Source organism: Populus trichocarpa, chromosome 19 (assembly GCF_000002775.5).
Source record: "Populus trichocarpa isolate Nisqually-1 chromosome 19, P.trichocarpa_v4.1, whole genome shotgun sequence".
In the NCBI taxonomy this organism is placed as follows: domain Eukaryota; kingdom Viridiplantae; phylum Streptophyta; class Magnoliopsida; order Malpighiales; family Salicaceae; genus Populus; species Populus trichocarpa.
The window spans coordinates 9662509-9734597 of NC_037303.2; the positions used below are offsets into that span (position 1 = coordinate 9662509).

At 33.4% G+C, this 72089-nt stretch overlaps 3 protein-coding genes and 1 long non-coding RNA gene across 8 annotated transcripts; 2 read left to right on the top strand and 2 right to left on the bottom strand.

The window, feature by feature from the left end:
- Window positions 1-4792: 4792 nt before the first annotated feature.
- LOC112325269 (uncharacterized) lies at window positions 4793-7846 on the bottom strand. 5 transcript variants are annotated; one of them, XR_008058148.1, is made up of 6 exons: window positions 7644-7846; window positions 6984-7131; window positions 6431-6580; window positions 6244-6328; window positions 5592-5764; window positions 4793-5373 (listed from the first exon to the last, which is right to left on the bottom strand). It is a non-coding gene; the product is annotated as an uncharacterized LOC112325269 (long non-coding RNA). The 5 variants fall into 5 exon arrangements; XR_002979323.2 differs by having other exon boundaries at window positions 6431-7131; XR_002979324.2 differs by having other exon boundaries at window positions 6431-7131; window positions 7325-7846.
- A 2007-nt stretch (window positions 7847-9853) lies between these two features.
- Window positions 9854-11747, top strand: LOC7455234 (RING-H2 finger protein ATL74). Its single transcript, XM_024590982.2, has 2 exons — window positions 9854-10018; window positions 10169-11747. Exon 2 carries the CDS (start codon window positions 10997-10999, stop codon window positions 11573-11575), a length of 579 nt encoding a protein of 192 aa, XP_024446750.1. The 5' UTR covers window positions 9854-10018; window positions 10169-10996; the 3' UTR covers window positions 11576-11747.
- A 5734-nt stretch (window positions 11748-17481) lies between these two features.
- LOC7459237 (chalcone isomerase-like protein 2) lies at window positions 17482-19313 on the bottom strand. The gene is made up of 5 exons (XM_002325890.3): window positions 19147-19313; window positions 18842-18928; window positions 18290-18445; window positions 17897-18123; window positions 17482-17795 (listed from the first exon to the last, which is right to left on the bottom strand). Coding segments are annotated over exons 1-5 (633 nt in total). The 5' UTR covers window positions 19148-19313; the 3' UTR covers window positions 17482-17633.
- Window positions 19314-30339: 11026 nt separating this feature from the next.
- LOC112325235 (uncharacterized) lies at window positions 30340-31515 on the top strand. The gene is made up of 4 exons (XM_024591187.2): window positions 30340-30405; window positions 30450-30548; window positions 30659-30696; window positions 30796-31515. Exons 1-4 carry the CDS (start codon window positions 30340-30342, stop codon window positions 30917-30919), a joined length of 327 nt encoding a protein of 108 aa, XP_024446955.1. The 3' UTR covers window positions 30920-31515.
- The last annotated feature ends 40574 nt before the right edge of the window (window positions 31516-72089 follow it).

The window sequence follows — 72089 nt, forward strand, 5'->3', positions numbered from 1 at the left end:
TTACTATAAAAAAAAACATTTACCCATGAAAACTAATAAGCATGAAATATATCCAATGAGCATAAAAAATATTAAACCTACAGTAACAAAAATTGGCATGAAAGCTAATCGAAATGAGAGATTATAAAGGACAAACCTTGTCAAAGGACATCATTCAGCAAGCCCAACAAACTTGAGCCCCCAATAGAGAGCTGGGATTGTTGTCGATGTTGTGACTAGATGAATTACTAAAAATATTCAAGTAAAATATTTAAAAAATAATAAGAGAAAAAAAAATCAAATTAGAGCTTGCATGATCTTGATCTAGAAACTTGAGCGCAGCATGCACAGGACGACAAGAATAGATAAGTAGGAGGACAACAAAATCTGCAAGAAAAAAAGCAATTTGAGCACCAAACCAACAGTAGACATCCATAAAGTGGCTCGAATAAAGATTCTAGTCAACAATTATAGAAAAATGTTATATACCAACTCATATCGTGTCTATTCCAAGACTCAGTTTCACCAATTCCATATTGTGTCTATCCCAAGACTTAGTTTTTTTTTAACAAAAAAAATAGCCTTCCTGCTCATATTTTTTTATCGTGAGGTTAAATTATTTTTTAAACAAAAAAATAATGTTTAAATACTGAAAATAAATAAAAAAATATAAAAACTTATTTATGATAAATATGTAAAAACACTAATTAAGGCTAAGACAATATGAGACATTCCAGCCAACTTGCAGTTTAGATTATGTGATCGGAATAACGTGATTAAAAATAAAAATAAATATAAAGCTTTTTAAAAAAATATATTAACTTTTTTAAATTTGTGACCAGAGTCACTAAACTTGAAGCATCTAATTTAGAAAAATCATGAAATTCAATTTTTTTTTTAAATTAAATATTAAAGGATAAAATTAAAAAAAAATCTAATCATACAAAAGGATTTATAAAAAATAGCAATTCAAAAAATAAGAATTAAAATCACTATCACTGCTATTATTAATAAGTAATATCATCACTATTACTATTATCATTATGACCACTATTGTTGTTGCTGTTGTTACTATTGTTATTATCACTATCATCACAACAACTATTATTATTATCACTATTCTTCTTCTTCTTCTTCTTCTTCTTCTTCTTCTCTCTCATATTATTATTATTATTAATATTATCACAAAAACTATTACTAACATTATCATTATTAGGAATAATAGTAGCATTACTATTAATATTATTATTATTATCTTAACAACCATTACCACAATCATCATCACTATTATTATTGTTATTGTTGTTATTGTTGTTGCTGCTGCAGCTACTGTTATTATTGTCATTATCATTACAATAACTATTATTAGTATTTTTATTATCATCATTACTATTTTTCTTCTTCTTCTTCTTCTTCTTCTTCTTCTTCTTCTTCTCTCATATCACCATTATTATTATTATTATTATTATTTTTGTAGCAGCAGCAATATTGTCACTACCGCCACCGCCATTATTATTATTATTATTATTATTATTATTATTCAATGGTTAAATTGAAAACAAACAAAACTTCAACAAAAGAGAAAATGACTAAAACACAGTAATCAAAACTAAAAGGTTTAAATTTGAAATAATAATAACAATAAGGGTCATAATGAATTTAGTAGGGTAGGAGAGAAAAATGAAGGAAGAAAAAAAAAGGGTCACCGATGATACACTGGTGAAGAATAAACTAGGACGTTGGAAGCTAATTTTTTATTGTCAAAAACCGCCATACACGCCACCCAAAGTGTGCGAAGGCTCCAACACGCTGGCGCGTGATTTGCAAGAGCTAGTAATATTTTAAATAAAAATTATTATTTTAATGGTAAATTATGTCACTCCCCTTAACCAAACTTATAATTAACAAAAAAAAAAATCAAGGCTAAAAGACCCAAATACCTCTAACTACAATGAATTCAATGTCTTGTATCCAAGTTCTAATGTGTATAAAAAACAAAAATATTTAATATCCCTACCCGAGAGAACTTATTTTTTTATTCATGAGGGTATTTTGATTATTTTACTACTTATTAAAATATTAAATAGATAAAAATATTTCTAAATAAATCAATAATGACTAATTTACATTATAAAAATACTAAAATAATCAAAATTTAAAGATATGCATATTTTTTTATATGAATGACAAAATAATCATTACACATAGTAAATAGAAAAATATAAAATGATCTATTTTAGTTGGTTTTTAATATCTCTCTTTTTTTTTCCTCTTTTTACTCTTTCCCTGCTAATTGATTGTGGACATACATGTTAAATTACGGGATTTTCTAGCTTCGACTAGAACTCCTAAAATTACAGGAAAAATTATCATTTTGTGAAACTGTTTGTTTTATATTTGATTTGATATGGTTGTATGACATTGGTGTTTTTGTAGTCCAAATAGTTGGAATTCTTTTGCTAATTCTAAATCAGAAAAGAAAAAGAACTTCTTCTCTTATCCCATATTACTCCATATTTTTAATTTATTTACACTTTTTTTTTCTCATATAATGCTTGAATCCTAATATTTCAAAGAATAGGATGAATTAATGTGTATTTACACTCCGAATAAAACATTCTTCAATTAATAAGGATGAGTTCTAAGATTTCATTTTCCATGTACCAAATTCAAACATTTGAGGAACATGATGGACCAAATTAAAGAGAAAAGCCAAATTGGAAAAAGGTTACCATGGATTTTATGGATGTAGATTGAAGAAGCAACAGGATAAAAAAAAATATTTTCAATTATCTTTTATTGTTTACAAAAGAAAAATATTTTTCCAGCAAATTTCTTATTCATATTTAGTGCTTTCGAACATGTTTGGGATTGAGGTAGCAATGACGATTTAAAGTGCTTTTCGCTTAGAAATACATTAAAAAAAAATTTTATTTATTAAAAATTATTTTTGATATTAGCACATCAAAATAATTTGAAAATATAAAAAAAACATTTAATATAAAATAAAATTTAAAATTTTTAAAAACACGTGCTCCTAAACATTCCCTAATCTAGTTTTTTCAAGTTTACGCTACCATAATTGTTTTTCTTTCTTTCTTTCTTTATGCATTTGGTGGTACTACCACAAATGTTCTTTCACAAGCTGTTTTAATATTTATCTTTATGATTTTTATCATTTCTATGTATCCATGAGTTTTATTGCTCTTTTTTATTTTACCACTTTTCTTATATTTTTTCTATAAAAAAAACTCTTTGTAGTTTATTATGTTTTATAATCTAAAACCTTAATTAATTTTTTAATGATCTATTTTGATCCATTAGTTTTTTTAAAACCTTTAGTTTTTTAGTGATCAATTTTTGGTTTCTTAGAGCCTTGATGTTTTAGTGATATCTTTTTATTTATTTGAACATTAATATCTTAGTATATTTATTTATTTATTTGAACCTTACTTTTACTATATGTCTATACATGTATCTAGTTTCATACGAGGCACTTATAATCTCCATCCAACATAATTATTAAACCTAATCTAGTTTGGCAGGTCAACAGAAAGCCTAACCTAATTCAAGTTAAGTTTTCTTACAAATTATTTTGAAAGTTAACCAAGTTAATTTTAGGTGGCCTAAGAGGTCAACTTATATCTCAAAAAAACTAGGTGAAACACAATATGCCAACTTGAAGGAATATTTTAGTTTCTTCAAAATGATATAATTTTTTTTTGTATTATTTTTCTAAAATGAAGTAATTTTTTATTAGATCAGGGTTGATTTTTGGATTCATGAATTGACCTAACAAACTCATGATTAAGACTATGGACCGGATCAACTCTAAAATAGATTTGATAACTATTATGAGCAATAAGATCATTATTTTGTACTAAAAAAAAGCCTCAAACTTTAGTATCATTTTTTATATATAAAAAATGTTCATTCTTAAATTTAGAATGTAGATATAGCAAATTCTTTTGTATTAAAAATTCATTTTTTTCAAACTGTTATTTGAGATGCAAACTTTCATTAACAATAAAAACTAACAATTTAAATTTGATTTCTTATAGTTATTGAGGTAATAATTCATTTTCTGTTCTAAGAGCATTTTACTTCCTATGAAAAAATGAAAAGGAAAAGGCTTTAAAGCTTTTAATCGATAATTCATGTTTTAAGGGATTTTTTTGAAAATGTACAAGGAATTTAATTTTTTTGGGATTAAAAGTAAATAAAAACAAATATAATAGTCAAAGAAAATAATTTTATAGAACTTATCGTTCTTTTAGTTGAGAAAAGTGAATTTAATGGTAACTTCCTCTTCTTCTTCTTTTTTGTACTAATGCAGTTTAATTAGATTTTCAAATTAATATTTTTAAGTGTTTTTAATAATTTTAATAATATGATAATATTAGAAATTAAAAAATATTTTTTTTCAATTAAAAAATATTTTTACAAAAATAACATGCACAGCGTTACAAATTAATATAACTTCACTCGTCCCTTAGGGTTGCTTGGAAACCTGATAATGGGATGGATTGCTCAACAGACTTCCGAGAGAGCTATAGGTCGAGCCTGAGGAGAGGATTTTTCACATCAGGCTCATCATTTTCTCACCCAACCCACCCAAGAGAACCCAAAACGAAAGGTCTAAACAAAACCTAACCTTAAGGCCTGTGATTACAACTCATACAGCTTAGGCATACCCTCCGCCATTTATTTCTTCTTCTTCTTCTTCTTTTCGGGTCAGAAGGAGGGCAATGCGTTATTACAATGGAACCATCGTGGGGGTAGTAACCCCACAAATATCATTCAAAAATCAAACTAAGATAAACCATAGGAGCTTCCATAAAATACATATATAAGGAATGAGCATGGGTGGCCAACCAATCAACACAACCCAATTCTTGTCTGTGTTTTCTTTTCCCAAATCACAGCTCTCTCCCCTCCCTCTTCTACTAGTAAGTCTGCCAAATATACAAGCTGCAAGCAAATGGAACGAGGAGGACACCTATAATGGAGAAACCAAGGATATTGACTTGAGGTGGGGTAGAACAGATAATTTGGAAACTGGGGTTTGGCATCATCCAAAACAACAAATGCTATGGAAGCATGAAAGCCTGAAGTGTGTTTAGGAGTATGGATATGAATTGAATATTAAAGTACGAAGGTTTAGAAACAGTATTTGGATTTGAATTGAGCGCGAATCGCGATGACCAGTAGTGTATATATGAAATTGAACATAGATAAATCCTCAAGAGATTCTGTAATGAAGTTCTTCACTGGCGGAAATTGGGGGGCATTCAGATCTAGCTCTGCTGCTGATATCAAGCCCCTGCAACTATGTGAGAGGATCCTGTAGCAACATCTCTGGCAGGCATGAGAAGGGGAAGCAGCAATCTCTGGCTGATGAGGTGACAAGTTAGACCGGAGATGATGAAACTGTGGGGTTTGAATGTTTAATGGTGAAATAACGTTTCATAAAACTTGAATTTTTTTTTTAAATTAATATTTTATATTTTTTTATCATTTTAATATGATAATATAAAAAATAATTTATTTTTTAAAAAAATTCTGATAACTTTACAAATAAAAAACAAATTAAAAAATAACTGTTAGCATACTCTCAAACATCTTCTAAACGATGAACTGGCCTTCGATATGCTTAGGTGAAAGCATGTGAGAATGGTTATATGGAATATGATGCATCCCCAAATTATAGCTACTGTTGGTGCCATAATTTCTCCAGTAGCAAACTTGAGTCTCTCTATTTCCTTCTTCAATGCTTCATTCAGAGCTATATATCAGAATCATACAACCAAAAACACAGTCAAGAAACTTCCTGTTCTATATCTCAAATGAAAGAAAATAACCAGAGAACAATGATACCCGACAAAAACAAAAGTGCAAGTGGGTTGACTTTACATCTCATTGCATATTGGTGGATATAGACCATAAAATCTAAGCTAGAAAGCACATCTAGTATGTTAGTGATATCTAAAGAGAAAACATTACAGATAGTGAATCAAGTTGATGTGCCTGCTAGAAACACCATCATAATTGGTAATGACAAGTTGAATGACATTCATTATTTGGGAAACATATGCTTTGGAGTTACAAGTAGCACCATGTTTTGGAGGCATGTGTCACACCAGAACAGCATAACAGCCTCCACTGCATAAAATGCTAAATTGTCTGCTAAGAACTTTCCAAGAAAGATGCATCCAACAATAGAGAAGCGATTAGCAATTCAAGCAGAGCAAAGTAAAAGCATACCGTCATGTAATTCAGCCTGTTGTTCCATAGCTTGTAATCGAAGCTTAAGCTCTGAGTTCTCAGTAGTCAGACTTGATGTATCCCTCTGAAATGAGAACACAAGACCAAAATTAATGGCAGTTTAGAGACTTAGAAACTCTTATTCATAGCCTTCAAAGCATACAAGATTTGTGCATCATTGCCAAACCTGGAAAAGTGTAAGTTGGTATGCACTTTTCTTTCAAGTTCGGATACATACGATATCGGGCTCTCTTTCAAGCGAGCAGCAGACTGCCTATTGGCCATAATCCTAGATAGTTTCAGAGGAAATTTATAGAATTTATACTTTTTTATTCATCTGCATGTAAATCAGATTAATCAAAAGCAATTCCATGATTAATAAAGAATCACTCTTTAGAGTATCATGGACAGGCTACATAATATACTTCAAAAAATAGATAATTTGAGATAAATTAATAAAAATAAAATACCATGAAAAGCTTTCGATAGTTTCCTAGCTCATTGTTGTAAAGTCAAAGGGTTCATATTCAGAAAAAGAAGTAACCTAAGAAATGTTAAAAAAAAAAAAAAAAAAACCTGAGATATTAAGGTAGTAAAGCATTAAAAGCCAATTCATCCCTGGAGTTCTTATTCAAACTTTTGGAAGAGATGTATTTGGTCTTCATTTAAATGTATGGCATTGATTTTTCATCGCATAGCATTGATGCAACAGAAACAAATAACTTAAAAACATGCTTAACCATAGAGACGCCAGCTGAAAAATGACAGAACAAATCTGGCAAGCTTCATTGGCTAAGTAGAAAGATGGGATTATGCGAGAGGAAAGGACAGAACTGGACATTAAGATATCAATCAGAAAAACTCATCCACTGTAGGCTTCCCGAGGACCTGATAATGTCAAAACCAACATCCCCATCAGTAATAAGTTTCAGAATCCATTGACGAAATACGTCTAGCAATCACAGTACCTAAATGCATAGAGCGGCCCATGCATGCACTGAATTCTCATATACTTCCAAAACTACATAATCCATCAATTAGTAAGTTACATCAACTAAACCTCAATCCCAACCAAACCCACCTTGATATCAAGAGATTTGAGCTCCTTCCATACTGCTTCCCTTTATGTTAGCGATTTGGAAGTTTTTTATAAAAAAAAAAAACAAGAAAGAAAAATTAAGCAGCTTCTTAATTTTTGGTTGCAACATTTTATGCTCTCCACATGAGCATTGCTTTCTCTAGAAGAAAGGAAGAAAGTTAGCCATAAACTACAAGCCCCCTGATTCGACGAGATAAGATAAAATTCGAAGGGCGGGGGGGGGGGGGGGTTAAGCAAATAAACAGAATTATTTAATGATTGATTCAAGGCAAAACATGTACATAAAGCAAAAGGAAAGTACCTTTTGGCTCGTTAGGATCAAGAGCCCACAACTCAGCGAGTTTTTCAGGAGCCATAGCCTTTTTTTGAGTCAATAGATTCCGTTAAAGAAGACCCATCAACTGAATTGCTATACTTATGCCTCAGCTTCACATTTGTTGCTTTCTCATCCACACATTGAACCCCATTGCCACCAGCAGCAGCTGGCTCATGACCCGCATTGTCCTGTTTCAGACAAGATCCAAGTTTGTCAAAGTCCATATAAGAGCAGAAGAAGTCATCAGGAACCAGATCCAATTCATCGGTGACCCGGAATTGGACCTCTGAGTGGACCTGCCTGTGAATAGAGGTTCGAAATGGAAATGCTGAAGCATCTGAGTTGGAGAAATCTTGCCTTCTTTTCTTCTTTTAACAAGGACGGACCAATCTTCCCTTCTCTCTCTCACTTTTTAATTTAGAAGAAGAAGAAAAGAGAGAATTAGAAGAGAGAAGAATTGTGGGTTGTCTTCTGCTTCTTGTTCGTGCTTGCTCTGTCACATCGGCATCGGGGGAGGAGTAAACTAACCTAAGTAAAAACTTCTCATTTGAATTATAAAACTAAAATAATTTTATAAAAAATAAACCAAAATAAATGTCAAAGCATAATACATAATCAATGCAAAAAATATTGAATGATAAAATTAAAAAAAATTAATTTAAAAAATAGATATAAAATTTGAGTCAACTAGATTAACTTGTCAAACTAGTGACATGACTTATAAGACTAAGATAACCATGAAAAAAAAAACAAACCATAATAAATTATGAAGTTCAATCTCTAATAAGCCAAGTGTTAAGAGATAAAATTAGATAAAATACATAGATTTTTCCATTCTGGTTTCGTTCTGCAAAATTAAAAAACAAAAGAAAAAAAAACACTATTTGACCGAAACAAAATGATACAACCAAAATAGAACCGGAAAGTTCCAGCTGGAATTTTCAAAATAGGCTGAGATTTTAAACAAGATGGATTCTATTCTAGTTTGTTCTACTTTTTGAACTTGAACGAGATATACCAACCATTCCAGGTGGAACAAAATAAAATTGACAACCTTGATTCAAATGGCAAAATCCCAAGTTCTATTTAAATTATACCAGATCTCAATTAGTGAAGATTTTTTTATATAAATTAGCATTGTGGTGGATGGAAAATAAAAAATCATCTACTGTTTGGGATAATAATAGTAATTACAAGCACTGGATAATTGCTCGTGCTATGCTACGGGTTAGATTAAATTTTTTATAGACATAAAAAATACTCAAGTGTTGTTAATATGTTTTTTAGTAAAAAAAAATTAAAACTATATAGGGATTGATTTAATGTGACCTAGTCAACTTGACAGGTTAAAAAACAACCTGAATGACTGAGAAAAATATAGTTTAACTAAAATAAAATCAAGACGACATCTTTTTTAAGTATTGAAATAACAATATATTTGATCGACTTGGATCAACTCGAGTTAACATGTCAAATCTGTTACCCAGGTCATGATACCCTAATAAACCTATAGAAAACAAATTAAAAAAAATTATTAGAAAGTAAATAAAAAATATTATCCAACCCAATTCTCAATCAACCCAATATTAAAAGATAAAATCAAATAAAAAAAGGGCAAAACAATGACCCGAGTCAACCTGAGTTAACCTATCAAACCTGAGTAAGGAGACTAGGATAACTCCATAAAAAGTAAATAAAAAAAAATCTAAAATCCAATTCCCAAACAACCCAATGTTGATGGATGAAATTAAAACAGAATTCAATTAAAAAAAGGAAAAAGAACCGAGTCAACCTAACTAACTCACAAAACTCGTAACCCGGATCTTGAGACCATAATAACCTTATAGAAAACAAATCAAGAAATAATCATGAATATGAAGTTTAATTTTTAATTAATCTAATGTTGAAAGATGAAGTTGAGAAAAAATAAATTTTAAAAACAAGAAAAAAGACAAGTCAACATGGTTAACCCATAAAACTCGTGACCCAGGTTATAAGATCGGGATAACTTTATATAAAATAAATTGAAATAAATTATAAAGCCTATTAGTTAGTAAATTTAATGTTGAAAAATAAAATTGAAAGAGAGGTTGAAAACTATATAACAAAAATCTCAATTAATGTTTTAGGATTTTAGTATATTTATAATATAATAATAATTATATGTTTTCGAAAGCTGTTCCAAGGTGTTGTCATCATCTAAAAATATAGGGATCCAAAGAGAGGCATTGGCTATGACAAATGAGCCATGGAATTTACTTCCCCTTTTAATTAAAGGTAGAGTGGATGAGTGGGAGAAAGATTTGGTGCTCGAGAATAAGCATAATCTTAAGCAACTAAGTGTGCTTATGTGGGATCAGGTACCATAGTTTTGTTTTTTTTTTTTGGAAAAAAAAATCTGCTTTCTTTTTCTTTCTCCCCATGATTCTATAATTTAGCCTTCTGTATGTCATTCTCCAAGTAATAATGAAGTGAAAAGAAACCTAATGCTATTATCTTTCTTCCATTAGGTATCTTCTCTCCCACCTGTAGTCCAGTTTCCATGGTCACATCCGAATAGTGGGCTCCCAAGCGCTTTAATAGCTTCCGTATAATAATCCTCACAAAATATTAAGCCAGCCCTGATCTCTTTGTATCCCCAAACAAATCAATTCTCTCACAGTTAATTAGAAGCAGAAAAAATCTCATCTTTCCTGCTGCTGCTGCAGAGTACTATCTACCCAAGTTAAGGTAAGCCATGATCATAGTTCTCTTTATCCATGCTGTCATCCTTGGAATAACTTACAGGAGGATTTGTGACTTTGGAAGCCAGAAGATTAGCTTTATATTGGTGAAATAGGACTCAAGAAAGCTGTTCAATTCCCCTGATTTTCTTGTTTAAATTATCAAGAAGATGCTTTTTGTGATGTCTTTTATCTCGTTGGAATCTTGACAGACATTGCCATAGCTCAAAAGGCTCATCTCTCTCTTTTTGGTTGAAAGCAGATCAACAAGAACCAAAAAAAGAAACCGCGAACCCCATAATTTATTGTTTAGCTTTCACCTCCTGCTCTTGAAGCACCAGAAGCCATGAACTAGCCTTTAAATTCCTCTGTTACAACCTGCAAAGAAATCCAGGACCAGACACAATTGAAGGCCTTGTTCTATATACGAGTGAAATGAACTCCCTACTTGCAGTCTCCTTTGTGGTTCGATTTGATGCTGCTAGGAAGCACTGGAGCCATGAAATCTCCAGCCTATTTGCATAAACTCATAAAAGGTCTAAAGAAATTGTAGTTCGGCTAAGTGGGTATTGGTGTACTTCTGAGGTGTTGTTGGATTGAGTCATAATAATAGCTATGTTTGCTGTTCATCATCGTCCACACCGGCTACTCCTGGAGACAGAATCAAGCACACAATCTGCAGCAAATGGAAGCAGGACGCGCAACACATACAACAGCGAGGCCAATTTTGATACCAACATGGTGATCATCTTGGCAGCTTTGCTTTGTGCGTTAATTTGTGCCCTTGGACTAAATTCTATAGTACGATGCGCCATACGCTGTAGCAGGAGGTTTACTTTCGAGACTCGTGATCAGACTGCAGCACATATGGCAGCAACAGGCCTCAAAAAGAGCGCATTGCGACGAATCCCAGTGATTATATACGGGGTGGCAGGGATACATTTAATAGCTACAGATTGTGCAATTTGCCTAGGTGAGTTCATAGGTGGTGAGAAAGTACGAGTTTTGCCCAATTGTAACCATGGATTTCATGTTAGGTGCATTGACACATGGTTGGTATCACACTCCTCCTGTCCAACTTGCCGGCAGTCACTACTTGAGCAACCAGCAAGTTCTGATGCCACAGAAATTGAAGTTGGGATTAGACATCCGGGAAATGATGTTCCTATTGCTGGAGATCACGAAGCTGGTTGATCCTGCTTTGAAAGTGATTCAACGCCAAATCAAGAACAAGCAAAAAAAGGGTCTTAGTTTCTCTATTGTTTAATTTTTGAGATGTTCAGTTTGTTTGTGTAATTATGCTTAGTGATGTAGATATCTTGGCTGAAACTTCAGTGAATGAGCTAAATGGAGGTTTCTGAGACTATACTTTTTTTGTACAGGCTTTATTAGTAGATAAGAAAATAATCCTAGGAGGTTTGCCACTCGCTATGCGTTGAAAGGCCTTATAATAGTAAATGCACCAAACTTTTTGTAATCCAATTTAACAAATTTCTCTCCAAAGTGTCTCTGTTGAGCATGCTGCATGCAGTTCCTCCAAAAAGTTCAGAGCTCAGGTGGGCATTTCCTAGCCACTAGATAATCTCGAAGGGGATTGATTTATGCAACAGCACAAATTGATCTCTTGGAATATAAGATTGGACATGGAAAAGAACATCTAGTTCATCTGAACAAATTAGAGGGAGCAGTACTCAGTCAAGAAATGTGTAATTTCTTCACACCTTTGAGGCAAATGACTTGCTTTTAGTATCCACGGTGAATACATGCTTTTCTACAGGAATATAAATTAAATTCGTTCCTTGTGAAGTTTAAATGTTAACCACATTGGTTATAGTTCGTTCTGAATGCATAACAATTTAGAGTTAATTTCTTCTCAAGCTAATTAAGATTTGACTCTATGATAGCAATTATGTTTGTAAAGTAGATATATGGGTCTAAATTTAAGAAGCTAAGGCTTTGATGTTTAGGTCATTTTGGTGGCATGATCAAAAGTCACTCAAGGAGTGTAAAGCAATTAAGTGGCACACAATATACTAAGTTAAATTAGGTCAAGAAGTTCTAAGATCTACCACAAAACAAGTTTAATTGGAGGACCGTTTGGATGGGAATGGAGGCCTGCTTGGTTTGCTATAGGTAAAATCCACGGCCTAACTTTGGTGTCAAGACAATTTGGATACTTATAGTGTGTTCTGATGACTTTTGAACGTACTCAATTCTCTAGAAATCTCAAGGAAACTACCTCTCTAGTAATAATAGAAAGATTTAGGCAGGATTAGAAGACACAATTCCTTATAAGACAAGAAATAGGTAGAAGAACCCTCAAAGTTAATGACCAATACTTGGAATGAAGAAATAATAGGCCAGTCAGTGACTCATTGGTAAGAGAGCACGGAGCTGTAACATCTCTAGAAAGACATGTCATGGGGTCCCAGAGAAAGAGAATAAAAATGATGAAGAGCCGATGGAGAAGACAAAGCAGCTACAAGCTGAATTGGAGCTTGAAAAAGGCAACAAAGGCTTTCAAAAAGTAGCAGTTGTAAGAGAACAAGCTGAAAAAGAATTAAGGTTAAGAAAAAAGCTGGGAAAATAGTTGAAGAGGAAGCTGAGTAAAAAAGAAATGCCCAGTAACACATATGGTAAAAGGTGGTAGCTGAGAAGGATGCATGCAACAGCTGAAAAGGAAAAAAAGATTATAAAAATAAGTTTGAGCATTGGGATGAGATTGAACTGAGAGCCCATTTGGAATTGGAAGACATAGTAAGGAGTCAAAAAGCCAAAATATTAAGTTTATGGTAAAAAATGATCTTAATTTAATAGCTTAAACTGTTAGGTGAGGTTCAAAAATATAATTTATATTATTTTCTAACACATTCCCTCAAGTAAAAGCCATTTAGACTTGAAACTTGCACAGGTTCACATTACCTTGTGCTTAATTTTTATCAAATAAATGGGGATGGTGAGATTCGAACTCGTGACCGCTTGATTATCAAGGCTCTGATACCATGTCAAAGAACCATCTCAACTCAATAACTTAAGCCGTTAGGTGAGGTGTTAGAATATGATTTATATTATTCTTTAATAATTTATAAATACATAAGCTATAATGGAAAGGCTTAACGAAAAGTAGCTAAATTACACCTCTGCGTCATGAAACTCCAGGTTAAGTTGGCTGCTAAAATATTTTTATAATTTATTATTTTATATATTTTTATAATTTATTATATTAAATATACCTATTTTCTTTTCAGTTTCTTATTAAAAGTCTTCATAATAAAAAAAAAATCATTTATAATACCAGTGTCTATTTCTCTAGACTTAAAAATTGACTTAAAATCGTACTCACCGGACGGACTACTGAAGCACCGGGATGATTTCTGTGTGCAAAAAATTGAGGAGGCCAAGTTCCAAAGTCAAAAGTCTTTGCCTTTGCTCTTATCTAGAAAGTCATCGCTAGATACTATTCTGGCCTCCACCTTCCTCAAGCCCTCTGCTCTTCGTATGACTATTTCCCATTCTTTAACACGTGAGCTTGGTTGCCCATAGAAAACGAAAAAAGAAAGCCATGAATAGTTTTCCAAGCTAGCACTATATTTTATATATATAAAAAAAAATTAAGGGTGTATTTGTTTTTGTATTTCAAAAAACTTTTTAAGTTGTTTTTCTTTGGATTAATAATTTTTGGTGTTTTCAGATCATTTTGATGTGCTGATGTCAAAAATATTATTTTAATATATTTTTAAGTGAAAAACACTTTGAAAAGCAACTATAATCAAACGCCAACTTACTTTATAGTCCAACTTTTCCCTTTAGATTTGATGGCCATTTGAACATATTTATGGAACAAAAGGAATCATGATTTTGTGCTCAAGGAATGGAATTTCAAACTCATTTCATTTCTTTTCTCTCCCCCTTTTAATTTTTTCAACTTTTGTGGGTCTATCATGTTTCCACAATCATGAATTTCATTCATGCACTACTGCAAGATGTTATTATCCAAGTGCCTAATGAGGATAGCTGTAGGATGATTAAGAGTTCATGTTGAGCATCATTTCATCCTTGGACCACTCCTTTTGCCTCTGAATTCATCCATATCCATCCCCAGGGTGTTTTTTTCTTGATTCGAAGGATTGCGACGAAGAATTCTTGTTCTTCAGTTGCCGGAAAGAATTAAAGTCATGTTCTATAGACCTTGTGAACAACAAGTCCACTAACACAATACTTCCGCCACTAGTACTACGTTGTATAAAGACACCACATACGTACCAATATGTACATGTGGTCAGGACAAAATACTCTTTGATCGCTTTGGAAAGGGAATTCTTGTTTCAATCCTTGTTCGTTTTGAATCCTGCGAGAAGGCAGTGGACATAGGATTCCCTTCTTCAGTCGGTAATGCTAGGAGAATAAAAAGTTAAATCAAGCTCAAATATTTGACCGCCGTCATCTGCAATTTAGTGGCCTTAATCGTTATAATAAAGCCATCAAGAATCAGAATTTGAATAATATTTTTTAGGCTCGGCCCGATCCAAGACCGGGTCATCAGGTTTTGAATGAGTCATTGGATTGTCTGGGTTAATTTTTTTTTAAAATCAAAACGATATCGTTTTAATAAAAAAATAAAAGTTAACAGATTGCAACTGGGTTTTTGATCTGGTCAACAGGGTCGTTATGTCACACCGGTTTTTTTTTTTTCTATTTGTTTTTCAACCTGGCCTGATTCCAGCTCCGAGTTGGCTGGTCCCGGATCGACCCGTCAGGTCGAGCTGGATTTTAAAATTATGATTTGAATACTTGACGTACGGTGGAAAAGGCTAAAATATAAAAATACTTTCTATATTTTCAAATACTTTTACTTATAAATATATAAAAATAATATTTTAAATATTAGTATATAATCATGAGTGACGTGATGGAAAAAAAAAATTTTAAATTTTTTGAAAAATATTTTTAAAATATAAAAATAAACACGTGAGTGCTAGAAACTTTGTAATGACTATATATGCCCTTTGAGATAGAGTTTTAAGGTATCCACTAAATTTGTGGTGGGATGTCTTTTAGACTTGTTAATTTCGTACTTTTGAACAAGTAAATTATTTTCTAAAATGGCGTTAGAACAAGCATTACTTGAATCTAAGATTTTGTTTCTATGAATTCACGTATACTTGATTGTTAATACTTGTTTTCACAGCCAGATCAAACAAAAACAAATATAACAATTAATTACAAATGTTACTCTTGCCTTCTGTTTCAACAACGAAATTGGCTGCAGAATCATGTGATTTTATGTATCAAAACTAGATTTTTTTTCCCTGCGATTATGATGTCAATTTTTCCCCCACATACAAAAATTATTCAAATGTTATAATCTGAGTTAATCCGAGTTAATTTAACTAATACATGACTTTAGATATGAGATTATGATACCCTTACATAAAAAAAAACATAAAATTTAAGGTTTAATAACCTAATATTAAATGTTAAAATTAAAAATAAAATAAAAAACATTGAAGGAAAAAACTAGCGTCAACTCAAGTTCACTCTACTAACGCGTCACCTATAATATGAGACTGAAATAAAAGAAATAATATTTTTTTGAAAGAGAACCTAGAAAAAAAGATCGAAATTAAATAAATAAATAAAAACATAAAAAAACCCAAGTCAACCTTAGTTAACTTGTCTGACCCGCAACATGGGATATGAGATTGGAATACTCTCACACAAAGAAAAGAGAAAAAAAATCACAAAGCTCAAGACCCAATAATCTAATATCAAAGGTTGAAATTAGAAATAAAATAAAATAAAAATGTTGAAGAAAAAAACTTGAGTTAACTCAGGTTCACTCTACTAACCGGCCAGTCATGATGTGAGACTTGGATAAAAATATTAGAATTTTTATAAAGGACCTGAAAAGAGGACCAAAGTTAAATAAATAAAAAAAACCAAGTGAACTCGAGTTAACTTGTCTAACCTGCGACCCGTGATAACCCCACAGAAAGAAAAGCGTAAAAATTAGAAAGCTCAAGGGCCAGTAACCTAAATTGAAAGAAAATAACAAGGGACTACATTACAAAATAAATTAAGAAAAGATTAAAAAATAAAAATACAAAAAACGAGTATCAAAATTGAATAAAAAAATTGAATGAAATAAAATATTGAGGGACAAAATTGAAAGGATAAAAAAAATAGCATTTAAAATATTAAGGACTATATTTGATATAAAAATAAAATAAAACTAATTGGTAAGGAAAGAAATTGAAAACAAAATCAAAATAAATTAAAAAAATAAAGACTAATAAAAATAATGAGGGCCACAATTAAAAGAAGAAATGAATGGTATGCCAACTTTAATTTTTGGCTGACCCAGCATGGATTTCGTGGTGAGGTGAGAGAAAAGAAGGGGTGGAGAGAAACCCCACCGCAGCCAAATCCCTATGAATTTCACAACATGCGCTTCCCCATCAACTGCACCACCACTAGACACTTCAGACTGCACAAGAGTTGGACCTTTTAACCACTGTACGACACTACATGCGCCCTTCAAGGGGTGTAGGCAATGTCAACTTGTTAGCGCGTGTAACAACTTTTTATTTATTTATTAAAAAATTGATTTGCATAGATTATAACGAAATAACCATTATGAAAATGGGTAGGTTCTACAAGCAACAACACTCATAAAAATCAATTAATACTATATTCATTTCCTTTGTCTCCCCCCACTCTTTCTCCCTTTAGCGGGAGGGGAAGGAAGTAAGGATACTTAAATGCAATACCCCTTTAATTAATGTCACTGATCTTTTCAGCTACCATAGGAATAAGTGTTAAATTCTGCTCGACAAGTTGATCTAAAAACTTGTAATCTACCATTTGATTCAAGTTTTAAATTAAACCAGTTCTTACATTAATCCAACCAGATTAATTTATAACATGGTTAACTTGACTGTAAATGTCTGATCCTTTTTGGTTTCTTTAATTATAATACATTGAATCTGGATCTTAGCCATAAACAATCTCACTTGCAAATGAACAAAAACATTCCGACAACATGACACCTCGGTGCGGCTATTGTTTTTTAGCCCGTTAGTTGAGCTCATAGGCGAGGATTTATAAAAGGCTCAAAGTGATACTCAAATTTTTATTGGCCCAAAATGGGTAGAACAAGCAGCCTCACTCCTTGACATATTTGACAAAAGATTCAAACACAAGAAAGCACAAACATAGATAAACAACAACGCCCATGATCGCAGACCCATTTTCATTTAGCCAGCTCTGCCGAAATGGTGTTAGCAAGGGAGGATATGGTTGTAGCTGAAACCCCTCTGGTTCCACCCAAGTACCATTTCTTGATCATCTCCACAACATTTGCGTTCTCCACCTTGATTTTCGACTCTTCTTTCCCTTCCGTGGCAAATCCAATCTGTGATGGAAAGACGTTATCATAGCCAGAAATCAATCCCATTTAGCATGAAACAGTCGATAGTTAACAAGCTAGTGGTCCAATGCCCTCTAAGTTCTTACCTCAGCTGTAGGTGAAGTTGATGGAAAATAAAATGTGATTATGGAGTTCTTCTTCATGTACTTTGACTGGAAGAATTCAACGATTTTCTCCAGGGCTTCTTCCTCCTCCTCTTCATATTTGTCAGCATCTGCTAATCGGTCCCTTACCACGCTCTCTAGCTGCACTCCATATTGGGAACCTTTGATCTCCTTGATCACCACGACCCTCAAGAATTTCTCAACGGGAGCTGGAATTTAAGTTACCAAAATAGAAGAGATATTAGCAGTTAGCACAAATAATATACCATGTTCCTCGGAGAAATAGTCAGAAGTTATGTCCTGTCCTGTCCTGGCATGGAGATTAATAGTTACTGCAAAACCATGTAATCTGCTATTATCTTAATTAATTATTACCGGCAATCAGGGCTTCAAAGAAATCATCATTTTCTGCTAGCTCGTTTCCAGGTTTCCCCTTCCATTGTTGCAAGTGGCCCACGATTTTAGGCTCCAAGTAAACTCCAATTGCAGTGAACTTAATTTGGAGAAAGTGTATTTCGATGTCGGTAATTCCTGTTCCAACCAATATCCAAATTAATACAGAACCAACTACAGCTACAGATCCATCCCATAAAAATAATAACCCCAGAAAAACCCACTTCCACCGCTAAATGTTTTAAATACTCTAGGAAATACAGAATCCTTGTCGAATTTATGTACGGGTAAAAGGAAAAAAAGAAGTCACTAAGTTAAGACGTGTGTGTGTTCTTATGGCAAGTTTCTTATTCGGCGGGCACATTCTGATCACTCTCCATTAGTTTGACAAAGAAGAGGCTAATGATTGGAGAAGATTTATTTTCGAAACGGCTAGATAATGTTGGTGATAATGAAATAAATCTAAGCGAGGATTATCCATCCAATTGTGAGAATAAAATCAAAGAAAAGAGAGAGCAACATCAAAAGTTATACCATGACCAAGCAGAGATAATGGCTTCGTTGCAATTGCAATCTGTGGAGGGAAAGGGATCTCGTCAACGTTAACCATTTCCGTGCCCACTGCAACATTTTCCACACAAAAAAAACCATTAAATCTTCTAAAAGGGTTATCGGAATTCACCTTCGGAAAGCAAATAATCAATCATTTCTTAAGACCAACACAAATCTTTACACTTAAATCATTTCTTTCTACCCAGGAGCAGTGCGTGAACCCCATGATCATGGGTCAAGATGGAAGAATATCCTACAAACAAGATACACAGATAGAACGAACTTACTGATCGCTAGCTCTGCGTAGCACGTAGGAGGACTTGCTGAGAGAGAGGAATGCAAGGAGAGCTGTGAAGGAGAAGTGTTGGAGCAAACAATTTTTAAGCCTCTTATTAAATATTTTGAGCTACCGCTCTCAATGTCCTAGTTTAAGGTGGTAGGTACGTTGGGGCATGGAGGTTTGGAATCTCGTGATCCATCTCCCCTTCTAACGCAGTCCTCCACTTTTGGCCTAATTCTTCTCTTACAATTGGTCACTCTATTATTTCCATTTAGTCAATCTGAACCCTTTACAATATGTGAGCTTAAGTTGATGCTTTTTAAACAGAATTCTATTATATTATTAGATAATATTTTTCTAGAAAAATTGTATTATGTTATTATTTATGAAGAAAATTAGTTTTGATTTATAAGTCATATTTAATTTTCTATTATAATATTTCTAATTAACACTTTTTTATCATAAAAAATATTATTGTTTGCCTAAATTGATTTTAGAACTATCTTGTGTTTCTTAATGATTTTTAATTTTTTTTTTAACGTGGGTGTTTGGACTAACTTGCGCGTACCTCGACTAATCCCACGGGTCCTGAAGTTAACGACCATATAAGCCTCTAGTGGCCTTGAGGGGACTCGAACTCATGATCATTAGAGAGAAAACTAAAGAGCTGACTAGTTGAGTTACCCATCAAAATTAATGATTTTTAATCTTATCCATACATGTGGATCCTTTATTTGAAGCAATTAATAATAATAGTTGACTTTCACAAAAATCTCTTAGAAAAGAATTCAATTTGGGCTAAAATAATATCGAAGGTTTAATTTTAGCATATCTCGAAATAGAGGGACCGAGTGATTTTTAGCCTCATAATTTAATGCTTTACCTACCAACCCTCCCTAGCTAATTTGTTTGTTGTCATGCCAAGATTGCACGTTGCACATTACCTTCTCCTTTCTTTTCAAAGAATATTCAAGTTAAATGTCTTCAAACAAGCTACTCTTTTGAAACCATAAATTAGGTCTTTAATTTTATTTTTTCAAATAAGTTTATGTCTTATTATAAAATCCTAACAAATATAATTTACATTTTTAATTAGAAAAAACATTACAGCAAGTTTTTTATAATTCAACTTTTTCCACTTTTATATGTTTATTATTGGGATTTTTTTTCCTAAGTTTCCTTTTAGGATTTTCTAAATAATTTAAAATTTCATTATTTTTGTTAATTGCTATAATTATTAGAAAAGCTTTAGACCACCTTATCATGCTAACTATCACCGAACCTTTTATTTTCAAAAATATGATTTTATCAATATGAAAAATGTTATTAGGAATAAAAAGAAAATCATTTATTTATCTACTTTAACGAGATGAGATCTTAACAAATAGCAGAAGGAGAAATGGGATGTTGGTTTGTGTCATGCTTGATAGTGACAAGCACCTTATTCTAATTCTAATGTGAATGAGGAAGAAGGAAATATATATAGAAAAAGAAATACTTGTATGCTTGTATCTTTTGTTGGTACACTACTAGAAAATCGACGAAAATCAACGGATTTATTGATATAAATTTTTTATCAGTAATTTTTACCGATGGATATAATTTCATCTCTAGTTTCGTCAGTCTATACCGACAGACATTTGCTGTCGGTAATAATTACCAATGACATAGATTCTGTCGGTCATACAATTGGTATATACCGACGGAATAATTAGATTAAATTGGAGAATAAAATAATAATAAAAAAACGAGTTTAATTCCATCCTTTTTTTTAAGGTGATGGTTCACATTCAAATCTTGAATACAAACATGTTGTTAGACTTCAAACAGGGTAGAGAGAAGGTAATTAAAAGCTTCTTATTAGGCTTTGAACTGGTTATGGAGAGCTAAATCACATAAAAAAGTCCTGATTAAATAATAAAACTTAATCTCCAATTAAATAAATGTTGAAGAATGAAACTATAAAAACACGAGCTTAAAAAAAGGAGAAACCAACAAACCTGGATGAATCTTCTAAATCAAGGTTAATCACCCTCGCAACCACGTGACATACTAACTCGAGCTCAATCAAAAAGCTCAACTCCCAACCAATTTAATATTGAATAATAAAATAAAAAAAAATATTAAAGTAAAAAATAACAATAAAAAAACGGGGATAAAATTTAATAGAAAAAACTAATGGAGGATGAAATTATTAAAAGAAATCATTTTTAATAATTATCTTAAATAAAACAAATACCAATAAGAAAATGTGGACCAAATATGGAGGATGAGATTGAAAAAAAAAATCTAATTTTATAAATTATTTCAAATAAAACAAATAGTAATCAAAAGAAATTAAACCAAAATTAAAGAAAAAATGTATTGAATGGTTGCCTTAAAAGTTTGGTGTTAGTTGCAAAAATCAAGGAAAAAAAGGAAAAGAAGGAAAAAAAAAAGTCGTTGGTGCGAAGCTAGAGGGTAGTAAGCCATACGTACTATCTAGGGATGGAAGGGTCATCAAGACTATTTGAACACTACCCCGAAAGATATCATTTGGACACAGAATGACCCTTTCACATGCCAATAGAATAGCGGAAATAACATATACACTAGCGCGTGCAAAGCACAAGGTCACTATTTTTTAAAATAATATTTTATAATTATAAAAATATAAAATTCCCTCCAATCAACTTAATAATAACTAAAAACTAAATTGAAAATACAAAAATGTCACTAAAAGCAAATTAAAGAAAATTTTAATTTAAGGTTAATTTAGTAATTTTATTATAATTTGAAAAAATAAAAATATAAAAAGGCCCCTAGATACTAGTTAAATAAATATTTCTTTTAAATGTAATTTTGTTATTTTAATATGTTTTAAAAATTAAAAAAAAAGTTAATAGATAATGAAAAAGAACCGTATTACCTCAAGGCCAATATGTTTTTATTAAGAATATCAAAATAGTTATTATAATATTTTAATATATAGTGCATTGAGTTAGGTGTGCATTAAATCCTAATTCCTTTTAGTTTTTTTTTTTATTATTATTATTAATAAAAGGGATATATATCTAACCACGTGGGATGCTAATAGTCATGATAATGCGTGTAGTCTGTTTGTACACAAAACACACCGTAGCCCTAGAGATGGACTCAAAGAACCATGACCATTAGCAGTCCACGTGGTGAAGTTGGGTCCAATCTTGTATGCCTACGACTCATCTCATAAATGAGTCCAATCAATTCATATATACACCTACCCGCCAACTACCATGGCAAGAGTAAAACATAAAAACATTTTGTATCGTGGGGAGGGTGGTAGTTGTTTTTAAAATATTTTTTATTTATAAATATATTAAAATAATATATTTTTTTATTTTAAAAAAATTATAATTGATATTAGAATATCAAAACGATTTAAAAATATAAAAAAATTAATTTTAAATAAAAAAATCAAATTCATAATATAAAATGGTAGAAATTCCCACATTAGCAGAAAATAACTATCGAAAGTTTACTTTAATACCAACCAAATTCACTTGCTCCTACACATGTTCTTGTTTTTTATTGTGTAAATATTATATTTAGTAGATAAACAATTAAATTGACAATATCTTATATTTTCATGCTAAGAAAAGAAAGGAAAAGAAGTCTTAAGTAGTAGATTTCTAATCCTTCTATCCTTCTCATTAAAACATCATTAACGTTTCCATGAAAAAAAATTCCTTGTATTTTTATATTTTATATTTAAAATATCTCTCTATTAGTTTTTATTTTAATATCAATGTTGTAGTTATATTTTGTTATCGATACATCCATGTATTAATTGTTGAGATTAATATCACTAAATCTGAATTAGTTATGTAGATATTTTTCATTTAATTCTTTCAATGAGGAGAAATTAAATACGAAAATTAAATTTTGAGTGGAGACAAATAACAATTTTGTAAAATCAAATAGAGTGTAGAGATGTTAGACCTTGAATTTTAAAAAGGTTATTTGTTTTATTCACCATCATGTATGGAAGAAAACAAGTATTGAAAGAAAAAGAAAAGGGAATTGCAGGAAAAGAAATATAAAGGGTACTTTGAAAATTAATGAGAGCAACAAAGAAAGTAGTAAACACTGAAACAAAAAATAAATTAAATTGAAATTGCATATATAGAGCTGATTATTTTTGCAATAGTTGTATGACTCTATTTATATTGTTATAAGTTATTAGAGTCCAATGTAATCTTTTAAATCCAATCCTCTACAAACTATTCATAGTAGATAAAGTGCTTACATGATGAATCTTGATACAACTTATACTCTAACTAACTAAAACGTAACTTTGTCCCTTATAAACACATGAATCCTAACTTGTCGAGTAAAACTAACTAACTATGCATATTGAGGATTCTTGTTTTACGTAGGCCTGAATACTCTAGTCAATCACATGAACCTTTTCTTCATGGTCATTCGCTTCATCCTTGTTGATTACATGAACTCTTTTCTTGCGGTCAATCATTTTTTTTTGTTTCTTAAACTTCCTTAAGCCTGGTTAACTTTATTATTCACAATCGATTTTAGCCCTTTTTTTCTTTATTTTATCATGAACAATCATTTTTCTTTTGTGATTGACATGGGAATATTTATTTTTGGTGTATACAATGCCTCCTATATTCCTTTATTTTTTAAATGAAGAGATATTCACCTTGTCATATTTGATAGATCAAATCAATTAAATATGATGTGGCAAGTTACATCATTCACCTAAAACCATCGATCATGTTTTTAAAACATGTTTGCCATGTCAATAGCTCCAAATAATTAGTTTAGTTTTAGAATATCATGTGCTCTGATTTTATTAGTGATGCCTAGGACCTATATAAAAAAATCCTTAATTTCTCTTTTAAGCTTAAAGACTTCTTTGTTAAAAACCAATCAAGAACCCTAAACATCATTCTTCTCTTAAAAAATGGCAGCCTCAAGCTTTGTTCCAACCAAGTCTACACTCATAACTCTTTATCAAAATTACATGGATTACTTGCCTCATATTAATCGGTCCATAATCAGTGTTACAAAGAATGCACAAGGGGAATTCCATGGTTCATTATTTAAAAAGGTACCCAAGAAAAAAGATGATAATCACTTCGCTCTAGATATTAAAAGTGAAAAACTTACCCTTTAAGATGACTAAATTAAACTAAAAATCTGGAATAAATCCATTCCACTGTGGCCGAGTATTGCTCCTATTGATCACATCAGATGGGTGGAAAGACTACAACACCTTTTTTGCAATCAATAGAGGCATCAAATGTTTATGAAGTCATGGGACTTTTTTTATGTGATTTAGCTCTCCATAACCACTTCAAAGCCTAATAAGAAGCTTTTAATTACCTTATCTCTACCTGTTTGAAGTCTAACAACATGTTTGTATTCAAGATTTGAATGTGAACCATCACCTTACATGATTTGGCCATAATAACTGGCCTTTACATGGTTTATAAGGAGTTTTGTGCTTCCATCAAGACTGATTCCTGCTATTTAAAGACTTGGTGTTGGACAAACCTGAATGTAGCTTTTCCATGAAAAGAAAGGGATAAATAACTGATCTTTCTACTTTTAAAGAACATATGGCTTTTATACTACATTAGGTATGCAACCTCATATGTTCTAAAACCAGAAGCCTACCAAATCATAACTAAAAATAACAATAATTTTAATACAAGTTAGGAATGTAGTCTTAGGTTTTTTTGAATTGAGTTATATCTATAATACATTAGAAAAGTGTCAAACTAGATATGAGGAAGAACCATTTTATAATGAAAGGAAGAATTTATAAAAGTACCATAGTGGGTCAGGCATAATCAACTTCCTACTTTCTAGGCTTCAATAATGGAAGGATGATCATTGACCCTAACTCCACCTTTTAAGAAAACGACCTCCTATAACATTCCTTTCAAGACTTGTCTTTTGAAGAATGTGTACAAACTTTCCTCGGTCTAAAAATAAGAATGGTATAGCAGTATTGCCTCTGAAATCAACGAGGTCAAAACCTCAATGAATATGGCTTTCATAATATCAAAGAACAAAGGTTGAAAGGGAAAAAAACATTGCATTTTAGATAAGCATCCTGACCTATAAAAATCTAGACTTCGAGTTGGTGATTGATCACATTTCAAAGATAATTACTATTCTTATGAATCTTACAACACTCAATTGGTATCTATATAACTATTATTCCTTTATTTTATTCAATTCCTCATGCTTTATGCTATAAATAAAACTAGTCCAGATAGAATAACCTCCATCAACTTAAAAGAAGTGACATAAGTTTCTAGAAAAAAAAGGAGCATTACATTAGAAATCTTTAAGTGGAAGACTTCTCATTGAACTTGGGCCACCAATCAAGGTTTATCACTTTGTATAAACATAACTATAGACTTTATCTATAATGCTTTCTTAGAAGAAATGGCAATAAAGTTATTTTTTTAATGAAAAACTACCAAGGAAAAGAAAATAAAGATGTTTAAAAGCCCTATCATAAGATTTAGTAAAAGACATGTACATAAAACTTTATGTAAGAACCTATATCCTTAATTGTTTGATAATGATCCTTTATTTTGTCCCATGTTCTTACAACAACTTTTTATGCAACTTCTAAATCTATGATTAATCTTTAACCTTAACTAATAGTTGATCCTATTAAACCCTAACCTATTTCAAAATTTTATAAAAAAGAAGACAAGAATCCCATTATTAAGTGAAAGACCAAGCTTATAAGTAATTTTTTTCAATCAAAGTTATTTAAATTTAATACATTTGCTCTAAATTTTATCTTAACATGTTTCCTTATGTATTGTCGAAGCCAATTACTCCCATTACACCTTTTTTTTATAGTTCTTACTATAAAAATGTTAATGGAGGTCTGTTATGTTATCATCCTCAGTTGAGTGCTTTTTCTTTAAAAAAAGATGTCACACCCTACTATTGTTATGATTTATAAGGCTATAATTATTGAAGCTATTAAATCACAACCTTTTACTATTAATGGTCATCATGAAGAGATTGACCATGTTCTGTTATGGCATTATCATCCTCTGGTAGTGCTGAGAAGAATTCTTCATCACTAACTACGCTGATGTTGATCTTGAAAGAACCCAGCTAAATTTTGAAGTGTTGCTAGTGTCTAGTTTAAATCAGGGTTACCTTGATAGGGTATCGGAAAAAAAATCCTATTCTTCCAAGTTTTTATAATTTATTCCCTTAGTAATGTATGTAGCCTTTAAGAGTTCCTTCCTTGTGTGTTGAAGGTATATGCAAGATAATTGAGACTATGCTTGCAAAGGCAAGGGCATTACTAAAATATATCCTTTCTATGGGTGAGAAAAAAAACTGAAAAATCAATTAAACCGAGAAAACCAGAAAAAAAAATAACCGAAAAAACTGAATCATGAAAAAAAACCAATTAGAATTTTAAAAAAACTGACCGGTTCGATTCAATTTTATAAGCTTGAAACCGAAAAAACCGAACCGAACCCAAACAAAAAAAACCGGAAAAAAACCGAGCCAAACCGGAAAAAAACCAAGCCAAACCGATTTGAACCGGTTATTGTTCTAAAAAAATTGAACCGAACCGAAACCGGTCGGTTTGAACCGGTTTCAGTTTTTTTTTTTTAAATGAAATTTCAGTTTGGTTACTCTTTTTTTATAAAAACCGAACCGAACCGAAAATTATTACCCCTAATCATTTCTGTGCTAGAAGAGAGTAATATCAATGAAAAAGATACTAACACAGTTGCTATTTATAGAGGGGAATGGTGGCCTTGTCTTTTTACCTTCATAGTATGAAGGAGATGCTAAAGAAAATTGAGTGGAGAATATACTAGTAATTAATTGTCTTCTTGTTAATCCGGTAATTATAATTATTAAAGAGTTTTCAAGAGCTGAAATCCCTTATTCCTTCCTCTATAATTTTAGAAAATTAAGAGATTAATAACTATATGCCTCATATTACTACAAAATATATAGTCGTACCAAGGCAACCAACCATAAAGAATCCTCCATTAAGCAAACATGTAATTTTTTTCTATAACTTTAAATATTCTAGCAGAGATTTTTTTTTCTTTTTGTGACTAATAAGCTTCGAAAGACCTCCTCTCTTAAGTGTTCTCCTGTCCACCAATGGATTTTTTTTCTAAATTGGAGCTTAATGGGGACACTATATAAAAAAAATTTGTTGGCCAATGTCAAGAAATATTATTTTATATAAAGAATTATTTATAAGAAAAAAATAGAGAATAGGGATGAAAGAAATCTTTTTGAAAATTCAAAGGTCCAAGAATGAATATTAACAAAAGTATTTCATGCTCTGAACTCATGATATGTGTCAAAATTACGAGGTAAAAATAATAATTAAATGTATTAGCACCTCCAACTAATAAAACGATATAATGATGAAATAGATATAGATATAGAATTAATATTAATATAAAAAATAAGAAAAATACTATTGATCATTTATAACTTCTTATATGTTACGTGTGTGTGCTTTTTCTTTTTTCTTTTTTCTTTTTTGTTAGAGTAATTCTTGAGTTTAAAAAAATTTAAACATAAGAAAGTTAAATATTATTGCACCCCGTCCTTACACACACGTCACTTTAAAGATAATAATAATAAAAAAAAGACTCAATATGATCAATAATACAGGCACTGTTTTTAAAATTTAGATAAAACACCAACATTTTTTATATTTTTTTAATTTGTTAAAATAATTAATAAAGAAATTTGTTGTTTTAATTAGAAAATAGAGAAAAATACTTTTAGCATCATATGATATAAAGTTTTTAACAGTTTCAAACATTGGGATCTGAAGTGCATTTTGCTTTCATGCAAGACCCCATGTGTAGAAAAAGACGAAGGGACTCAAGTTTTGGTAGCGTCTAATCTGTAAATTATTGTTATCGTGGTTGTTTTTGTTTTTAAAAATTTTATATTATATGATGCTAAATCATGTTTATTTTGATTTTATTTATTTTTAAATAATATTTTTTATTTTTTTTAGAATAACAATATTATTTTAAATTAATTAAATAAAATAAGATTAATCTATCATGACTCCAATAGCAAATCATGAATTGGCGGAATTTAATAACTTTGTGTAAATTCGCAATACTTATATTATACTGCAGCAATTGGAATTTATCAATTCATGCTTTTAGTCAAGGTCTTGCAATTTTGAATGCTATGGACCTACATGTCACTTCACTGAGCCGTCGTACTTCTGCGGTGAAAATCACACATTCACATAGATCAATTTTATTTGTCCCTCCAAAGGCCTTGAATTTTTGTGTACATAAGCTAATATGTGCCTTAAGTCTAGAGGTGAGCAAAAAAATCAAAAAACCGATTAAAATAAGAAAACTGAAAAAAAAATAACCGAAAAAACCAAACCGGAAAAAAAAAACCGATTAAACCGATTACAAAAATTAAAAAACAAGCCGGTTCGGTTCGGTTTTGGTTTTAAAATGCTAAAACCGAATAAACCGAACCGAACCGAACCGGTTCAAATAAAAAAATTAATAGTACTATAAATACCTACTTTTCAGCTTTCCCCATCTCCTTTCTAAACCGTAGCCGCCACCCATGTTTCACAATCTTCATCTCTCAGCCCCCACCCCCATCTTCACTCTCAACCTTTCTCACCCATGTTTCTCAATCTTCATCTCTCAGCACAGCCGCCCCCCCTCCCATCTTCATCTCTCAACCTTTCTCACATCTCTCAACTATTCTCACAACCCCCTATCTTCATCTCTCAACCTTTCTCACAGCCCCGCCCCCCTCAACATCTTCATCTCTCATCTCTCTCAACCTTTCGTTAAGGCTTTAAGCACAACCCCCCTCCTCCCTCAAAGTAGATCTGGTGAACGAACCATCATTATCTCTCATCTCTCAATCTTTTTATCCTTTTCTTTAAGCATAGTCGACTAAGCTCATGGATTAACAACCAAACAGCAGCTCTAGAGCCCCCCTCTCTTCAATCTTTATCTTTTATTTTTTGTCCCTATTTACTTTTTTTTCTGATTTCTGTAGATCTATTATGTATTCATTTTCTATATTTATTTACAAGGTTGTTGATTTGTCATAGTATGCTCATGTTGTGATTACTGTAATGGATGTTGTGAGAATTATTTTTTTAAAATTTTCGTTTGACTCTTTTTCTTTCTGGCTTCTTGATTTTCAATTTCAGAAAACCTGCTCAATATGCTTAGCCAAGATGAAATCGGTTTTGTCCGGTTTTTCCTTTCAATTAACCGAACCGAACCGAACCGAAACTGTTTGGTTTGAACCGATTTCGGTTTGGTTTGAACCGATTTCGGTTCGGTTTCGGTTTTGATTTAAAAATGAATAAATAAATTGGTTTGGTTAGTTTTTTGGGTGAAAACCGGACCAAACCGGAAATTCTCACCCCTACCTCAGTCCACACAGACTTGTCAATACACAATACAATAATACATGACTTCCATGTGAGGTATTTTTAGCTTATATACCGTCAAAAAAAAATCATCTCAATTTAATAGTTTAATCTGTTAACTGAGGTCTCAAGATATGATTTATATTATTCTCTAACACACACTCCCAAATGAAAGCTCTTTGAGTTTGAAACTTGCACAGACCCACATTAACTTGTGTTTAATTTTTATCAAATAAATGAGGATGTTGAGATTCGAACTCGTGATCGTTTGGTCATCAAGGCTCTGATACTATGTTAAAAAATCATTTTAACCTAAAAATTTAAACTATTAGATGAAGTCTCAAGATATAATTTATATTATTCTCTAATATATATAACTTTTTCATGAATGATTGGCTCTCGCATAGAATTAGCATGTTGAAAAATCAAAATTAGCACAAGTTATTTATAATAGTTTCTTATCGCTGTAAATATTGTAGATTAAATATAACTTTTGTATTTAATAGATAAGTGGCTCGCCTTATGTCGCGGCCGAGTTAATTTTTCTTTAATATAAAAAATGATTGTGTATTTTTTCAGTTAACTCAAGATCAAGTATTATTTGTCCATCATTTTCCAATATCATACGATATAATAAAAATATTAATTTTAAGTTTGGTAAGAAACCCTCATTCAAGCAGACAGTCTTTGACAGTTCATAATCCATAGCCCATGTATTAATAAAATCATCACATGAAAATCTGTGTCTTGTTTGTAGATATGTTGATGATAAACTTTATCCTCGAAGTTCTGGGCTGTTGGAGGAAGTTACCAAGAATATTCAAGGTATATATAATGCCTACACCTTTACTCCTTCCTTAATTAATTAGAGCATATATAGTAAGAAACTTGGTATAGAAGAAACTGAAGCCTCTCAAATGAATGGTGTTCTGTACAAGAGTTATGGCACATCCATGGCAGCTCTCAAGGTATATATGGCCTTGTTGTCATTGAAAAGAAGAATGAAATCATCTTGACAAACCTTTTACCAAAATCCAACCGATTTACTGCTGTTCTGCGATTTCTTTCCTCTTTCTAGGCCATTGGTTATGATTTTGACAGCGACGACTATCACAGGTACCAAGTTAAATATCCCCACATATAGGTTTAGCTTTCTTTTACATAAAATGGATTATTGCTATATAAACGATCTTACTTACATTTTCATGTTTACAGATTTGTTCATGGGAGATTGCCATTCGAGAGGCTAAAGCCTGACCATGTTCTAAGAAGTCTTTTGCTTAGGCTGCCTTCTAATTTAATACAAGTAGATAATCAACTACAAATTAAGCTTTCTTAGTTCTGATGATGATTTTTTTTTTCTGGGTTTTATGTAATAGATATTCTCAAATGCCGATCAAGCACTTGTGGCTGAAGTTCTCAGCAGTTCAAGCTTTGAGGCCCTAATAATCCCTTTAATTACGAAGACATCAATGCTTGTGATGAAATTGGAGTTCGGCTATACATCCAAAAGCCAAATTCTTGACATCATTGAACATCCTTGTCCGTCTAATCCTGTTTGAGTACTTCAAAAAACTCCAGTTGTCTGCAAACCTAATGAAGCAATAATTCTTCATAAATTGTTATAGAAAACCTTGATTTATGAATTTTTTTTTTCAAGGCAAAACAATCCTTAGTGTCATGCTCCAATGCAAGCTGAATAGGTAGCACTTGTTTTGGTATTTGTGGTAAGGGTCTCCTTTCATAAATGATTGTTAATAGAAGAATTTCTTTGGAAAGTAGTCATCATTTTAATTTGAGTTGCATTCAATAGAATCTATAATAGTTTTGAATCAGTAGGGTGATTGTAAGGCTCAAGTTTTGGCCTTTAAGCCTAAAAACCCAAAGCCTATAAGTTCAGCCATAGTCCCTAAATTCAAGTATAAATAGTCAGAAAAGAAAAAAAAAACAAGAAATAATTGTTTAGAAAAACAAAACGTAAGAACACACTCTTAAGTTTCCTCTGCTCCGAATAATCAATCATACCCTTTGATGGATTTTATTTTGGTTTGGGGTTGTTGAGTGTTTATAACAAGGTAAGATCATTTTTAACTTTGTTTTTAATTTCATATTATGAACAGTAGAAGGCATACTAGGGCTTGTAGGTTGAATTGAGGAATTTGATGATTTTTTTATAATTATGATGGAATTGAATATGGACATTGGGTTTAGGATGTTAGAAATATGTTTTTGGATGGTTTAAAATCATTAAATATTGTTTTGATGTTGTTGAGTGTGTAGTTGAGTTTTGGCAGAATCTGATTGAGACTACAAGTCGAGAATTCTAGGTTTCTTGATCAAACGGTCAACTAGTTCAAGTGAACAGGTCGACCAATTGTTGAAAATACTTTGCGTCGATCGTTTGAGGTGTGGGCAGTCGACTTGTTGGAGAAACAGTAGTAGGTTAGGTATGTTCTGTTCACTCAGTCGAACTGTTGACGAGGTGCGGTCAACCGGTTGGGTTGTGTTCGGTAGGTCTATTAGTTGTCCCTTTTTGGTGCAGTCTACCGTTTACTCTATTAACTGCCGACCGACTTGTTTTGGTTGACCAGTTGGTTCATACAAGTCGACCATTTAAGGGGCAATATGGTCTTTTTCGGTCTTGTTCAATTTGTTATGTATATAGGATTCGGTTTTGAGTAGTTTTTCAATGTATATTTTATTTCTTCATATAGGTTCAGCTAATACAACTCTAGTTGATCCTTAGTGAGTCGATTTGCATGGGTTTCGTTTGCTTCCTTTTGTTTCTATCTTTTTGGGTGAGTGAGATAATTTCTATTATACATTATGTATTGCTATGAAATAATGAGTATTGTTGTTATTGTCAATTATATAAGCCTGATTAGTTATTATTATTATTTTCTATTTTTTCTTCTTAAATACTCATCATATGCTTGTTTGATTTGAACATCATTTATATGTCCTTTATATTTGTTCAAATGTGATCATGCTTGCATTATGAATCTTGATGATAAACTATGAACCCTATATCCATACTATTTGTTAATTTGAGCTCATGATTCTTGTTACCCCATTTAGACCACTGTCAGAAACACTAAATTAACATAAGGTAATTAGTTACTTTATGCTAACAAAGAGTAGTTAGCTTATGTGCACATGATATTTTTGTTTCTTAGCTGGCGAGTAGGGTGTCAGTACTGTGCGGATTGGCCTCTCATTGTTATGTGTGTGTGTGTGTGTGTTCCCTAGCTGACGAGTAGGATGTTAGTAATATGATATGTAATTCTGACATGCATACCTCTTTTGTACATCATTTGATATGATATCTTTGATATACTTGTTTCGTTTGGTACTTGATTTATGTAACCATATTTATTTATCTTAAAATGTATATTAGTATATATTATAGTTATAACCTCTCATTAAGTGTTTGAACTTTCCCCTCTATTCATATTTTTCAGGTCTTTAGTTCGGTTTCAATAGCAGAATCTTTTGATTGTGTTCTTCTTGCTTCTTTGAGTCGGTATGCCTCGTTTGTTCCTCTGTCTATTAGTTTATTTTTTATTTGTTATTCATAGATACTCCATAGAATGATTTTTAATTATGTTTTGAATTCGTTTTGGTTATTTATGCAAAAGTCATATTTTAATTTATTTATTGAATTCCTTAATATTGGATATTTTGTTTTATGCTACGTTATTTTATGGTTTTTATGATAACAAATATGTAAGTTTTGAGGTTTAATGCAGGCGGGGCACCTTGAGGTGCTATGTTTGCTTTGCCGATCATAAGTCTAGGAATCGGGTCGTGACAGTGATAATGCATATAACTTTTTAGGTGTTTTGAAGATTTACATAGTGAGCCCATATAGGCGTCATCACCCCTCATTTTGAACAAATAAGGTTATGTAAATATGATAATTATTTCTTCCTTTATTCAAATGTAATTTTTTGTGTTCTATTTAATCATGATGATTGTTCTTTATTAGTCCAAGCGTTATCAACTCTCAATCTTGGTAGACTAATAAAATAATTTAATTTAATTTAACCTAATTGAGATTTCAAAGTTAAGATTATTATTATTATACTTTAATATTGTTACTAATATGTCATCATCAAGGTGAAAGGTATATTAGGATACAATTTATTGTGATATGAATATTTCAAGTATGAAAGCATAATAATTTATAATCATGGAAGGAGTTAATACGATTCTGAACATATGAAAACATTATTCTTAAAGATTATTTTTGAATTAACTATAAGACATTGGATCTTTAAGTGGTAAAGATTCTTAGTTTATTTTTTTACAGTAATTATTATATAACTAAGTAGGGTTACAATAATCAATAATGTTTTTCACATAAGTTAGGAAAGACTTTAAAAGGATGATATTATACACACATACATACATGAGGGTCATATAGACATTATGCAGTATGAAATCCTTGAGAAAAATGATGTTTTAGCCTTAGAATAATAGCTCAAAAATTAGTTGAACAATAGCAAAATTGACAAAATTAGCCAAGAAATAGGAGAGATGGAAGCAAAACCAAGAGAATTATGTTTTGTGCATAATCTTGCTTTTTTTGTAAAAGTTTACGCATCAACTATTTTCATACAAAAGATAATGATAGGAAAGACTTTAAAAGGATGATGTTATACACATATACATACATGATGAGGGTCATATAGACATTATTCAGTATGAAATCCTTGAGAAAAATGATGTTTTAGCCTTAGAATAACAGCTCAAAAATTAGTTGAACAATAGCAAAATTGACAAAATTAGCCAAGAAATAGGAGAGATGGAAGCAAAACCAAGAGAATTATGTTTTGTGCATAATCTTGCTTTTTTTGTAAAAGTTTACGCAACAACTATTTTCATACAAAAGATAATGATTATTATTCTTAAATCTTATAAATACTTTTTTATTATTATATTTTTAGCCTTAAAAAGGGAGAGAAAAAAAATTAAAAAACACTTAGATTATCACTACATCTTTCTTGGAAGCTTCATTATTGTACCTCATATAATTTATTTGCTTATTGCATTTATATAATCTTTTAGATTATTTATGGTCAAATTTTATAAATGTGTGAGTAACATCATATCAACTAAAATAGGTTAGGTGACCTTAGATAGTATATATGAAATGTCTGACAAGTTCGAAACCAGTCCTCTAAGACTTGAGTGCCATATGTAAAGTTGATTTCCACCACTATTAAAGAAGCTATATAGATCTAGTATGAAATAGAGCTTGGCTTGATTTTTAATTTTGAAGAACTTGGTTTGAGACTTATCTTCTAATTTATCTAATAAAATAAGAAAAGTAACTTGGTATAAAATACTTTTTCATTCTTATATTAGCATCCCTAACAAAAGAATATATATATATCCTTGAAAAATTCTTATTATTTTTTTATTTTTGCATAAGCATTTAAATTTTTATGTCTCCATTAAGGCTTAATTCTTAGGCATACATTTTATTACTTAAGTCTTTTTAGTTTTTTTTTTTTTTCCTGAAGGCCTTTAAAATAGACCCTAACTAACATTAGCTCTTCTTTAACTTCAAAATCTATTGGTTAAATATAGACATGTATATAAAGGTACTTTCCTTATTTTATTAAACAACTAATAAGTGGGGGGAATTCTCTTGTTAGGGATGCTAATATAAGAATAAAAAGGTATTTTATACCAAGTTACTTTCCTTATTTTATTGGATAAATTGGAAGATAAGTCTCAAACCAAGTTCTTCAAAATTAGAAATCAAGCCAAGCTCTATTGCATACTAGATCTATATAGCTTCTTTAATAGTGGTGGAAATCAACTTTATATATGGCACTCAAGTCTTAGAGGATTGGTTTCGAACTTGTCCAAACATTCCATTTACTCCCTAAGGTCACCTAGCCTATTGTAGTTATTCAAGTAGGGTTTGTTAGCCATGTATTTCATACAAAGTTTAGTGCCAAACATATGTGGAGTTAAAGATGAATCCTTTACCTAATGACTATTATATGGCTATTTTTAAGTGCTTCAAAGAAAATTGACTTGACTTCTTTATTTTTTCAACACCTTTAAATCTTTTCAACTCATATATGAAATGATATTTTTTTTGGAGTGTTCCTTGTGATGATCTTTCCTCGTGCTTTTATTATATAAAGACTTAGTTTCATCCTTGTTTTGCTTATGACTGATGATATGGTGAGTGAGTAAGCTTCATGATGGCAAGGAACATTCATTATTTGTCTTGAACAACCAATGGCAATTTGTCCTTGTTTTTCATGAACTATTATTTTTGCACACTTCTCTTTAAAGTTATGTTGTTTATTTATATAATAGGTATTGTAACCCAATTTTGGCCCATTGGTTTTTAATTTAATTTTTACAGGGTTTAAAATGAAAAATTAAAAGATCAAAGATTTATTTCGATGAAAAGTGTGATTTGTCAACTTCCGTGAAAATTAAGGACTACAATGTGCTTTTGTCATTCTATCTTTATCTTGAAGATAATCCATATCTTGAAGATAATCCTTATCTTCGAGATAATCCTTGTCTTCAAGATAATGATAGTTATCCGCTTTCAAATTTGATTCTTAATCAAATTCAAACTTCAAAGAAGAGAATGAGTTTGATTGAAACTTGGTTTCTCACACGCGAAGGGACTCTGGCACTATAAATAAAAATCTCAGGGTATGAAAAAGAGAGGACGATTAGAGAGAAAAACCCTAAAAGAAGAGACCCCAGAGGAGGCCATTACCAGAAACCGTAAAAGAGAGAAACATAAAAAAAGAAGGGGGCGGCGAACCCTATACTAGCCGCCACCCCCCTCAACCCTTTTTTTTAGCCCAGTCTCCCTCGACTTCACCTCCAGCAGCCGCACACCTAGGTAAGTTTCCTTCCTTACTTGCTAAAATAATTAACTGGTTACTGTTGCATGCATGCATGAACCTTTCATGCATGGCTCGGCTAGATCCAGCCCAAAAAGAAAAAAAAAAGAGTGGGCCGGGTCTGGGCTTTAGGCCTAACCGACCCAAATTGTGTTTGCTAAGGGTGTGCTTGGCAAAACACACCCTTATGCCTTGGCCATAATTTTTATGCCCATTCTAATTTGATATTTGACCAAACGAACCCCTTTTCGATAACAGAAAATTCCAAAGATATTTGGGGCCTTCGTTGATTTATTTGTGAGCCCCTTACACTTTGTTTTATTTTTTTCTTTGTGTTTGTATTTTTTTTTAGATGTGCTCAATTTGTGGATTATTACTGTTAAATGAAAATATGTCGTGCAATGTTTTTTTTTTACTTTCATCTAAAAAGGGCAAATAATAATAAAGGATAAACAAGAAAAAATGACATAGAAAATTTCTTCTTCAAATTCATTTTTTACGAAAATATTCATTGACGCAAGAGTCAGGAGTATCGTATTTTTTGGATTTGTGCGATATTTACTAACGTCAGAGTTGGAAATATTCGTAGGTATTGTTCACTGACGCTAGAGTCAGGAACATGAAAGGAAGAATAAAAAAAGGGAAAAAGAAGAACAAATTCTTAGCAATTTTAGACAAAACCAGCAATGCATCCTGCCTTAGGAGGATGCTTAAAGGTTAATAGCATCTTTCCTTTTGCGTAACCAGTCCCGTACCATAGAATCTCTGTTGACCAGTTAGGGTTCCTAGTGACCATAATACTAGGTGGCGACTTCTTGAACAAGACATTTTCCCCTAAAAGAACAAGATGCTAGATATCCATTATTTTTCTATATCAAGATATTTTTTAATTGGTCGCCGCGATTTCCGGGTGTGACATTAGGCTAGAGGTGGTGGAAGGGCTATACAACTACTAGTGTATGGAGATTTGTTTTATTTAGTATTGCACTACTAACAATTCCGTACTAAGATTCTAGACATGTTGGATGAGGGTGTTATTGTTTGGCGAACTAGTGGTTAGAACTCATCGTGCTAGTAACAAACCCAACTCGTAAAGTATCTATAATTTTATAAAGTGTTCTTTGCTTTTCATACATGTCAAAGGAGTTTAGAGATCTTTTTAGATAAGAAAAACTATCTCTTAGAAGTAGTTTCTAATAAACAACGTTACTAATGAAATAAAAAAAATCTTATTTCCTAAGTCACCTTTGTTCTGGTTGAGTTAGAAAATCCTTACAAAATGAAGAAATCCCCTCTATAAACATGGGATTGTTTGATGCTTAAGTTAATAAATAAAAGAAGTATAGAGAATTTAGAAATAGAAGAGACTTTTATTTTGTAAGCAAGAGAAAATGAGAGATAGGAGAGAGATTTATACCTTACGGTTATATATATAGCCTTCAGCTAATGTGACTTAATATCCTTCTTAAAAGACAGTTCAATCTTTTAATGTCTCATGATATGCATTGGATTTTGTAAAGTTGCTCATTAAAGGATGTGAGTTATGTCTTTTTTTATACATGTAAAACGATGGATTGTGAAAAAAATGGTATGCTCAATATCGAAATTTTTATTGAAATTTTGTTTATCTTACTTTAATTATATCTATTTAAGTTTTTCATCTTCCATTTTATTTTTAATAGGATATCCTCCTTGTTTTTTGTTAGTTATGTAATGATGTGGCCATTATCATGTGCTAAGTGGCAAAAAAGTTGTTATGGAGTGGAAAAAAAGAACATAGCATATTTTGTACCTAAGTCTTGAGAAATTTAAATAGATAAAATTAAAAGTGAAATAACTAAATAAAAATAAATGATATAAGATTAGATGCTAAGTATTTTGTTTCTTTGATTGTTGTCCACTCATGAGGGTTTTTTCACTGTAAAATAAGGGAGAAATATATTGCCCTTATATGAGTTAATTTGTAAGTCGCATGCCTACTAAATTTCACATCATGTAGTTTAAGCTTTTAATAAATTATAGTGTTGCATCATTTTCTGTAATTACAATCGACTTTCATTAAAAAAAGAAAGTTGCATGATGAAGATGGCATCTTAATGCATGTTTGGCAATGACATATCATGTAATTGAATGAATCCTAGATTATTTATGACTAAAAACCAGGAGGAAATTAATTAGTCAACATCCTAATACAAGAGGAAAAGGAAAACAATAGAAAATTATGGAGTTTAGATTACTTAAAACTAGGCTTATAATTATAATATCACCATATAACTTGTACTTTTTTTGTGAATCAAGTGAAGGTTGGTCATTTTCTACTAATCATGGTGTCGAGCTTCGTTGTGGAGTTAATTATAACATAAAGAAAACAAAAATGTAGTCATTGTTAAAGTTTTTTTAAAAATAACTAAGCAAGAATTCAACACATAAATTGAAAATTTAATATGTGTGTTTAACAAAATTAACCACTAATCATATGCACCAATAAATTCTAAAATGAGTTATTAACAATAACCAAAAACTAAATCAAGAAGTTAGGGATAAATGTAAATAAAGAAACATGATATTATGTCGCGATATACTATTTAATTTCTTTATTTAATTACATATCAATATTTTTTAGAAAAAGTTAAAACTAAATTTAATTAAAATAAAATAATTTGCTATCATAGTTTCTCTTTTTTCTTATTAATTTGACTTCACCCTATGATGTCTGCAAACCTAATGAAGCAATAATTCTTCATAAATTGTAATATAAAACCTTGATTTATGAACCTTTTTTTTCAAGGTAAAACAATCCTTAGTGTCATGCTCCAATGCAAGCGGAATAAGTAGCCCTTGTTTTGGTACTTGTGGTAAGGATCACCTTTCATAAATGATTGTTAATAGAAGAATTTTCTTTGGAAAGTAGTCATCATTTTAATTCGAGTTGCATTCAATAGAATCTATAATAGTTTTGAATCAGTAGGGTGATTGTAAGGCCCAAGTTTTGGCCTTATAGCCTAAACAATCCAAAGCTTATAAGTTCAGCCATAGTCCCTAAACTCAAGTATAAATAGGGGTTTTCTTAGTCAGAAAAGAAAAAAATACAAAAAATAATTGTTCAGAAAAACAAAACATAAGAACACACTACTAATAACTCTTAAGTTTCCTCTACTCCGAATAATCAATCATTCCCTTTGGTGGATTTTATTTTGGTTTGGGGTTGTTGAGTGTTGATAACAAGGTAAGATCATTTTAAACTTTGTCTTTAATTTCATATTATGAACAGTAGAAGGCATACTAGGGCTTGTAGGTTGAATTGAGGAATTTGATGATTTTTTCATAATTATGATGGAATTGAATATGGATATTGGGTTTAGGATGTTGGAAATATGTTTTTGGATGGTTAAAATCATTAAATATTGTTTTGATGTTGTTGAGCGTATAATTGAGTTTTGGCAGAATCTGATTGAGACTGCAAGTCGAGAATTCTAGGTTTCTTGATCAAACGGTCAAATAGTTCAAGTGAACAGGTCGACCAATTGTTGAACATACTTTGCGTCGATCGTTTGAGGTGTGAGCAGTCGACCGGTTGGAGAAACAGTAGTAGGTTAGGTATGTTCTGTTCACTCGGTCGAACTGTTGAGGAGGTGCGGTCAACCGGTTGGGTTGTGTTCGGTAGGTCTATTAGTTGTTCTTTTTTGGTGCAGTCTACCGTTTACTCTATTAACTGCCGACCGACTTGTTTTGGTTGACCAGTTAGTTCATACCAGTCAACCATTTAAGAAGCAATAGGGTCTTTTTCGGTCTTGTTCATTTTGTTTTGTATATATGATTCAGTTTTTAGTAGTTTTTTAATGTATATTTTAGTTCTTCATATAGGTTCAGCTGATACAACTCTAGTTGATCCTTAGTGAGTCGATTTGCTTAGGTTTCATTTGCTTCCTTTTGTTTCTGTCTTTCCGGATGAGTGGGATAATTTTTACTATATATATATATATATATATTGGTATGAAATGATGAGTATTTTATTGTTATTATTATTCTATTTTTCTTCTTAAATACTCATCATATACTTGTTTGATTTGAACATGGTTTATATATCCTTTATATTTGTTCAAATGTAATCATACTTGCATTATGAATCTTGATAATAAATCATGAACCTTATATCCATACTATTTGTTCATTTGAGTTCATGATTCTTGTTACCCCATTTAAACCGCTGTTAGAAACATCAAATTAACATAAGGTAGTTAGTTACTTCATGCTAAAAAATAGAAGTTAGCCTATATGTACATGATATTTTGTTTCTTAGCTGGCGAGTAGGGTGTCAGTACTGTGCAGATTGGCCTCCCATAATTATGTGTGTGTGTGTGTGTGTGTTCCCTAGCTGATGAGTAAGATGTCAGTAATATGATATGTAATTCTCACATGCATACCTCTTTTGTACACCATTTAATATGATACCTTTGATATACTTGTTTCGTTTGGTACTTGATTTATGTAACCATATTTATTTATCTTAAAATGTATATTAGTATGTATTATAGTTATAACCTCTCACTAAGTGTTTGGACTTTACCCTTCATTCATATTTTTCAGGTCCTTAGTTTGGTTTCAATAGCAAAATCTTTTGATTGTGTTCTTCCTGCTTCTTTAAGTCGGTATGCCTCGTTTTTTCCTCTAGAGTATTAGTTTATTCTTTATTTGTTATTCATAGATACTCCATAGAACGATTTTTAATTATGTTTTTATCAACTCTCAACCTTGGTAGACTAATAAAATAATTTAATTTAATTTAATTGAGATTTTAAAGTTAAGATTATTATTATTATTATACTTTTATATTGTTAGTAATATGTCTTCATCAAGGTGAAAGGTATATTAGGATACAATTTGTTGTGATATAAATATTTCAAGTATAAAAGCATAATAATGTATAATCATGAAAGGAGATAATATGATTCTGAACATATGAAAACATTATTCTTAAAGATTATTTTCAAATTAACTTTAAGAGATTGGATCTTTAAGTGGTAAAGATTCTTAGTTTAATGTTTTATAGTAAATTATGATATAACTAAGTAGGGTTACAATAATCAATAATGTTTTTTACACAAGTTAGAAAAGACTTTAAAAGGATGATGTTATACACACACACACACGCGCACGTACATGAGGGTCATATAGACATTATTCAGTATGAAATCCTTGAGAAAAATGATGTTTTAGCCTTAGAATAACAACTCAAAAAGTAGTTGAACAATAGCAAAATTGACAAAATTAGCCAAGAAATAGGAGAGATGGAAGCAAAACCAAGAGAATTATGTTTTGTGCATTATCTTACTTTTTTTGTAAAAGTTTACGCAACAACTATTTTCATACAAAAGATAATGATTAGTATTTTTAAATCCGTATAAATACTTTTTATTTTTATATTTTGAGCCTTAAAAATGGAGAGAAAAAAGTAAAAAAATAAACACTTACATTATCACTACATCTTTCTTGGAAGCTTCATTATTGTACCTAGTACAATTGATTTGCTCATTACATTTATATAATCTTTTAGACTTTATTTGTTCAAACTTTATACATGTGTGAGTAACATCATATCAACTATATGGATATATTTATATTGAAGCTCGTAACAACTTGTTCCTCATACATACAAGCATTATATATATATATATATTCACTTTTGTTGCACGTGTGCGGCGTCGCGGCAAAAACATCTACCCTCAAAATATTATCTTAAATCTATTGATCTGGCAAATATGTGGAGACAAGGAATTCTTGTCTTTTATTAGTGGAAAAATGAAATAGGAGTCACCACCTAGTATTTTGGTCACTAGAAACCCTAACTGGTCTCAGAGATCGGGCACGGGGACTGGTTGCGTAAAGGGAAGGTATTAGCACTCCAAATACGCCCTACCTAAGGTAAGCTGCATTGTTTTATTGTCTGATAAAATTTAAAGTCTTGTTGTGTTTTCTAATTGTTAGTCCGTCTATTGTTTAAGAAAAGTTCTCTTCGGTAAAGAAATCCTTATCTTATTGGGTAAAACATAACTGTTCTAACGTCAACAAATATTTTAATATCCGGAATACGTCTTACGTATAAGTTCATAACCCCAGATATTAAAAGAAAACAAAATAATTTTTTTGAAACTTTTGAAATATTGGCCAGTTCTCGTGACTTTCATAAACTGGTTATTAAAGCCAAATTGCATGCTAAAACTTTTTTTTTTCTATGAAGATACAATATGATTTTTTTTATTATACATTTTTTTTATGTTTTGACAAAAACCAGGTATTTTAATACCGGATTTGTATCTTTACAGTATAAAAATACAAACCAATATTGATCAAAATGCAGTAAAATATTTGCGAAAAATCACAGATTTTTTTAAAATAATTTTTTAAGAAAATTTTCTTTTTTTCTTTTTTTTTGGGGCTGGGCTGGACTTAGCCAGCCCAGCCTGGTCACTGGCCCATGCCAGTGACCAAGCCTCAGCCATCCATGCACGCGTAATATTTTACGCGAGCATGAACAGTGCGAAGGTAATTAAATTCCCTTCGCACTGTTCATCCTCCTTCTTAGCAAGAATGAACAAAACAGAGCGCTGCAACTGACGATTTCAGGTATTGGCTTCCTTACGTCTGTTTGTGTTTTTTTTTTTTTTTTACATACTAACATGCATCATTTATATTGCAGGGACTGAGAAGGAAAGTGAACATACCTGGTTTTGGAGTGGCGAAGACGATGGTGGTGTTGTGTTCTCTGCTTCACCGTGTCCTCTGCTTCCGTTCAGTTTGCTTCTATTTCTCCTTCCTCTTCTCTTCTTATGCTTTCTCACTATTTCTCCACTCTCTCAGTTTTTTTTTTCACGCTCTCCTACGATGTCTCCCTCATGTTTTTCTCTGCCTTCTCTCTCTTGTCCCCCCTCTGTGTTCGGTTCTTCCTCTAGCTTTTATAGCCAGAGGACGCAAGCGTTATTTTGGTAACAGTCGCGTGCATCACGGTGGCGAGGAACATCAGTCGCGAGACGCGCCTCCTGATTGAAAACGGTTCCCCTATCACTGCCAACGTCTCCTGCCTTTAATGCCACAGCTGTTATGTTTAAGAAGACAGTGAATATTGCTTCAATGGAAGGGCGCCGTTTGGATTTTTTCTGAATATATATATTTCTCTTTTTTTTTTTTTGGAACCCAAAAATGGGTAACAATAACTTTGACAAATTCTTATTATTTTTTTTATTTCTCCATAAGCATTTAATTTTTATACGTCTCCATTGAGGCATAATTATTAGGCATACATTTTATTACTTAAATCTTTTTAGTTTTTTTTTTTTTTTTGAAGGCCTTTAAAATAGACCCTAACTAGCACTAGCTCTTCTTTAACTTTAAAATTTCTTAATTAAATATACACATGTATACAAAAGTACTTTCTTTATTTTATTAGACAACCAATAAGTGGGTGGAATTCTCTTGTTAGGGATGCTAATATAAGAATGAAAAAGTATTTTCTATCAAGTTACTTTTCTTATTTTATTAGATAAATTGAAAGATAAGTCTCAAACCAAGTTCTTCAAAATTAAAAATCAAGTCAAGCTCTATTGTATACTAGATCTATATAGCATCTTTAATAGTGGTGAGAATCAACTTTACATATGGCACTTAAGTCTTAGAGGACTAGTTTCGAACTTGTCCGGACATTCCATATATACTCCCTAGGATCACCTAGCCTATTGTAGTTATTCATGTAGGGTTTGTTAGCCATGTATTTCATATAAAGTTTAGTGTCCAACATATGTGGAGCTAAAAATGAATCCTTTACCTAATGACTATTATATAGCTATTTTCAAGTGGTTCAAAGAAAATTGACTTGACTTCTTCTTCTTTTTGAAGTGATTCAAAGAAAATTAACTTAACTTCTTTCTTTTTTCAACACCTTTAATGCTTTTCAACTCATTTATGAAATAATATTTTTTTGGAGTGTTCCTTGTGATGATCTTTCCTCATGCTTTTACTATATAAAGAGTTAGTTTCATCCTTGCTCTGCTTGTGACTTATGATATGGTGAATGAGTAACCTCATGATGGCAAGGAACATTCCTTATTTGTCTTGAACAACCAATAGCAATTTTTATTTAAAGATATGTTGGCATGAACTATTATTTTTCATGAACTATTATTTTGGCATACCTCTATTTAAAGATATGTTGTTTATTTACATAATAGGCTAGAGGTGGTAGAAGGGCTATACAACTACTAGTGTATGAAGATTTCTTTTTATCTAGTATTGCACTACTAACAATTCCCTATTATGATTCTAGACATGTTGGATTAGGGTGTTAGTGTTTGGCGAACTAATGGTTAGAACCCACCATGCTAGTAACAAACCCAACTCATAAAGTATCTATAATTTTATAAGGTGTGCTTTGCTTCTCATGCATGTCAAAGGAGTTGAGATCTTTTTAGATAAGAAAAACTATCTTTTAGAAGTAGTTTCTCATAAACAACGTCGCTAATAAAATTAAAAAAAATCTTATTTCCTATGTCACCTTTGTTTTGGTTAAGTTAGAAAATCCTTACAAAATGAAGAAATCCCCTCTATAAACATAGAATTATTTTATGCTTAAGTTAGTAAATGAAAGAAGTACAGAGAATTTAGAAATAGAAGAGACTTTTATTTTGTAAGTAAGAGAAAAAAAAAGAGATAGGAGAGAGACTTTATACCTTAAGGTTATATATATATATAGCCTTGAGCTAATGTGACTTAATATCCTTCTTAAAAGGCAGTTCAATCTTTTAATGTCTCATGATATGCATTTGATTTTGTAAAGTTGCTCATTAAAGGATGTGAGTTATGTCTTTTTTTATACATGTAAAACGATGAATTGTGAAAAAAATGGTATGCTCAATATCGAAATTTTTATTGAATTTTTGTTTATCTTATTTTAATTATATCTATTTAAGTTTTTCATCTTCTATTTTATTTTTAATGGGATATCCTCCTTTCTTTTTGTTAGTTATGTAATGATGTGGCCATTATCATGTGCTAGGTGGCAAAAAAGTTGTTATGGAGTGGAAAAAAAAACATAGCATATTTTGTACCTAAGTATTGAGAAATTTAAATAGATAAAATTAAAAGTGAGATAACTAAATAAAAATAAATGATATAAGATTAGATGCTAAGTCTTTTGTTTCCTTGATTGTTGTCCACTCATGAGGGTTTTTTCACTGTAAAATAAGGGACAAATATATTGTCGTTATATGAGTTAATTTATAAGTCGCATGCCTATCAAATTTCACATCATATAGTTTAAGCTTTTAATAAATTATAGTGTTGCATCACTTTTTATAATTGTTATCGACTTTCATTAAAAAAAGAAAAAAAAAGTTGCATGATGAAGATGGCATCTCAATGCATGTTTGGCAATGGCATATCATGTAGTTGAATGAATCCTAGATTATTTGTGACTAAAAATGAGGAGGAAATTAATTAGTCAACATCCTAATGCAAGAGGAAAAGGATAACAATAGAAAATTATGGAGTTTAGATTACTTAAAACTAGTTTTATAATTATAATAACATCATATAATATGTGTTGTTTTGTGAATCAAGTGAAGGTTGATTATATTCTACTAGTCATGGTGTCACGCTTCATTGTAGAGTTAATTATAACATAAAGAAAAAAAATATATAGGCATTGTTAAAGGTTTTTTAAAAAAGAACTAAGCAAGAATTCAACACATGAATTTAAAAATTGAATATATGTGTTTAATAAAATTAACCACTAATCATATGCACCAATAAATTCTAAAATGAGTGTTAACAATAACCAAAGACTAAATCAAGAAGCTGAGGGATAAATATAAATAAAGAAACATGATATTATGCCGCAATATGCTATTTAATTTCTTTATATAATTATATATCAATATTTTTTAGAAAAAGTTAAAACTAAACTCAATTGAAATAAAATAATTTGCTATCATAGTTTCTCTTTTTCTTATTAATTTGAGTTAACCCTAGGATGTGGCCCATTACATGGCCTAAGTTTCAAATTAAATTATACTAGAGTTAGCTTAATGGGATATGCTCAACTTGGTATGGCACTAATTATATGATATTATTTTTTTAATAAGAAGAGTAATAATTTAAATTCTATTGAAGCAAAATAATTTCTTAGTATAAGTCTTCATTTTCTTAATAATATATTTAATTTCAATAAAAAAAATATAATAATATTTTTGATGATATATATTTAATAAAAAAAACAAAAGCAATCATAAGGCATACCTAAAATAAATTGGACAGTATAAAATAAGATAAAAAGATATTTCTCAAACTAAAACCCCTTTGTCTCATTAACCTGTTAAACTTTGTATGAAAATTGTTCACAAAAAAATGTGTTTCCTAGACAAAATTCTATCATTATTCCAAAAGCAAGCTTTAATTATATATATATATATAAAAACAATATTCTAGAAATCTTGATATAAGTTTTTTAAAAAACATAAGAAAAATACAACGTTTATGCATAGTCACAAAGAACTTTTTAGCAGTGTCATGAAACCCAACTCAATAGGTCAACCTTGAAACTTCTCAATCTAGCTACTTTCCTAGACTGGGTTTCAAATTAAACCATATAGATGTTGACCTGATTTGACCCGATCAACTTGGCGGGTTTAAAGACAATGTGAACGACCAGTAAAAATCTGGTTTGACTTAAAAAATTAAGAAAAAAAAAATTTATGTTGAGACGACAATATCTTCGATCAATCGAGGTCAACCCACCAAACCTATAGCCCAGGTCATAGACCAGGCTAGGTGTAATGACTTCATTTTTTTTAAAAAATAATTTTTTATTTAGTTATATGATAATAAATATAGATGCTCATAGGAAAGCAAAACTCAGCCCCTCTCTTTAAACATCAAAGAAAGCCACCACCACATAAGCAACACACCAATAGCCCTCCAACACCCATTGTTGAAGAAAATCATCCACATTCAACCATCATTAATAGATATCATTGTCATCTTCCTAAACTACAATTAATCCTAGCCACTTCTCATCATCCACATCAGTCATGATATCTCCTATTTAGAAGTCACTAGCTCCTTAACATCAACACCTAATTCATAAATGAGATTAGCATTTTCGTTCTTTCTTTAGTTATGATTTGTCTTTTATTTTAATTTAAAACAAGTTTTTAAGTTAAAATAAAAGATAAAGTGACATTAGTAGACAAGCCAGCTGAAATAATACCATATTAGCTATATTACATCAATAACAGTTTGTGTGATTCAAAGAGGTCCACTTACAATTGAATTTGAAGATTTAAATCATTCAACTTTTAAGCATCTTGGTTAATAAATCAGTCAACCTTTCAATTCATTGATTTTTACTTCTCTAGTTTGCACTTGTTATTCAAAGTTGTCATTGATAGTACTTTTATACCTAGAAAAAAAATCTCATCTTACATATTATTCATTATAATTTTTTTATCAGTCCACTTTGTCATTAATATTTAGCAACTAGTCATTTTACTAATTATAGATATTGCCTATATTTGTGGAAAGTTATGATCTTATGTTTGGTTAACCATTTATATATAAAGGTTTAACATTATATGCTTGTGGTTTTTCTTGGCATATTCTGGTATTGATATATTGATTTTTTAGAAAACAAAAAAACAAAATGAGATTTACTTTATATTGTGTTTTTACTTGAAAAGAATTCTTATGATCTCAATTACATCCTTAAGCTAGTCTTGCTTATATTTGTGTAATGGTCGTATAAAATCCAATACTGAGTCTATAATTACCATGGACTCATTCCTTAATGACACTCTTAGGGTCATTCCAGAGAAAATATAGCTTATATAAATTTAGATGACTAACTTGTCTAAAAGAGTTGAACCATTAAAGAATACCTAAATAAAGTACTCTAAGAATGGTAAGAATTACAACAATAACCATTATAAGAAAGTTCACCATGGACACCTCCAATATAACTACCAATTGGGTTACTTTGATCAGATGAGCAAGTCATAAGACCTAATGAAATAGAGTCCTTCACTTTTAATGGTCGTCACGATCCTTGGATTTTAATAGGCAGATTCATGAAATGGATCACATGTTTGATTGGTCCAACTTGTCTGAAAATAAAAAAGCTAGGTTTGTTAAGATAAAACTTATTGGTTATGCCTAACTTTACAAAGAAATTATTGAGGATTGTTTATAAAAGAGAGGTAAACCTCTTATCACTAACTGGTTTGAAATGAAACAAAAGTTACAAGAGAAGTATCTACCGTAATCATATAGGAAAAAAATACTTTAGAGCAAAAAAATAATCTTAGATAAGAGAACAAATTTACTAATGAGTATAAGGTATATTTTGATGAGTATATGATGAGATGTGTTGTAAAGAAGGACAGTCCCATGACTTTAAGTAGGTTTCATAAGGTTCAAAACATGATCTTGGAAAACAAGTTACGTTCTTAGGTGTTTCTACCCTTGAACAAGTTACGTTCTTAGGTGTTTTTACCCTTGAACAAGTTCATACCTTAGTGCAAGAATATGAATGTTACTAAGAGCTAATGAAAAAAATATCAAAACCCATGTAGTACCCTTGTTATGTCTCCATTTAGGAATAGTAGTACTTTGTTAGGTGCTCTACCTTACAGACCCAGTCCTATTAGTGCCTGACTTTATAAATAAGGTAAGAGTTTACAAGTTATTAATGAAGTGTTTAAGATGAGTTTAATGTTTTAGTGTGCTAAATATCTAGGTTTAGGTTCTATTTTAGCTAATTATACCACTGAACCTTAGTCATAAAAAAAAACATAAAGATATGGCTAGAGAGGAAGAATATATAATGTATAAACCCAATCCTGAAGATTTTAATGACCTTGATGAAAATGACTTTAAAATAAAGGACTTAAAATAATGAATCCAAATAAGTTTGAGAATGAGATTAAGATTGAATTTATTATGTTTGCTTTATTTGTTGAGGAAGTTTCAGGAAACGCTTTAATCGAACCTCTTAAAGAGGTAATGAATCCAAATAAGTTAGAAAATAAGATTAAGATTGAATTTATTATGTTTGCTTTATTTGTTGAGGAAGTTTCAGGAAACGCTTTAATAGAACCTCTTAAAGAGGTAAGTGTGATGTTGGAAGAGTTTAAAGATATTTGTTCTTCTAAGCTTTTATAATTATTTATCTTTTGTGCTTGACATGTAACTCATAATAGATCTTGAGTAATTAAGTCCTCTTATCTCTGACCCCCCTTATAAATGATAAGAATGATGAAAATGATCTTAATCCACTCAAGTGTTAGTGTTTGTTTCATTCCACACACTCAGTCATTTAGTATTCATGTTTATAAATCTAAAAGCATAAAGATCTTCTTCCCATATCTCCTCACTCTAAGATGTTTGAGTTAGTTGAATCTAAGTTTATAATTTGCATGTTGAGATCATAAAAAAATAAATAAACTCAAACAAGTAACGAACAATACAAACTTCAAGCTGATTTACACAAGTATCATAATATTTTTAATTTGAAAATTGTTTCATAATATATATTAGACTTGAATGGTATTCTCTTAAATCCAATTAAAAATTGTAGAGGAGTAGTGTTAGATGTCAAATAATCATCTCAGCCTAAAAGTTTAAGTTATTAGGTGAAGTCCCAAAATATGATTTATTTTATTATCTATCACACTCTCTCAAGTGAAAGTTCTTTGTGTTTGAAACTTGCACAAGCCCATACTATATTGAGCTATTAATTAATATTAAATAGAAAAGAGAAAGGGGGGTACTGAGATTCAAACTCAAAACTGTTTAGTCAGCAAGACTTTGATATCATGTTAAAGAATCATCTCAACCTAAAAGTTTAAGTTGTTAGGTGCGGTCCCAAGATATAATTTATATTATTCTCTATTATTATACACTTCAAAGTGTTAAAAATGGTTGAATCAAATACTCATGTCATCAACCTACAATCAAACTTTAGTATTAACTCTACTTTTAATATAGACTTAGTTATATATCAATGGTAACAGCCTATCCCCGACGATCCTTTTAAAAACCTTACCACATTACCGTTATCATTGGTTTAAAAGGAACATGTTAATGTTATTTTGGATGCATAAGTTGTTTTTATGAGAAATTGTGAGGTTTAGTGAATCCTAGTTCAAAGGCAAAGCGACTTACTTCATACTATACTTAGATTACTAAAGAGACATTGCAATAACTTGATCCTGATCTTTAAAAGTATAATTAAAGCTGCCTATAGTTATACTTAATAGGGTCGAGTTTTTCTAACCTCATGAGAGTTAGTAGGGACACCAAATATCTGAAACACAGTTCACACACATGTATGGTTAAAGATGACTAAGGATAGTTCAACCCCTACTACGTCATTGGATTTTATTTGGGTTATTAATTAGGTTTAATTTATGTTATTTTTCTGGATATTTTATTTAGTGTGTTATAAGACTAATTGTTGGTTGTTATTAGGATTTTACTATTTATATTTAATTTTTCCATATGTTAGACAATTTTGATATATTAATAAAAGTTGCTGAGTTATTAACTTCTTCTCCTCCATTCCTTTATTTTCTATTTTCTTCTTCAGCTTCTAGTTTTTCTTCCTATATTTTCTCTCCTCTTCCTTTCTTTCCATTCTTTGCTTCACCTCAAATCTCACTTCTTCAATATCACCTTCCAAACCACGCTAGTGTGCTTAGGTTTTTTTTATTTCTTTAAATTGGATGGAAGATGCATTGTCGAGTCATTTTTTTAAAAGAAAAATTGATACAGACATTTTTAAAAAGAAAAATTGATGCAGACTCAATTTTCAGTCACGAGACAAGTGGCAGAAAAATCAAGCTATGATTTTTAAAAATATATATGATGATGAGGAAGAAATCGTCTTGGGAGGGAAACCAAGAAAAAGACGAAATATATTACAAATGATGATTGAGCTGCCATGACGACAAACTCAAATCGATAAAAGCATAACAACTACTTCGACGTTTTGTGATTTCGTGAAGACGTAAAAACATGTATATCTCACTCCATACTTTGAAAATATTCTTGATCTTGTCATCATCAAAGAAACGGAGAGGGTTGGTTCTTTTTATCCAGTCATTGCTGGCCGAGATATTGTGGACGTCGTTCTTCCAGAGATCTCACTTATGCTTTAATGACTCGATCGAAAGGAAATGCTATTTAACAATATGATAAACTTCATGCTGAAGGTACTGTCGTATTCCACAGTATCCTCATCAAAATCTAGGATGATTTAACTATATTTCTTCGAATCTAAATCATAGCTCCGTATTAAAAATACAAATCATTGGGAGCGAAATATTCATAAAACTCTTGTTGGCGGATATCCAAAGGTTTGCCGGACATTACAAGATTTCACAATTTTACCGACGGAATTATTCCGTCGGTGTGTGATAAGCAGTTCGTCGGTGATTTATTTATCGACGTCTTCACCGACGGATTATGTCTGTCGGCTTTCCTTTCGTCGGTGATTCTCAATTCCGTCGCTATATCCGTTAGAAAAAAAAAAAAACCATTTGCCGATGGTTTTACAGACGGAATTTGTGCGCCAAAAAAAAAGTTTCCCGCTTGAAATATACCGACGGATTTTGTTCCGTCGGTGATATCGTGCTTTACCGACGGTATGTATCCGTCGGTACATGTGTCGGTGAGTGTTTGCGATACCGACCGAATATATCCGTATGTAAATTCGTCGGTAAATGTGGCAGCTACTGTCAAATGCCGACGGATTAAGTCCGTCGGTAAAGCTGTCGGTGAATGGTACTGTCAAATACCGACGGATGCCTTCCATCGGTAAAACCCTTTGTAATAGTTTTTTCTAAATTTGTTTTTAAAAAATTATTTAGAATATATAATATAAATTTATATAAATTAATGGTAATAAAAACCAATTATGCAAATAAAATTTATATTAAACATAAAAAAACAAAAAATCAAAGTTAAATAATATTCATTACAAAATGAATGTGTTTCAAAAAAAATATTAAATGAAATTTTAAAGGTAAATAATGTTTATTACAAATTAATATAAAGGTGGAGCTGGAGGAGGAGGAGGAGATCCTGGAGGAGGCTGGTGGTTATACGGCCAAAAAGAATTAGCCGCACATGTTCCACTATGTGTTGCCATGTTCATGACCATTTCGCGAAGCTGTTCATAAGCCCTTTTTTGTTGTTCATTCTCCGCTTTTTGTTGTGCTTGAGACGCTTTGATTTGCTCAGACTCCGCTCTTTGTTGTGCATGAGACGCTTTGAGTTGTGCGTACTCCGCTGATAGGTGGTCGTATTTGTCGGTGAGCTGAGTCGTGTGTTGCTGCAAGGCCACGAACTCCTTAGATTGGGAGCTCGATATTGATTGGGAGCTCCCAACGGTTGAAACACTACGGGTCGACCGCAAGTTGTCGGCCGTAGTGTTGGAGAGCCCGTAAACCCGATTTTTATCGAATCCACCTGACGATCCAACCTCCATCCACAAATCCGGATCGAATTCCGGATGGGTCAAAATATCATCCTCGTATCTCTCCCTCAACCGATTATTATAGGTCTCCTGAAAATAAAAAAAAGTAATCATCATATTCAATTCAATAAACATAATAACTTACAAAATAAAATGGTTGAACAAACATACCGCGAAATGTTGAGTGTCGCACGTGCGCGACGTCGTGGCGATCGTCCACCCACAAAAAATAAATGTAAATTTAATGTAATGGGGGGATACATCTGGTCAATGTGGGGAGACAAGGAATTCGTTGTCTCTTAGTAGTGAAAAATGGTGTGGGAGTCGCCACCTAGTATTTTGGTCACTAGGAACCCTAACTGGTCTCAGAGATCGGGCACGGGGACTGGTTGCGTAAAGGGAAGGTATTAGCACCCCAAATACGCCCTACCTAAGGTAAGCTGCATTGTTTATTTGTCTGATAAAATTCAAGGTCTTGTTGTGTTTCCTAGTTGTTGGTCCGTCTACGGTTCAAGAAAAGTCCTCCTCAATAAGGAGGTCCTTATCTTATCGGGTAAAACCTAACCGTTCTAATGTCTATGTATGTTGGTCCGTCTATGGTTCAAGAAAAGTCCTCCTCAATAAGAAGGTCCTTATCTTATCGGGTAAAACCTAACCGTTCTAATATCTATGTAAAAAAAACATATTTTTAATATCAGGAATACGTTTTATATATAAATTCGTAATCCCAAATACTAAAAGAAGACAAAAAGATTTTTTTAGAATTTTTGAAATATTGGCCTAGTTCTCATGGCTTGAATAAACTGGTTATTAAAGCCAAAATGCATGCTAATACATATATCGTTTTGAAATTTCTTTTGTTGTGTGAAAATATGATGTTATAATATTTATATATATATATTGGAGAGACTAGGCCGTATGCACGAAAACAAAACATTTTTAACTTATTTTATTTTTTTATGTCTTGACGAAAACCGGGTATTTTAATACCGGATTTGTATCGTTACAGTATAAAAATACAAACCGGTATTGATCAAAATACAGTAATAAAATTACAACAAAATCACATATTTTTTGAAATAATTTTTAAAGAATTTTTTGTTCGAATGGGCCAGACCCGGCCCGAAAGTAGACTGGGCCGAAATCGGCCCAAAATAAAACGGGTCTACTTTCTACAGGGCTGGACTCAGCCCAGCAGCATGGGCTGGGCTGGGGTTCCAGCCCAAAACAACAGTAAATGGGGTCACTGTACATCGGGGTACTGTACACGCATAGTAACCGGGGGTACTGTACACGCATAGCAACCCGTTAATTAATTAGCTGGTTACTGTGCACATGTACAGTAACCGGCTAATTATTTTCTTGCTTGCAGAACTTGCACAGTGCACGTTCCGCATGCAAGAAGATGAACAGTAAAACGAGATAAGGGGCAGAGGGCTGACCTGTGGTGGCTCTGAAGGCGGTGCTGCTGGCGGTTGCTGACCGGAGAATGGCTTGGACGGTGGTGAGCTTTTCTTCCCTTTCTTCACTGTGTTTTCCCTTACTCTGTTCTCCTCTGCTTCTCCTTTCTTCTTCTGTTTCTCACGGTGCTCTTCCCTCTCGCGGTGGTTCTGCTGTTGTTTGGCAGCTTTGATGGTGCTGGTGGCAATGGAGAGGATGCCCGAAGACAGCAGTTGTTTTCTTCTTCTTCTTCCCCTGCTGCTCGCGAGGCAGGCGCTCCCTTTTTCTTCAAGCAGCAACGCCGGGTGGGAGGAAGGTGATGAACTGAGGCAGGATGGTGGTGGCGTTTGGCAATGCTGGTGCAGTTGGCGTGTTACTGCAACTGCTCCTGGTGTTGCCGCTGCTGCTCTTCCTCCTGGTGTTGCTGCTGCTGCTCTTCTCCTGGTGTTGCTGCTGCTGGGCTAGAGGAGATGATGAGGGCGTTGGCAGCGTTGGTGCGGCTCCTGGTGTTGCTGTCGCTGCTGGGATGGAGGAGAAAATGAGGTCGGTCTGGGGCTCCGTTGACAGAGAAGGCTGTTTCGGGTGCAGGGAAGAAATGGCCGAGAGAGGGGAATGGCCAGGACGGGGACTGTTTTTGGGTGCTCTCTCTCTTTCTCGTTCCAAAAACACGCCTCCCCTTTTAGTTTTCCAGCCCCCTCCCGTTCAACAAAACTCTCGTTGTTTTAAACTTCTTCCTCTCTCCGTTTCAAAAAATTTCCCCCCCCCCCTTTTTTTGCTGTGTTGGGTGCTATTTATAGAGCAAGTGGGTGTGGCTTTTGCTGTTGCGCATGGGAGCGGGTCTCGCGGCGGCTGGTCGGCCATTGGGTGCTACTGTCGAGGTTCGGCTCCAACAGCATGGAGCGCGGCGGGTAGAGGAACAGTGTCAAAACGACACTGTTCAAATTCTTTTTTTTTTTTAATTATTATTATTATTATTATATATATTTTTTTATTTGTGGGGACCCAAAAATGGGTTACAACAGATGCCCCCTCTTTATAATGCTTACGGAGCAGCATGGGTTTTGCGTAGTAAGTTTTATAAAGATAAAGAAAACTGAACTTCCGAAACTAATATTGTCGAAGCTTGATCTATCTGGAACTGTCTTTACAGCAGCTCGCCTTCAACCCGAAAAAAATGATCAAAACTTAGTCCTCTTGAGATCCCAATCCGGCAATCCCCTGACCTCTAACTTGGATTAGATTAACCTGGCATTCCATCCGAGATCCATTCTAGCGATCTCTTTTAACTAAAAATCCATATTTGTAGTTGGGCCAAACTGAAATCCCATCTGACGATTTCCCTTAGCTAATATCGATGTTACGGTTGGGCTAACCTGAGATCCCTTCCGGCGATCCCCTTTAACCAGAACCATTATTCTGTGTGTGGTTGGGCTAACCTGAGATCCCATCTGGCGATCCCCTTTAACCAGAACCAAAATCCTGTGTGTGGTTGGGCTAACCTGAGATCCCATCTGGCAATCCCCTTTAACCAGAACCATTATTCTGTGTGTGGTTGGGCTAACCTGAGATCCCATCTGGCGATTCCTTTACCCATAACCTAAATACAAAAACACGTATGTGGTCTCATTATGACGGGTGACCTGCCCGAATGGGAAAAGGAAAGAGTGGTCTCATTATTATGGGTGACCTACCCAGGGGGAAGAATGGCCTCATTATTATGGGTGACCTACCCAGGTAAAAAAAAGATGAAGAATGGTCTCATTGTATGGGTGACCTACCCAGGAAAAATGATGGTCTCATTGTATGGGTGACCTACCCAGGAAAAATGATGGTCTCATTGTATGGGTGACGAACCCAAGAAAAATGATGGTCTCATTGTATGGGTGACTAACCCAAGAAAAATGATGGTCTCATTGTATGGGTGACGAACCCAAGAAAGAAAAATGATGGTCTCATTGTATGGGTGACTAACCCAAGAAAAAAAAATGATGGTCTCATTGTATGGGTGACGAACCCAAGAAAAATGATGGTCTCATTGTATGGGTGACGAACCCAAGAAAAATAATGGTCTCATTGTATGGGTGACCTACCCAAGGGGAAGAATTCTTAGTAAACTCCATGCTTTTCTAAGAAATAGTTTCAATACGAGGTCCCTTCTAGCGACCTTCCTTGATGAATGTCGAAGTACGAGATCCTTTCTGGCGATCTCAAATAACTTGGAATCCCATCGGGCAATTCCTTTTACCAAAGCTAAAACATGAAGTTCCTTCTGGCGACCTTCATCGCAATACAAGATCCCTTCTAGCGATCTCCTTTATCCAAACAACTTGGAATCCCATCTGGCGATTCCTTTTAACCAACATGTAATACGAGGTCCCATCTAGCGACCTCCAAATAGCGAAACACGAGATCCCTTCTGGCGATCTCCTTTAATCAACTTGGAATCCCAATCTGGCGATTCCTTTTAACCAACATGAAATATGAGGTCCCATCTGGCGACCTTCATCAACTTGGAATCCCATCTGGCGATTCCTTTTATTCAAAGCTGAAATAATGAGATCCCTTCTGGCGATCTCCTTTAATCAAAAACCAAAAAAATCTATTTTGTAAATCGTTCAACCTGGAATCCCATCTGGCGATTCCCTTTAACCGATTGCTCGATGTCGTTCTTCCTGATGGCAGGGTTTGAAAATTATTATCTTCTCTTCTTGTTGTTCTAGAATCAACTCAATGATTCTTTCTTCATCTCTAATTTTGTTGGAATGCATTAAGGTCTCCTCCTGTAATGATCCAAAAAACATATATGCAATGATTTATGATTAGATGTCATGCATGCATTTGTACCTGGTTTTGAAACATAGGCCCCATCATCTTCTTCTATTTCATGAAACTCTCTCTTGATATGAGCTTGCTTTTGAAGTCGTATGCTGGATTCATTTCTCGTGCTGCCTCTTTTTACCTATCATATCTTTGAGAAGAAGTCTTCGACTTTTTACAAGTAGCTTTTTCAAAATGTATGACTTGTCATTGTCTTCTTTGTCATGCTTTTGTCAAATGCTTTAACTTATCTTTTCAAATCTACGGGCTCTCATCTCGTTTTAAAATCACGTAAAACTTTTCATGAAATATAATTTATTGCCACAGTGTGGGGTGTGAAAAATATGTCAAGTTTAGATTTAATTTGATTCTCTCCAATTGATGGAGTCATCTCTTTAGTCATGTGTTAAAACAATTCTTTTAAGTAAAAGATTTCAAATGCTTTGAGATCATATGTTTTATATATATATAAAAAAAAAGGTTCCTTGCAAAGAGAATTCATGGCCGAACCTTTCTTATTGACTGGGAAGCATAGTATTTCTTTATAGAGTCATCATTCATAAGTTTAACTAGATCTTCTCCATCCATCCTAGATAACAAATAAAGCTCCTCTCGAGAATGTTTTCTTTAACATGTAAAGGCCCTCATTGTTTGGCGTCCTTTTACTTTGATCCTCTTCTGGTAAAGGCTATATTCAGTATAAAATCTCCTTCATGGAATCCTCGAGATCGGACCTTCTTATCATATGATTAGGCCATCTTTGATGATGATAAATTGCAGTTAATTTCTTTTCACTGATCATATTCAACTATTCATATCTAACTTTTAATCTTCTCTAGCATGGTCAGCTAGGTGATCGGCAATGACATTCATGGCTTTCCTTATCATATATACTATGTTGTACTCAGCTAGTATAACTTGCCATTTTGCAATTCAGCTTGATAGATAGGGGTAGATTTAGTAGGTACTGCTTGATTTTCTCGAAAGCTTTTTTCCACTCTTATTCCAAATTCCAAGATTCTTCTTCCTTAACAACTGAAAATGGGATCATAAATTGGGATATCAATCGAGCAATGTAATTCAACCTTCCCAAGAACCTCCTTATATCACTCTCAGTCTTGAGAGGTGGCATAGATTGAATAGCTTTTACTTAACCAGGATCCACTTCTACCCCTTCGTCACTCATCATAAATCCCAATAACTTTCCAGATTTCACCCCGAATAAACATTTTGTGTGGTCAAGCCTCAACTTATACTTCTTTGGTCTTTCAAGACAATTCCTTCAATATTTGGACATGATTCTCTCTGTCTCTAGGTTTGGCAATCATGTCATCCACTTATACTTCAATCTCTTTGTGCATCATGTCGTGAAATAGAGTTACCATGGCCCTTTTGGCAGGTGGCCCTAATATTCTTCAACCCAAATGACATGACCTTATAACAAAGTTTCCCCATGGTGTTGTCTTCTTCTTATCCTTTACGCCATTTTTATCTGATTATAACCTAGAAATCCATCAAAATATGTGGAGATATATGCTGCATTGTCAACTAACATATCTATGCGCGGTAGACAAACTTTGATTTTATCTTTCTTTTTGGGTAATACCACTATATTGGACACCCATTGTGGATATTTGACTACCTCTAGAAAACCGGTGTTCCACTGCTTTTCAATTTCTACCTTTACTCTTTCTTAACCGATTTGCATCCTTCTACTAGTGGTACCATATACAAACCAGGCACATCCTTGTAGGACCAGGCAAAAACATCCATAAAATCTCAAAGTAATCAACTCTTCTCCTTCTTTAGGAGTGATCATAGTCCATATCTTTAATTTTCTCTTATTTTTTCATTGCCCGCATCTATGGTTTCAAATTCCTCTCTGGCGGGTTTCCAAGCTTGTTCATGTTGTCCTATTTTCATCCACTTCTTCCTCTTCTATAGCTACTATGTTTTCTTAAGTTTGGCCATTCATTCTCAGTGTAAAGTGTAAATGTTTGTTTTGAAAGATCCGATTTGAAAACGGAAAGTGATGTGTAAAAACATCAAGATGAACTTTTGAAAATGCATGATCTCATTAAAGGAAAATAAATAAATAAATAAATAAATTGTCTCAAAACATTTGCTTGAGCAAACCGATTAGGTGCGCAACATCATTCCAAACTCCATGAAGCTTTCTTTGGTACTGAGCTTTTGGGTGTAACCTTTCTTCATTTTCCATCCTTTTCTTTAATCGAGTGTTGTGCATTCTAGAAGGAGGATCTATGTTTCTAGGTCTGATGCGTGCATAGATGTATAAGAAAATGCATGACATAATGCATGATTGTCATAAGAATGCTTTGTATATTGGGTACGGATGCAGCCTTCTTGTGAACGAATAACAGCCACCACCTTATAAACATAGGCTCTCTTGTTACATTGCTAGGAGTACTGCCTTTCGAGTCGTTTGTTTGAATCATGTTCACCAAGAGACAGATTTTGCATAAGAAGATGGGTCAATGCCTAATGCTTGACAAGTTTGTTACCTTTCCTCCACAAACTCTCTAGCCAAAGATAAACAGGCAAAGCCGCGATTCTCAATCTTCCCTAGAAAGGCATCGGTTTTAGCTAGGCTTCGGCGCTAGCGAATGCTGTCCCCTCCCACTTTTCATGCATGGATTCTAATAATCCGATCATGCGCAACAACTTTGTCCATTTGCTCATTCGTCTCGGTCATCTTTTCTATGAGCAACATATTGGTTTTGTTCAAAGCAGCATTGCTAGCGTCTATTTGATCCTTGTATTTTTCCATTGCATGCTAGCTTATTGTCCAAATACTTCACCTTTTCGCGCTCCTTGTCAAGTTTTATCCTCATAACTTTTATCTCATTCTTAACCGCTAACTTTGCTTCAATAGCCTTAAACCTTTCCTTTTACTCTCTTCCTTTACAATCTCCATCAAATGGTCTTCCTAATCCTATCCATCCGTTCGAATTGAACTTGTGCAGATTTTTCTTGGGTATATTTTATGCTTCTTTGGCAATCTTTAAAGTCAATCTCCATTGCTTCAAGTTCAAAGCAATTTTGCATCCAATCCAAACTCATCCCTCCTAGCTCCTTCTCACTTCTTTCCTAGCAATCTTCTCTTCACCTAGCTTTAACTCAAGCTTTGTTATCCCTCGCATCAATAGATTGTATTTGCTCATCCTTTCTGCTTTTGCTCAATTCTATCCGAAACTTTTCCACTAGTCTTCCTTATTGACCATTTTCCTCTTAATAGGCTCCTCTATAGTTTGGGGAGATTTGGCTTCTATTAGCTGAAGCAGCTAAGTCTCTCCATCTTGCATATCTTTCACTTGCACTTGCATCCTTTAAACCTCCTATCTCAACCAAAACCAGATGCTTCCAATCTTGTTTGATGATCTCCACAACTTCTTGTGCAATGGGATCTTCGAACAAACCAAAGAATTGAGCAATTCCTATAGTCCTTGGAACAAATTGCATGCCCCCAAGTTGCCTTACCACAAGGGTAGGAGCATAACTTACATAACTTGTGATCCTTACCAAAAGCACCCAGCGTCTTTGCCCACAACTCACCAAGACATCCACTATAGTGACCCACGGGGCTCTCCACTGAAATCACTATTAGGCAAACCTTCTAATTTGTCAACCCAAACCTGGTTGCCTAGATCTTCCCATTCTTTTCTTCTACTAACTTCAGGGGTCTTTGGGTGAACCACGAAAAATTATTAAAGACAGACCTTTTTGTTTCGATGTGGCTAACCATCTAGATATACAACAACTGCCTCATTGCTCCTTTTCCGGTCTTCCTACAATGGTTAAGTGTCACGATAGTTTCAACTAAATTAAAAAACCACTGGATTGATTTGTGTATTCTCATACTCTACATAAGCAACAGCGGCCTCCAAACTCACTACATTCGTCTGGCCTAAGAACAACACAAGGCCAAATATACTCTATTTCTGATCCTGACCTTTTTCTAGTTCAATTTCTAACATCCTCCACTTCAGACCGGTACCATTCTTTTTCCAAAAACTTTTCCAAGTTGGCAATTCTGAGCAGTTTTGACAGTTCGGGGGTGATCTTGTCAAATCTCAAAGGAAAATAAATCCTATACAAATTGCTTGGAAACTCAGTCAACATCCTATATTGGGACATAGGTTTATGCTTCCAAAAGAAAAACACCGGTAGTCTGGATCCCAAAAATGAACTAAGGCTCGCACAGTTCTGCTTAAACTTCTACCCTTGCGATTTCTACCAAACGTCTATATTTCCTAAAAAACACATCCTCATCCACATTCTGAAAGTGAGTCATTAACTTGGTCACCTCATTCATAATGCAATTCAGGTTCTTGATTGGTGACAACTTCTTAGCATCGCTTCTAAGGCAGTCTCCTTCAGTCAATTGTGACATTTCAGAATTTTTTCGTATTCTATGATGGAAAATTTAGCAATGGTGGCCATTTCATTCACAAGTCCTGGGAAAAATACCTTTAGGTTTAGACTTGTTTTGATGCAAAAGATATTATGGAGCATACAACCTAAAGGTAGGTTCTAGTTCCTTTATGTGAGACATATGATAGGTTTACTACTTGGTCTCTAAAAGGGGTCTCTTGCTGTCCCAGTGATTGCCCTCGTGGAGGCAATATGGGGGCTTGTAGGCAATGAGATGGCACATGTACCAACTATTACCAGTCTAAGCACTCAGCAAAGAGTTGGGGTTTACACAAACTTAAACCTTGACTAACAGTCGTAAGGTAAGCTGCTAGTCCCCCACTTAACTTAAAGTTTGTGTGTGCTCTCAATAATCAAAGTATGTGATGCATGAGACAGTTCTATATAATGCATGAACAATGTGTAAAAATATTTAAAGCATATACGCATGAGACAGTTCTATATTTAACAATAAATACACGAAAACAAAAACAAATCAAACAAAAACAAAGCTTAGTCCACAAGGTCCCCAGTGGAGTCGCCATTCTGTCGCACGTGCGCGACGTCGTGGCGATCGTCCACCCACAAAAAATAAATGTAAATTTAATGTAATGGGGGGATACATCTGGTCAATGTGGGGAGACAAGGAATTCGTTGTCTCTTAGTAGTGAAAAATGGTGTGGGAGTCGCCACCTAGTATTTTGGTCACTAGGAACCCTAACTGGTCTCAGAGATCGGGCACGGGGACTGGTTGCGTAAAGGGAAGGTATTAGCACCCCAAATACGCCCTACCTAAGGTAAGCTGCATTGTTTATTTGTCTGATAAAATTCAAGGTCTTGTTGTGTTTCCTAGTTGTTGGTCCGTCTACGGTTCAAGAAAAGTCCTCCTCAATAAGGAGGTCCTTATCTTATCGGGTAAAACCTAACCGTTCTAATGTCTATGTATGTTGGTCCGTCTATGGTTCAAGAAAAGTCCTCCTCAATAAGAAGGTCCTTATCTTATCGGGTAAAACCTAACCGTTCTAATATCTATGTAAAAAAAACATATTTTTAATATCAGGAATACGTTTTATATATAAATTCGTAATCCCAAATACTAAAAGAAGACAAAAAGATTTTTTTAGAATTTTTGAAATATTGGCCTAGTTCTCATGGCTTGAATAAACTGGTTATTAAAGCCAAAATGCATGCTAATACATATATCGTTTTGAAATTTCTTTTGTTGTGTGAAAATATGATGTTATAATATTTATATATATATATTGGAGAGACTAGGCCGTATGCACGAAAACAAAACATTTTTAACTTATTTTATTTTTTTATGTCTTGACGAAAACCGGGTATTTTAATACCGGATTTGTATCGTTACAGTATAAAAATACAAACCGGTATTGATCAAAATACAGTAATAAAATTACAACAAAATCACATATTTTTTGAAATAATTTTTAAAGAATTTTTTGTTCGAATGGGCCAGACCCGGCCCGAAAGTAGACTGGGCCGAAATCGGCCCAAAATAAAACGGGTCTACTTTCTACAGGGCTGGACTCAGCCCAGCAGCATGGGCTGGGCTGGGGTTCCAGCCCAAAACAACAGTAAATGGGGTCACTGTACATCGGGGTACTGTACACGCATAGTAACCGGGGGTACTGTACACGCATAGCAACCCGTTAATTAATTAGCTGGTTACTGTGCACATGTACAGTAACCGGCTAATTATTTTCTTGCTTGCAGAACTTGCACAGTGCACGTTCCGCATGCAAGAAGATGAACAGTAAAACGAGATAAGGGGCAGAGGGCTGACCTGTGGTGGCTCTGAAGGCGGTGCTGCTGGCGGTTGCTGACCGGAGAATGGCTTGGACGGTGGTGAGCTTTTCTTCCCTTTCTTCACTGTGTTTTCCCTTACTCTGTTCTCCTCTGCTTCTCCTTTCTTCTTCTGTTTCTCACGGTGCTCTTCCCTCTCGCGGTGGTTCTGCTGTTGTTTGGCAGCTTTGATGGTGCTGGTGGCAATGGAGAGGATGCCCGAAGACAGCAGTTGTTTTCTTCTTCTTCTTCCCCTGCTGCTCGCGAGGCAGGCGCTCCCTTTTTCTTCAAGCAGCAACGCCGGGTGGGAGGAAGGTGATGAACTGAGGCAGGATGGTGGTGGCGTTTGGCAATGCTGGTGCAGTTGGCGTGTTACTGCAACTGCTCCTGGTGTTGCCGCTGCTGCTCTTCCTCCTGGTGTTGCTGCTGCTGCTCTTCTCCTGGTGTTGCTGCTGCTGGGCTAGAGGAGATGATGAGGGCGTTGGCAGCGTTGGTGCGGCTCCTGGTGTTGCTGTCGCTGCTGGGATGGAGGAGAAAATGAGGTCGGTCTGGGGCTCCGTTGACAGAGAAGGCTGTTTCGGGTGCAGGGAAGAAATGGCCGAGAGAGGGGAATGGCCAGGACGGGGACTGTTTTTGGGTGCTCTCTCTCTTTCTCGTTCCAAAAACACGCCTCCCCTTTTAGTTTTCCAGCCCCCTCCCGTTCAACAAAACTCTCGTTGTTTTAAACTTCTTCCTCTCTCCGTTTCAAAAAATTTCCCCCCCCCTTTTTTTGCTGTGTTGGGTGCTATTTATAGAGCAAGTGGGTGTGGCTTTTGCTGTTGCGCATGGGAGCGGGTCTCGCGGCGGCTGGTCGGCCATTGGGTGCTACTGTCGAGGTTCGGCTCCAACAGCATGGAGCGCGGCGGGTAGAGGAACAGTGTCAAAACGACACTGTTCAAATTCTTTTTTTTTTTTAATTATTATTATTATTATTATATATATTTTTTTATTTGTGGGGACCCAAAAATGGGTTACAACATTGAGCACGGTTATCAACGAACTGTTGCGCCCCCTTTTGTCGGTCTTGACTCCGCACGTGCGTCTCCACAAACAGCTCCATCGGGCTCGGCTCACGTCCAAGAGACGCAGCCTATAATGAAAAAAGATATATTAAAAACTTAATTTAACGATATATTTCATTTAAATTAATCTTACCATCCGTTTCGCATGTGCAGCAAACGGAACAAAGCCGCCAGTGTGCGTTGTCACCGAGCCATGAATTGGTCGATTCTGGTTGCCAGCATCGGACTGTGAGCGTCGTGTGAACCGCTCAGACGTCACGTGCTCAAGATAGTGCGGCCATATATCTTCCGGGATGTATATCGGTTTGAAATCCCTCCAAACCGCAACATCGTTCCAGCCTTGGAAACCCCTATCCCTCGCGGGTTTTTTTGCCCTTTTTTGTGCTTCATACCAAAAATCACGCAACCTACTTCACGCAACCAAAAATTACATTTCGAAACATAAATTTTTGTCTAAAAAAAATCTTGTATTGTTTTCGATTTTACCTAGTTGCCGCGTGATTTTCCCACACCCTCCTCACAACAGTGTTATGCTCACTGTCCCAGCAGAATTTGTGCAGTGTATAAATAAACAAGTTTAAATAAAAATAATAATTTATTTACAATTATATTAATAATTTATTAGAAATAAGCTGAAAATTATAAATTAACACCAACCTGAAATCTGCCAAACCATGCATTGATTTGAGGCATCCATTCAGGATGCTTGGATATCTGACTCCATTGAAACAATGGAATCTCCATCGACGATTTAAACACCGATGATATTACTCGGGCGGCCTCAATGTTTGTGAACCTGAAAATAAATGAAATAAATTAAATAGTGATTACTTCATAAATTATGTTGTAATTTTTGTTAAAAAAAAATTAAAACCTTAACAAACTTACATTGAAAGGTTGTCCTTCCACTGTGCCTCGTACTTACGGGTAAATTGATTCCGCTGCGAAGGCACCCCGCCTCTGCGCTGTGAAGTAGCGCTAAAAGAGGCAGCATCGGTTGACGACGCAAGTGGTGTAGGTGCCTCTTCTTGAGAGGCACCTAAGGAAATATCATCATCGCTGCTAGACGAACTAGATGCGACCGTACGTGATCGACCAGCTCTGGTTTTCATTCTACGCATCTACACAATTTTATACAAATAATTATATAATTAAATTCAAATGTTAAAAAAAAATTCGACAGCACCTCCCCTATACTGGATACTACCCAAATCCACAAACCTGCACATATTAACAAAAGCCACAACCAATTGACCCAATCTATACTAATTATTCCAACATATTCAATTACTAATCCTAAGGTAAATTCAACAATAAGAATTACAATTCAACAAATTATTCAATAATTATGCCAATACAACAATAAAATATATTCAATAAATAAATAAAAAACTGTAGACTAACAATTAAAATTAATGGAAAAAATTAAACATAAATCATGCAATAATAGAGTAAAATTAACAATTATTCCAAAATATTCAATTACTAATACTAAGATAAATTCAACATTAACAATTACAATTCAAAAAATTATTCAATAATTATGTCAATACAACAAAACAATAAATTAAAAAATATCTCTAGAATAACAATCAAAATAAATGGAAAAAATTAAACACAAATCATGCAATAATAGAGTAAAATTAATAATTATTCCAAAATATTCAATTACTAATACTAAGGTAAATTCAACATTAACAATTACAATTCAAAAAATTATTCAATAATTATGCCAATACAGCAAAACAATAAATTAAAAAAAATCTCGAGAATAACAATCAAAATAAATGGAAAAAATTAAACACAAATCATGCAATAATAGAGTAAAATTAATAATTATTCCAACATATTCAATTACTAATTCTATGGTAAATTCAACATTAACAATAAATATTCAACAAATTAACTAATAATAATTATGTCAATACAACAATACAAAAAATTCAAAAAATTCAAAAAAAAAAACTATAAACTTTAGCAATAAATTATGCAAAAAAAACTATAGACTTTATCTACATTAAAAAAAATACACCAAAACAAAAAACATAACAAAAAAAAACCCTTAAAGTAAAATGAAATAGAAGAAACACATACCTTTTAAACTGATAGAGATTCACGAGAAAAGTTGTTAGAGATCGCTGATGAAACCTTTGAAGAATGGAGAGGAAAAGAATCGATGAAAAACTGAGGACTTATATGGCAGTTTTACCGACAGATTCACCGACGGATATAAAATTAATTATTATTTTAATTTATTCCGTCGGTGAAGGGTCAAAAATCCGTCGGTAAATTTTGAATTTCGCACCAAAATTTTTAATGACCCTCCATTTTTTTGGTGGTTCGTCGGTAATTCCGTCGGCACTATGACGCGGTTAGATATGCATTTAATGCACAACCCTTTGGAATTCGCGCGGTCCGTCAGTACTTTTGTCGGTAAACTTGACCCGCCGACAACTTACCGACGGACTTATAGTTGTCGGTATAGACGTCGGTGATTGTGGCATTTCAAGTAATTATTTTTGAACTCTCTGTGAAATGCCGACGGCTATAAATCCGTCGGCATGGACGTCGGTGATTGTGGCATTTCAAGTAATTATTTTCGAACTCTCTGTGAAATGCCGACGGAGTTATATCCGTCGGTAGGGACCTCGGTGATTGTGGCATTTCAAGTAATTATTTCGTGTTACAAAATATATCATCCATGATCTATAATTATTTCAAGTAATTATTTCGTGATTGTGGCATTTCAAGTAATTATTTCAAGTAATAAATATTTCGTGCTACAAAATATATCATCCATAATCTAAATTACATGAAAAAAAGGGTTTTACACAGGGCTTCATTTTGGTACTTAGTCAGAATTTTCTTCTTCTTCGTCATCAATTGAATTGTCATCACCTTCATCGCAATCTTCAATATGGATATCATCTTCTTCATCGACATTTGCTTGTCCGCTAGAGCTCAAAACAAAATTCAACTCCTCTGCGTCAACATCAACAAGACTATCATCGAAAACACGAAAATTTGAATTTTCTTCCAATTCAATCGAAGGCGCAACTCGATATGGTTCAACCAACTCATTAACTTGAAAGACTTCATCTCGCACACTTGTGTCTTCGTTCTCATCCTGAACAACCTCGACACGACCCCGAGGTTTCGTTTTTAAAACGGACAACCAATCCACTCATGATTGATCCTTTCTAAATGAAGGGGTGTATGTGTAATAAACTTGTTGACATTGCTTTGCGAAAACAAAGACATCGTTTATGTTGCGGAGTCTAGCTTTTGAGTTGATTTCGACCAGACCATAGTGCGGATCAACTCTGATTCCTCTGTCAGTCGTGTCATACCAATAGCATTTGAATAAAAACACTATGTTCTGCTCGTTATGATATTCCAGTTCGACGACCTCTTCTAATCTACCATAGTAGTCAACTTCTAACTCACTACTAGTGGATCCCTTAACACAAACACCGCTGTTGTATGTCTTTCTTCCTTGCCCGTATTCTTCAGTATGGAAAACATATCCATTGACAAAATACCCGTTATAGCACTTACATTTTCTTTCAGGCCCCAGGCTTAGTGAAGACAATGACTTAGGCGCACTCCTTCCCATTTGATGAACCTTGTATGTAATGTACATCAATAAAAAGTAAATGAACGAGAATCTCGTAATGACATGCATACATACAGTAATTTTTCAAGTTAGAATGAGTTTGTGATAGTGCTTACATGTGTTTTGAACCACATGGCAAACTGTTCATCTTGTAATTGAAAGATCTGGGATTCGGTCAGCTGTATTAGAGAGCAAATATTGTCGATCTTGCCTACAAGTGATGATGAGTGTATGATATTACAATATATAATTAACAGTATATTACTAACAAAGTTTAATTAGTATAAACTTATTGAATAAAAGGTCTCAGCTCATCACAGTTAAATAGAACATAGTTGTGTGCTTGTTTGAACTCTATTTCCGACAAATGTCTTCCTCTGACGGCATTTTTAGGTGTAGGCCGTCCAGTATTGGAGAATATTGACAAGTTCCCACCGGAAGGCACTTCACCGCCATCATCATGTCGTGGAACGCGATTGATTCTCGTTCTCAGATGAGGTTCGAAATAGTACGAGATAAATGTTGAGATCTCCTCAACAATATAGGCCTCACATATCGAAGCCTCAACGTGTGCCTTGTTCTTAACCTTTTTCTTGAGATTAAACAAGTACCTGCATTGAAATATTAATCAAGTATTTTCAATTAAGAAAAACATATAAAATACTTTTATATATGAATTACATTGCAACTGTAATATCTAATCGTTTGAATGGGTACATCCATCTATATTGGACCGGTCCTCCAGCTTTTGCCTCGAACGGTAGATGTATAGGAAGATGCTCCATTGAGTCAAAAAATGATGGAGGGAATATCATCTCAAGTTTGCATAGTGTCTCGACGATATTCGTTTGAAGCCTCTCAATGTGATCAACATTCAACTTGCTGGAGATATATGCTTTACCCAATTATGGGTCAAACCAAAACCAGGAAACTTTTGCTTACCTGATTGAAGGCCAAACACAATGTCACCGTACTCTGAGACAACATCATGCAATTCTTCACCAGAAAGACACGGGGATGCAACATCTTTTTCAACTCTGCCAACAAAGAAATCTTTTCTGTTCTTTCTGTACCTGTGATTAAGTGGCAAGAAGCGACGGTGACAGTAAAAAAAAAAGCTTTACCTCTGTTTGCTAGCGTGAATGCCTTGTTGTTTTCCATGTAGTATGGACATGCGAGTTTCCCATGCGTGCTCCAACCAGAAAGCATTCCATAAGCTGGAAAATCATTGATAGTCCACATCAAAGCCGCTCTCATAAGGAAATTTTGTTTCCTCGATATATCATAAGTCAGAGCTCTGGAGGACCACAACTGCGCCAACTCACAATCAACAGTCGAAGACAAACATCTATATTCTGCCCCGGGCTGCTTGGACCGGGTATGACAGTAGATAAAAACATGAACTCCGGCCTCATACACATTCCCGGTGGCAAGTTATAAACTGTGAGTATGACCGGCCAACAAGAATAAGGAGCAGCAAATGACCCAAATGGGTTGAATCCGTCTGTACACAACCCAAGATGCACATTCCTTGATTCAGCTGAAAAGTGAGGATGAACACTGTTAAAGCGTTTCCACACTTTGCCGTCAGAAGGATGAACCATCACTTCATCAACTGCATGGTGTGCTTGGTGCCATGTCATGTGCTCAGCAGTCCTTGGTGACATGAATAACCTCTGCAGTCTAGGTGTGATCGGAAAGTATCTAAGTTTTTTTATATGCCACTAGAGTCTTTCCCCTGCCAGTTCTAGGTTTGTAACGGGAATGCCCGCATGTCATGCACTCGATCATCTCAGCATTTTCAAGGTAGTATAACATGCAGAAGTTAGGGCACATGTCAATTTTCTGGTATCCTAAACCGAGGGGTTTCATCATGGACTTCGCAGCATAGAAGTTCTCTTTCAGTCTGTTCCCTTCAGGTAAAATGCTTCTTGCTCATTCAATAATCTTGTCATACCCGGCCTCACTCAACCCGTGATCTGACTTGATGGTGAACACTTGTGCTACGGCCGATAATTTACTGTGGTTCGTGCAGCCATCCCATAATGGTTCGTCAGAATCTTTCAACAAATCAAAAAACCTAGTTGCATCTGCATTAGGTTCTTCTTCTACGATTGGACATTGACTGACATTACCTTGATTCATTCTCATTGCATCCATAACCATATTTCTGTAAGGATTAGTGTTGTCATTTGCCGCTTCATGCACGTTGCTAGCACTAGAAGTAGACCCAACCACCGTTTCTTCCATTCTCCTCTCACTCTCGCTAACAAATACTTCTCCATGTGCATACCAACACTGGTAATTCTCCATAAACCCTTTGTGTAGAAGATGCATCATTACAATATCTGGATGCAGATACTTTTTATTTTGACACTTCCTGCATGGACACCTAATACCGCCTCCAGTAAAATTTCTAGGAATAAATGTTGCGAAATTAATAAAACCCTGAACCCCGTTACAATAATCCATCCTCCGCAATCCTTGGGGTGAATCTCGATACATCCATGAACGATCATCCATGACTTATATCGAACCTCTATAAAATTATGATGACATCATGTATTAATTAACTAAGTTAGGTAAATAAACTTGCAAAAATATTACTTTACCTCGAGATTATCCAACAAACCAATCACAACTTCTTATAAATATTAAATATTCATTATCATTTATCAACGTCCATACAAATTAAAATATATAAATTTATGGAAATTATTACTCCGCAATACCATTGATAAAACTTTAAACGGACCCATTAAGCAAGCTATTAATTATTTCAAAACAGCACATGTACTTCGGTAGTTCCATAAAGTTTTTACAATTTACAAACAAATACAATCTTACAAAATCTAAAACAAATCATAACAGGTATAGAATTATACATTCATATACTACAAGTTTGTTTGAGAAATAACAATAAAACATGTACATCTACTAACAAAATACATATACTAAAAAAACAATAAAATTGACATTTAATTAAATGTTAAAATTTAAAAAGATAGAATTACTTACAAAAATTGATAAAAATCCATTGGTAAATCAGAACACGGATGCTGTGACCACAAAACTTCAAGAAATATAACTTGTTGTGCTGATATGAGGGAGATTTTTGTTTGGGGGGAGAGGGGGCTGGTTGTTTGCAGATGGGGAGAGTTGGGATTAGGAAGAAGAAGGAGAAATAGGGGAGGAGAGGGTCAGCAGAGGGGACATATATTAACTTTTACTGACGGTTTCACCGGCGGCCACTCCGTCGATGAAACCGTCGGTGATTCTGACGGAACAATCGACACGTCACCGTACGGATCTGCCATTTCAAATCCCTCGGTGATTCCGTCGGCAATGTAAACGGCGAACCGGTCACGTCGCTGTACAGGCTGTCTTTTTGAATCCGTCGGTGATTCCGTCGGAAAAAATAACCCGCCAAAACCTCCACGTCAGCGACCCACCTTTTTTTTTACGACGAAAACTTTTCCGTCCGTAATTCAGTTTCCGTCCGTAATTCAGTCGGTAACTACCGACGGAAATTTTCCGTCGGTAGTTACCGACTGAATTACGGACGAAAAAGTTTATGTCAGTAGTTACTGACTGAAGTACGGACGAAATAGTTTCCGTCGGTAATTTCGACCTCAAATTACCAACAGACATATTATGTCGGTAAATCCGTTGCTATTTAGCGAATTTCTGGTAGTGGGAGGCATAGCAACTACTCTATTGTCACTGCACAAGATTGTCATATTCAAACTTTGGAAAAATCATTTCAAGGTTGATTTTTAAATAAACAAATATGATTGGAAACTTCTTGGCCTGAACGATTAAGCTGTTAGAATCTAGCTAGATACTAGCTACCAACAAGCAGCAAGCAACAACATAACCAGACAAGCTTAGCTAAAGCCATCAAGCTGGAAAGTTGGGAGGAATAC

Coding starts and splice junctions, on each gene's coding strand:
- LOC112325235 (XM_024591187.2), top strand. CDS start 30,340: ATGTTGATGATAAACTTTATCCTCGAAGTTCTGGGCTGTTGGAGGAAG. Junction 30,406..30,449: donor AGTTACCAAGAATATTCAAG/GTATATATAATG, acceptor TTAATTAATTAG/AGCATATATAGTAAGAAACT. Junction 30,697..30,795: donor GACAGCGACGACTATCACAG/GTACCAAGTTAA, acceptor TCATGTTTACAG/ATTTGTTCATGGGAGATTGC.
- LOC7455234 (XM_024590982.2), top strand. CDS start 10,997: ATGTTTGCTGTTCATCATCGTCCACACCGGCTACTCCTGGAGACAGAA.
- LOC7459237 (XM_002325890.3), bottom strand. Junction 18,124..18,289: donor CTTTGAAGCCCTGATTGCCG/GTAATAATTAAT, acceptor CTTAAATTCCAG/CTCCCGTTGAGAAATTCTTG. Junction 17,796..17,896: donor CAACTTCACCTACAGCTGAG/GTAAGAACTTAG, acceptor TTTCCATCACAG/ATTGGATTTGCCACGGAAGG.